Source organism: Pyxicephalus adspersus, chromosome 9, assembly GCF_032062135.1.
Source record: "Pyxicephalus adspersus chromosome 9, UCB_Pads_2.0, whole genome shotgun sequence".
NCBI classification, from domain to species: Eukaryota; Metazoa; Chordata; class Amphibia; order Anura; family Pyxicephalidae; genus Pyxicephalus; species Pyxicephalus adspersus.
Window position 1 is genome coordinate 58,973,613 of NC_092866.1, and position 72,089 is coordinate 59,045,701.

At 40.1% G+C, this 72,089-nt stretch overlaps 2 protein-coding genes and 2 long non-coding RNA genes across 4 annotated transcripts in view; 2 read left to right on the forward strand and 2 right to left on the reverse strand.

The window, feature by feature from the left end:
- Window positions 1-11,393, forward strand: part of SYT13 (synaptotagmin 13) — a 21,764-nt gene extending 10,371 nt beyond the window's left edge. The window contains exons 3-6 of the mRNA XM_072422157.1: window positions 2,095-2,229; window positions 2,734-3,047; window positions 7,305-7,431; window positions 8,950-11,393. Coding sequence (XP_072278258.1) covers window positions 2,095-2,229; window positions 2,734-3,047; window positions 7,305-7,431; window positions 8,950-9,257 — 884 coding nt within the window. The 3' untranslated portion in view covers window positions 9,258-11,393. The remainder of the gene's footprint in view (window positions 1-2,094; window positions 2,230-2,733; window positions 3,048-7,304; window positions 7,432-8,949) is intronic.
- A 10,291-nt stretch (window positions 11,394-21,684) lies between these two features.
- Window positions 21,685-42,238, reverse strand: PRDM11 (PR/SET domain 11). Its single transcript, XM_072421563.1, has 7 exons — window positions 35,683-42,238; window positions 34,017-34,138; window positions 32,108-32,211; window positions 29,924-30,186; window positions 29,494-29,557; window positions 28,309-28,941; window positions 21,685-27,930 (listed from the first exon to the last, which is right to left on the reverse strand). Exons 1-7 carry the CDS (start codon window positions 35,740-35,742, stop codon window positions 25,766-25,768), a joined length of 3,411 nt encoding a protein of 1,136 aa, XP_072277664.1. The 5' UTR covers window positions 35,743-42,238; the 3' UTR covers window positions 21,685-25,765.
- A 10,088-nt stretch (window positions 42,239-52,326) lies between these two features.
- On the reverse strand, window positions 52,327-52,739 carry LOC140338652 (uncharacterized). Its single transcript, XR_011922288.1, has 2 exons — window positions 52,424-52,739; window positions 52,327-52,387 (listed from the first exon to the last, which is right to left on the reverse strand). It is a non-coding gene; the product is annotated as an uncharacterized lncRNA (long non-coding RNA).
- Window positions 52,740-61,242: 8,503 nt separating this feature from the next.
- LOC140338653 (uncharacterized) lies at window positions 61,243-62,338 on the forward strand. Its single transcript, XR_011922289.1, has 2 exons — window positions 61,243-61,585; window positions 61,681-62,338. It is a non-coding gene; the product is annotated as an uncharacterized lncRNA (long non-coding RNA).
- The last annotated feature ends 9,751 nt before the right edge of the window (window positions 62,339-72,089 follow it).

Below are 72,089 nucleotides of genomic sequence, written 5' to 3' on the forward strand. Positions count from 1 at the left end.
CTGGATTTTGACTTTTGTATATTTCGAATGGATGTTTGACTGTTGTGTATGACCTCTATCCCCAACCTTTGACATGCTCTTGCTTGAGCCCTTGGATATCTAGACTTGATGTTGACTGTTATGAAGGACCTCTAGTTCAAACCTTTGACCTGCTCTTGCTCTTGCCTCTGGATATCTAGACTGGATGTTTGACTGTTGTGTATGACCTCCATCTCCAACCTTTGACCTGCTCTTGCTTGCGCCTCTGGGTATCTGGAATGAATGTTGACGGTTATGAAGGACCTCTAGTTCCAATCTTTGACATGCTCTTGCTGTGGCTCTGGATATCTAGACTGGATGTTTGACTCTTGTGTATGACCTCTATCTCCAACCTTTGACCTGCTCTTGCTTGCGCCTTTGAGTATCTGGAATGAATGTTTGCCACCTTTGCATGACCCCTAATTCCAACCTTTAACTAGTTCCTCCACTACGTTCTGGCTTCTCTTTCAAATGACCCCTTGGCCTTCCTTCCTTGTTCCTTCTCTGTGGGCTCCTGGGCCTCTTGTTTCCCCCAGATGCCTTCCAGTACATACCCAATGGCTGGGGCACCTGAGTGCTGTAAAGGTGCAAGCTCCCTGCTGAGGCTAAGCAGAGGCTTGTCTATGGGTAAAGAGTACAGCACTAGATTAGGGGATTGGCATCCAGCTAAGTATTGACGTAAGGTCTGGGACTTATCTAGGCAGAGCTGAAGAAGACATTACCTGGATCTCCCTGCAACAATACATCGCTCTAATGGTAACCTATTGCTGATGATTGCAATCAGCAACAAATCATGAATCCATATAATCTTCTTATGCGCAGCTGCATGAGGGGCATGATCATGTCTCCACTGACCACATCCACTCCCACATAATAAATAAAAACGTAAATTTTACATATATATTGGGTCTGATTTAATAAAGTTATTCAAGACTAAAGACTATCCTGACTGAATAGATTTCGTAAAATTTCATGTTTGCTGGGTCACCCAGGTTCTCCTATGATATCCTATCTTCTGCAGTCTTGAAGAGCTTTGATATATCAGGTCTATTGTGTTATCACAACCTGCCTTGATCATATCTTTATTTTACACTAGTATTATATGCAAACTGATTATTTTTTCCTGCATTTGTCCCAATATAACAATATAATATAACAAAAGGGGACAAAACTGTCTTCAAGTGTTATGCACACCTTTACTTTTACCCTTACCACATACCGTAATTATAATGAATAAACTTACCACTTATGTGATATCCTTTTAATCAGCAGGCCTTGACAAATATATATAGTAAATAGTTTGGAACTGCTCAAATTATATAAAAATTGCTTTGGGAAGGATTGCAAATGATTTTTTCCTCTAACACCCCAACCGAGAAAAACCCATGAGACAGCATCAAAAACCTAAAATCATGTCATGATGGACTCGCAGTTTACTTGTTGTTTCTATAGCAACCGTAATAAAGGACGATAAAAGCTAAACTTGTTATATGTGTCCTCTTGTTCTTGAGTGTTTGCTGTTCCGGCTCATTTTGTAGTGTTGGTGTGAGGCCTAAATGTAATAATCAGCAGTAAGTCATCTTGAAGATGTTTGGATGGTGTCATGTGTGGGACAAATATCATCGAGAAGCCGATCACTCATCATGTGCCGTACATGGGTGGACAACTGTAACCGGAGCCTCATCTACATGCAACACACGGAATGCTTCATACGAGATTGTTCTGGAGGAAAATAAGGAGGAGAACCCAAAGAGATACATAGGGGATCAATACTGTGTATTACATGATACATCGGAAATAAAATAAAACTATCTATCAATTTCTCTTCTCTATCAGTGAAGCTGGGTGATGTAGCAAATCTTGAATGGATCTGGTCCATGATTGAAAACATTTGCTAACAAATGATTGAAAACATGATTGAAAACATTTGCTACTTTTTAGAGACCATTGTCTCTATCTATCTATCTATCTATCTATCTATCTATCTATCTCTATCTATCTATCTATCTATCTATCTATCTATCTATCTATCTATCTATCTATCTATCCATCTAATTCTCACATATCTATCTACAGATCAATGTGTGAATACCCCTCCTTCTGACAATGAGGATTCTGAGAAAGCAGTCAGCCCCCACCATGTACCAAAGCTGCGTTATTCCCTCGGGTACGATCGTCAGACAGCTGAGCTCTGTGTGTCTTTTCTGGAATGTAAGTATTACGCTTAGAATGAAGCTAATATCAAAGCTGCTATGATGTTAAAAAGTGCAAATTGTTCAGTTTAGTTTATAAAATGACTAGAGCAATTTTTCCCAAACTCTTTAACATGGGGGAGCTTTGAAATACTTTTATCATTTTCAGGGAACCCCGGCTATATTTGCTATATCCACAGCTTGCAGTCCATTAGCTTTATGGTCAGTGGGGAGAAAGTCTCTTACATTGCTGGCCATTGGGAGGAATGTCACCCTTACAGATAGCCAAAAAGATCAATAATGTCAAATAAACTGACCTGAGAGGAACAAACTGCTCATTGGTCAAGGAACCCCTAGCCAGCTCGGCAGGAACCCTGGTTGAAAAACACTGGACTAGAGGTTCTGGATGAACATTTGGCCAGTCCACCATCTATTGTGAATTTAGGGATAAATTATGTCAATAATATAGTGTAATAAGTAACTCATTTGAAGAAATATAATTTGTTTTTCTCCTATGATTTAGCTGTCGGTGTGTTGCTTCCCGGAGAGGAGGAATCTGGGAGTCACTGCTATGTTTTAGGCACACTGAATACTCAACGCGGACAGACAGAGGCACAGACGGCCTTGATAAAAAGATCCGCGCACACGGTTTGGGAAGAAGCTCTGTTGTTCCCCCTGCAGGAGGAAGATCGAGCCCAGGCCATGCTGACCCTCACCCTACGCAACTGCGACCGCTTCTCAAGGCACCAGGTGGCTGGGGAGATCACCCTGAGCCTGGCCAATGTTGGCATTCCCTTTGGCACGGCACGATGGGTGGATCTCAGGGCACCTGAAAAGGTAAATGTGTAAAAGTAATGTAAAATATATTCCCATATTACAATTGCAGCTCACCATTGTATTCTAAGCCATTTTTTATGTACTGGAAGAACAGGCGCTTCATAGGCTGCCAGGCAATGGAATCAGATCCAAATCTCCTTATTGCTGTTACGTTTTATAATTTCAGGAACTCGTTATAGAACAAAATCCATTGTTTTATTGGGAACAGAGCTGGTGGTATTTTTAACATTTCAATCTCCTCTATAAATTTACATCTTGACGTATTTTATGACGTATAAGTGTGCAGAGACAATTCACACAGCGTAGAATTATCACACCGGAGAGCAGAGCCTCAATCACTGCACAGGAAAATAAAAATTCCCTGGCAAAATAATTGCGTCTGGTGCTGCCTATATTTAGCAACAGACGTCACGCTAGGAACTGCTAACTCAGAATCAGGATTTGTCCATTCACTATGCAGTTTCTAGGAGACAGAGAAAGCTGTGTTCATTCACAATAAGGAATCCTTAGGGGTCACTCGACCAGCTCAAGGTCATTGGAATTAATAAAGAGGCATGGAAGCGGTGTAGCCGACCGTTCACTTTCATTGTGGTTGTACAATACAAATTAGCAATCAGGGCGTTGGAAAACAAACACCACTAGTCAACATTGGCAATAGCAATCCAGGATTATTCCAGTGTGGCAAAGCAGAAATAAAAGCAAAAACGTTTGGAAAAAATATTAGGATTGTCTGTTCATTCATGAAATAGCCATTAGTAATAAAAGTGAAGGTCATGTCACCCTTTTTGTAATGCTCTGCCTAGTATAAGATATAAATCCAAGCTCCTCCACAAGAGCCATCCCTGACAAGGGGCAAAGCTACAAATTCTGGGGCCCCCTGGTGAAATTTTGATAGGACCCTCCCCTGCTTACACTCCACCAACCGATGGTGGGCCTCACATCCAGGGAGCCTCCCCCAGGGAGCCTGCATGCAAAAGAAGGACCTGACATAGATGAAAGTTATATGATTTTAATCCACTACTGTGCTATTCCGCATGGCGAGGAAGACTGGAGGAGTGGCAGGTAGCAAGGGTTCATGTGTGTCAGGGACTCCAGATGGAGTAAGGGTAAGAAATCCAGCCCACCTAGGCTTTGGGTTGATTCCCTAGTGCATAAAAGATACAAATAACCACTATTGGAGACTTTTGGGGCACCTTATGTCAAAAGATATTCACAAGCATCTTCATAAAAGCATAATTTTTTTAAGTATTAAAACAATAGTACATATACTAATATCATTGGGCATACAAAGCCTACATTGGGGTCTCATAAAGCTTTCAACACCTTTCGCAAGATGTGCTTCTTCTGGAAAGAAAAGTGATAAGACCAGTATCTTCTAGTTGCAATCTTATGTGTTATTCTCATGAGATACCAACTTATCCCAGTTGCCAAGTGCCCCCCTATACATACGATGGAATTTGGGATGGAGCAAAACAGGAGGCACTGGAATGCAGGGACCATTGGAGGTAAATTGTATAATTTGTTAGCTAATTATCCCCAAAGGTATCTTGTTTACATTTTTGAAACCATATAGATTTAAGTGGTTTCAACTTATAATAGGGGTATCATAAGGAACTACAAGAATTCAGCATGTCAGTCTTTCTGTAAATGGTTCATGGTGTTCCCCCAGTAGCCAAGCCTGTGCTGGCAGACATGAAGGATCCTCCCAATCTTCTTGAAGTAGTGTCGGGTCAAGGACAACATGGGCTCAGAGGAGTTGAGTAAATGATTCTGGCCTTTTCATTGAAGATATCTCTGGAATAAATATGTAAGCTGAAGCTGGCTGTGTTATTTACTTGTTATTGAGCAATTTGTTTTTATCTTTTTTTAGGTGAAGTTGTGATTTAAGTTAATAAATATTAATATGCAATACTTCCCTCTCATCTGTTTTTCTCCCCAGAAAGGTTACAACAGGGTCCCCTGGGGAAAGGAGGGCTTTAAAGGGAATGTGTCTTTTAGCCATGCAGTTTAGCAACATTATATTGCTGTACAATTGCACATATTCACCTTTGCTCCTCCATTACCCTGGTGGGATTTCTAAGTGGAAAGCATGAGTATAGAAACATGTCTTCCCTGTGCAGTCACCCCCTTTGTGGTAGACACCAACTACACAACAACATGCTCTAATGACAGGTTCACTTTGATAACAGCTGTATTTCAGTTGCAGTATATGAGCTCTGGTTAAAGAGCATAGACCTAAATCATGTCCTTCCAGGATCAAATTGTCGTAGATTCAAGCGGAGATGGCTTTCTGCGTCATTAAGAACCCTGGAGGGAACGACTGGTGCAGATCATTCCTGAATCACTTGTAGAGAGGAGGGGGAGAGTTCAGGTAGCTATTTATAGATCCACACGTATGGCAATCTGTAGCATCCATAAGCTTCCCCAGTTTAATATCCTGGTGAGTGAAATGTCAATAATCACAATATTCTCAAATTTAGTTTCCCAGCTCCATTTCATATGAGATATATCTAGATTTTTTATATTGATTGTGAGAACGGACATTACTCCTTGCCTGATTTATTTTGCACCATCAGTGGAAGACAAAAAAGATATATAAATTTTATTTGCAATCAATGTGAATAACCTTCAATCAATGTGTTGTTTTATCTTGTCTTTGTGTATAGCTTGCAACTCCTCTTCTACTGTCACCTGTCACCTCTCTAGAGGTCAGATCTGGCAGCACAGACAGTGGATTCTCTATTCCATAAGGAGCCGTAAACAAGCTTTAAATCAAGCCTCCATCAACCTCTGTAGCTGTAGACACTGTGGAGCAATTAAATCTTAATTTAAGTCATTTTTTCGTAGCTCAGCTCCCCCTCTGGTCTCTCTCCTAGCTGTAACCCAGCAGCTCAGCTCATCCTGTTTCCCTACTTCTAGAAAAGCTCTGCTCACCCTGCTCCCTTCACGACAGTTTAGAACACTTTCCTTTCCCAGAAGTTTCACAGCAGCTCTCAGTATCCCTTGAATCCTTTTCCCAACAGTTACCCAACAGCTCAGCAAATTCTGATTCCCTCTTCTAGCAATGACCAATCAGCTACAATTCCCTTGCATCTTGATCCCTACAGTGACCCAACAGCTCAGCTCACCCTGCTTTCCTACTCCTAGCAAAGCTCTTCTCACCCTGCTCCCCTTTTCTTTCCCAGCAATAGCCAGCAGCTCAGTTTTCTTTGAACCCCACTCCCAACAACAACAGCCCAACAGCTCACAAAATCCTGCTTTCTTCTTCCAGCAGTGATCCAGCAGCTCAGTTCACCCAGCTTCCCTATACCTACTAACCTCTGCTCCCCTATCCCACAACTCAGTATAATCCCTTTCCCAGCAGCCAGCAGCTCAGTTCCTCTTGGACCTCACTCCTCAGAGTGACCCCACAGCACAGCCAACCTGCTTCCCTCTCCCAGCAATGACACAGCAGCTCAGCTCTCCTTGCTCCACTTTCCTAGGGAAGCTCTGCTCAAACTGCTCCATGCTCTTAGCAATGACTCAACAAGTTCAACCCTCTAATGTGCAACAGTTTTGCACACCTTGCTTCCCCCACCCAGCAGCGACACTCCCCAGTAACAATACTTGCTACCCACAGATGGGTATAAAGCAGTTGAAAACTCCATGAACTACAAACTTTTATTTTTGCACAGGCACTTCCATGGGGGTCTATAGGAACAGCATCATAGAGCAGGTCAGATAGGTCCTTGGAAGGAGGTACCAGTGGAGTTCATGAGCCTGTTGATCACAATACGTTCTGAACTGAATTACAAATTTTTTGACAGTTAAACTGTGTGTAAATACAATTAATGAACTTATTTTATTTTTTGCTGATGCTGACAGTAAGCTAGTGACAATGCTTTAAAGCCTCAAACATTATCAGCCCCGACTCTGTTTAAGATATCTCTGTGGCTACAAAATACCTTTCCTCTACATGATAGAGGCCAGCCAAGAGGGGGTTTTCTGTAGTCCTAACACACTACTTGTTATAGGGTGACAACGCATCTCTGTGGATACAGTACAATGAGCTAGTGTTGTCACCCTAAGGCAGGAAATGTGTTACTAGCAGAACCACCAGGTAAGGATAAAAGAAAAAGATGACTAATGCAACCACCACATTTAAGAGGGAAATGTAGATTATACAACTTAGAGAAAATGTATTTTCATTGTGTATTAATATGCTCAGCATCTTGCGCATAGTTCAGCTTTAATTATCTGGTCTGTTGTTGTCCCCAGGATATCACCTCCACCAGTGAAGTCCTCCTGTCTATGAGTTATCTGCCGGCAGCCAATCGTCTTATTGTGGTATTGATCAAAGCCAGGAATATACACTCAACTAATAACAATAATCTTCTGGGGAAAGGTATGTACTGTGCAAGATGCCAGAGATACATTATATATTGTAAAAATGACCTAAGCTGCTGAATAAAAAAAAATACCCAAGCACTTTGAATATTTCACTGAAAACAGTCTGAGCTCTCACATTTACAGTGGAATCTGAACAAGCTAGGAATTCTGCCCTATTTGTACACCTACCAATCTAGTTCTGCATGGCTATTTACATGTGCTTTGGAATTATCTCTAGTCCTCGTTCCCAGTGGTAACTCAGCAGCTCAGCTCACCCTATGCCCCCCATTCTACTAGTGACTCAGGAACTAAACTCAGCTTGTTCCAGATTGTTAGTAGAAATTCACCAGCTAAGTGCATCTAGTTCCACTCATCCAGTCATGCTCAGCTCTATACGCCCTTCCCCCATCCTGGCAGTTATTCGGAAATCAACTCACCCTGCTTTCCCTTATTGGCGGTGATTTAGCAGCTCAGCTCACTCAGCACTCCCTTCCTAGCAGTGACTCGGCAGATCAGCTCACCTGCACTCACCCTTATTGTAGTGACGCCAGAAATGAACTTAGTTTGTTTCCCCTTACTAGTACTAATTTTTTAGCTAATTGCCCCAAGTTTCACCCATTCCACCTATAGCTGTGACTCAGCAGCTCAGCTCTCCCTGCTAACCTTTCTTAGCAGAGACACAGTAGCTCAGCTCTCCTTGCTCCTATTCTAGCAGGTATTCAGAATTCAGCTCCTTCTTTTTCCCCTTCATTGGCAGTGATTTAGAAGCTCTGTTCACGAAGCACCTCTATCCCAAAAGGAAATCAGGGGCTCAGCTCACCAAATTCCCTTCTTTTAGCAGTGATATGACAGCTCCTTTTTCACTGCTGTCCCATCCAAACAGCCACCTTGCTTACCTTATTAAGTGTCATTTAGCAGCTCAACTCACCCAGCTTCAACCCCCCAGCTGTGGCTTAGCTACTTAGCTTTCCCTGTTCCCCTGTCTTTACAGTGGCTCAACAGCTCATCTCACCCAATCCCCTTCTCTTAGCAATGACACAGCAGCTCAGCTCCCCCTGCTCCTCCCTTGCAGCCAATAATACAGGAACTCCCTTCTCAGCAGCTCAGCACTCCTCTTGCATGAATCTTTTACCCAACAGTCTGATGAGTGTTGTCAACTCATTGAACAAGTTACTACATACATCATATGAACTGCTGTGAGATAATCAGTCCATGCCATATGTGTAAATCTACCAGTTTTGCAGGTTTAGAGGGACAAAATTTTAAGGGAAACATTTTTTGCATACCAATAAAGGAAGACTGTTGCAAACTAAAGTTTTGGATAGTTTTCCCTCAACCAAATATAAAACTTGCAGGTATGCCTCTGCTTTAATTATTAATTGCCCCACAGTGCCTCCAGATACACAGATCAATGATGGGGTGTTGAAAACTCTATTAAAGGCTTGTTAGAAAAATACAAATACTTGAATGTCCACAATAGGATTGCACCCTGCAGAGAACTAATACATGGATCAATACTTATGTCTCTCCGTAGATCTCTATGTGAAGGTCACTCTCTGGCATAAATCTCAAAGACTTAAGAAGAAACAAAGCAAAAGGGCAAAGCACAAAATTAATCCTGTCTGGAACGAGATGATTATGTTCGAAGTGCCATCAGAGCTGCTGAAAGAGGTCAGCATAGAGATGGATATGCTCTGCCAGGAACCTGGTGGAGGCCCGAGTTATTCCCTTGGAACCTGCTCTCTGGGGTCAGATCAGACTGCTACAGGAAAAAGTCATTGGCAAGAGATGATCAACAACCCTAGAAGACAGATAGCCATGTGGCACCGTTTGCTTCCATGAAAGATTCTCTAGTCGGGTCATTTCAGTTCACAATCAGAGACACAGCACAAGCCTTACAACACCTCACTGCCCAAAAACCCTCAGTCTACAAATAGATGCAAACATATAATAAAGGCTGGCAGATGCAGGTCATGAAGGTATAACAAAAGTGACATAAATATGTAATCCAAGTGATCAGTATTAATGTGTCATCACTTTGGTGTAATGTCTTCGTCATCCTAATTTAATGGCAGCATGAATGCCAAGGCAGACGTCATTCCCATGTGGTTTCCTTACATTCTACAACAATGTGATCTGGTGTTACATAGAATAACTTTGATGATGAATTCATTGAATTTAAAAATAGTTTGTTTCTTTATTATATATTATTTATTATATTTTAAAACAAAACTAATAATATTTTATGAGTTTGTTTTTATATTTCTTTTCTCTGAAGAGCAGAATTCATTAATTTAGATTCTGAACCAATCAGAGCATTTTTTTTTGCACAGGGATTATCTCAGTGTACCATACTTCCCATATGTTCCACATTTTAAGAAACCGTCCCACTTTGGAACAAAAATTCCTTATGATTCAGGTTTCTCCTAAGTTGTTCCTAATTTTGGAATCATATACAGATCACTTTAAAGATACAACAAAAGAGTTATGTTATACTGAACTGTCCATTTGCTTACAATAAAATGGATCTAAACTTGTATAAAGTCGCCAAGAAGTAGTGATAATAACAAAAAAGAAATGCAAGGTCTCCGTTGCCAAAAGCCCTGGCTGCTTTTTGATTTATCTGTACACTGAACAGCACCAGCAGCATGTAGTGTAGAGCTCTGCTCTGTATATGGTGGTGCCACAAACAGAACCAGCCACCAGGGACAATGCAACACCTGTACACATGCAGGAGTTACATAATTGGCCATGCAATGGTCAAAATTGATCTCTGTGCCCCTAGAAGACTGTTGTATGGTTGCACATGATGGTGGCTTTTTAGGACACTCAATAAGATGGTCTTGGATCTGCCATCACTGCAAGGTGCCAACACACAGGTAGGTCTGTGCCATAAACAGCATTATTTTGGAAGAAGCCCACCACCCACCAACGAATATAGTTCCACCTTGCAAAAAAAGTAAGGTTTGTGCCTATAAAGGTCTTAAAGGATGCATTTTATTAATCGCATCTGGGAATCTGGTATGGGTGCATCCAGTGCACAGAAAGTTGGGAGTTCACCAGAGCTCCCCAAAACTAAGCAATTTTGACTCAACCTTTAAAGCCCAACTAAAGCCAAGGGAACATCTTAAAACAATTGATTAGTGTAAATTATAGTATTACCTTTTCAAAAAGCTATTGTGTAACTGTGCTTGGCTGTAGCTGTGCCCTTATCAAAACACACCTACAGCTGCTTGTGCCAATTGTTTTCCTGTGGACAGATTGAGGTCGTAGCACTTACGTTCTTATTAAAAGATAAGTCTCCTCTTCTACTCTAATGCAGGGTGGTTAGGAAATGTAGTCTGGCATTTATTGCTCTTTTTACTTTAGTTGTGGCCACATCTGATCGCCATTCCAATCAGATGAATCTAGAAATGGAAGGTAATGAGCTGTAAACCAGTGTGCAAGCACATTTAACCAACAATAAAAATGTTCCGTCCACTACTTTGCTTTTCCTATTTTTGCCTATTACCTTTATTGCTATTAGAATTCTTTTTTATGTTTAGTTGCTCCATATTTAAACTGTGTTGTACTTGAATTTCCTTTCCCATTATCAAGCGCAATGTCTCTATATTCTCAGCACACTCTCGGAGACCTCCACATTGTTCTTCTAAATGTCAGTGGTGTCCAGATCACAAAACTGATTGAGGAACGTAATCAATATTTTCCCAAGTAATATAATTCACACATTGTTTTTATTTTACTATGTATTTAAATGTTTACCTGGAGTTGACTTTCAACTCCAACCACAAGTAAAACTCTAGATCACATAAGGATTTGCTGTCTTTAACCTCTTGTTGTACTTATTTTTGGCTCAAACAAAAACTGATTTAGTGCTTGCTTAAAATTGCTTTGTGATCTCTTACTTTTGCACTTTGTTTTACAAAACATGCAAAAAAAAAATAAAAACAAAAAACATTTTTGTTCTGAACATTTCAACTGAGAGTCTGTTTTGCTGTCAAAGAAAACTATATAAAAATACTTTAGGTTATATTGGCCAAAAGTCAAATCTTTGCTGTGTTTTACTCAAGTTGTTGTTTGTTAGATTGCCACATAGGTATTCAAAGGGTCTGATTTATTGAAGCTCTTCCAAACTGGAGAAGATACAGTATTATTGGTGAACCTGGGTGATCCTGGAGTGGATTTGTTAAAAAGCATTTGCTAGTAGCTGGCAAAAAATATGCAATCCTGGACTAGGTTTATTCCAGGTTTGCTGGATTATATAGGTTTTCCCATGATAATCTATCTTCTCTGGTCTTGGAGAGCTTTAATAAATCAGACCCAATATGTAGCTGCTTTTGCTGCCAACTCCTATTCTCCTAGTTGAATGAACTCCCTTTATATCTCTCTTTTTCTTTTTCTCCTTCTATCAGGTTCCTTCTCATTTGCAATCTCTCCCTTTCTTTCTATTTTCCTCTTACAAGTTCACTCTCATTCCATCTCTCCCTCTCCCTTCCCACCTTCCTGGCGGTATGAATAAAATTAAATTTCCCACCTGGTCCCGCCTACCAGCCCAATGGTCCCGCGTTCTAGCCACGCCTGGCTGGCATCTGCTTCCCTAGCCTCGTTTCCCCAACGTTCACACGCCGGGGGCACAGATACCAGCCGGGCATTGCCGGGTTACACAGATGCCTGGCAGACATGGCCAGGGGAAGAATATCGCTGGAGGACGTCGTGGGCGCTTCTAGAGGATGCCGCCGGCACCGCTGGAGGACGCTGCTGGAACCAGGTACGAGTTTTAAACTCCCTGGCAATTCCACCCTGAGTGTGGCTCACCCCGAGCCACACTCCGAAATACTGCCAAGGAAGTTAAAGTTCTCCAAGGATGGAGAGGATACACTTTCATCAGTGAAGCTGGGCGATCCAAAAAAACTTAAATAGATCTGGTCCAGGATTGAAAACATTTGTTAACAAATAGCAAATGACTTTTAAGAAAACCATTCTGGGTTTTCTGGATCACCTTGCTTCACTCATGAAAGCGCATCTTCTCCAGTCTTGGAAAGCTGTAATAAATCAGACCCAATGTCTCTATATTCTCATGAAACCATTGCAACCATTGTATGGTTGTTGAACCTGACCAAACATGCTTAGGAGGTGCTTTTGTTCAGAAGTGATCCCTACCTTATCTGTTCTTTGCCAATTCTGATCTATATCAACTAATGCATTAAATGCTGATGCTATGTGCTCTTTGGATAAGAAATGGAACTAAGCTAATGTGATGCATTGCATTCCTTTTTGGCCTCAATAAATGTGATTTGGGTATCACATATCACATCCCTACTATAAATACTATATGAACAGCTCACAGTATATTAGTGTGATGGTCAGTGGGGAAAATGTCACCCTTACAGATAGCCAAAAGATCATTGGCAGGTAAATTAGCTAAGAGGCACAGTTGCTTACTGCTAAAGGAACACCCAGCAACCTTTGAATGACTCCCGGTTAAGAAACTCTGCTCTAGAGGAACCCTAGGGTTCCATGGACCTCTAACCGCTCCTTCCCCATAAGCTACATTATATAGGGAGGTAAGGTATGTCCAAGATGAGACAACACAGGCAGATATTAGACAAACCCAAATAAAAATGAGGGCTATGATGTGCAAAGAGGGAGAGGTTTGTACTAGAGTCAAATTTCTAGCAATTCCAAAGGCACATCACAAGAATTAAAATTCCAATTCTCATTTCCTTTGACCTCCAAATATTTTATGTTGGTGGGGAGGTCTCTTTAAATAAACTTTTTGCAGGACTTCTTTGAAAAAGAAAGGTAATGGAGCAAAGTATTCTGTAGGTTAGATTGGAGCGTCCACATTAAAGATACTTTGCAAGATTGGAGGGTCATATTGGAGGGATTCCTCCTACCCCCGATATAGGCGTAGAGCCACAAAACCCCTTATCGGGAAAACTGCTACCGATTAGTAAAATTAAAAAATTAGACAAGATCCATTAGATAAATCTGATGTTATTTTTGATCATTATTATTTATCAGTCTTTGTATTTGACCACTCCAGTAGTCAATGTTCCATCCACTTGATCTTGATCGATATTGGATCAATATTACGACTGTTGTCACCATTGAATCCCCTTGTAATATTGTGGTTTTTAGATGTTTTTTCTTTGAACATTATCATTACTTTACAATCCATGGAGATTTTGCCCAAAAATCAATGGTAAATTACGACTATTTTGACGGATTTGCCATTTTCATTGAAAATATTGCACAGTGCACAGCCAGCTTAGGACAGAAAAGATCAATTGTCAGACAAGTGGTTACATTTCCAACATTGAAATATGACTGCTGGGGCCACAAAAAGAAAACGCCAGACACAAAAGACCTCCAACGCAAATTAAAGCTAACGAGCCAGGTATTTAGAGTCATGGCGTCTGACCACCTCTCACACAGAATGCCGGTGCTGGCGACAAAGATGCGCCTGCTTTGTGGAGAGAGGACGTGTTGCTGCAGTAACCGTGATGCAAGCAGCAGCTCATTAAAAAGCCGGGTGCGAGGCATCAGCACGACGGCTCTCTGATTGTGCCCATCAGACTGGAGGTTTCATTAAGGTCGCTGTTGTCTTTTATCCCTCGTGCTGTGCTATTTACCATGAATTTTCAACACACGCTCTAAAAACTAGGTCAGTCGAGACGCGGTCGTGCGGCTAAATGGAATCTGTTGATTTGATTACAGCTTAGATGTAGCTTTGACCTGTTGTTATTATTATTATTATTATTATTAATAAACAGGATTTATATAGCGCCAACATATTACGCAGCGCTGTACATTAAATAGGGGTTGCAAATGACAGACTAATACAGAGAGTGATATAGGAGGTCGTTGTAGTTTAACCCTTATGTCATCACTGCAGGCAACATGACAATGCAAAAAAAATAAAAATTGGAAATGTTTTCATTGCTCTAATCAAAGACTTTTATCTCCTGACCTTCTCACTCCAAGTGGGTGACACCAATTCCTCTATGTGCAATTTTTCTTCCTGGAAATTATCTTTAATGATTGTTTCCAGAGATAAAGAGTGACAAATGAACAAATGAGCGCTGTACAGACAGTTCTGTTCTATGAAGAGAGGAGGACGAGGGTGTATAGCCGTTGTTCCCTATTGGTCGTTCATGGATCCATCCTGAAACAGTGTTCTCCCCGGCCCCTTTTAGCTGGGTGCACCACCTAGATCTTTTCAGTGACCACTTGGCTGTTTTTGGGTGGTTACTGGAAAGTTGGGTAACACTACAGGGGCTGCCACCCACCTACAACTTCTTCCCATCCCCCAAAAATTCTGCAGAAATACTGCTGATGGATCCATGAATAGTGTTGGGCGACTGCTTTGCACATGTCAGTTTGTTGCCCGGGACGAGCCCGACCATTCATATCAGGTGATAATCATCTGACGTGTGTATATTCCTATGGTAGTACGGATTACAATGGTGTCACCTCCCAGCCCCGAACCCTCTCATTGAATGCTCATTCATGAATGAAGAAACATACAGACGATGTTATCAGTGTGCATTCTCATCTAGAAATGTCCACAGCGATAGACTAAAGCTACGTACAAATGACGATGGTCTCCTGGGCCAAAAATCTAGCACCTGATGCCATTTACCAATCACTAAACAACCAACCAGGGATGACCGCTATCATTTCCTATGGTGGAGGATGCAGCGGAGAGCCTCTCCATCGTCCTGCTACCTCTCCTCTACACAAAACTGAACACGGCTGTGTATACCATAATCATTTGTTCTACTGTCAATGGAAAAAATCAAGAAAGATTACTTCCAAATACAAAAATCTACAGTCTGTACAATAATATTGGGTACTACTCTCCTCTACCTTTTAGATTGTAAGCTCTTTTGGGCAGAGTCTCCTCCTCCTATATAATTATTTGTATCAGTTTGTCATTTAACCTATTTAATGTACAGCGCTGCATAATATGTTGGCACAGTACATCTGCATGTACTTTCCACCCTTGCCCCTTTAGGAAATAATGTTTTCCCTCCAGCTTGTGTTGGGTGATCGGACCTAAAATGCATTTGCTGTCCTATAACTCACTGAATTGTATCTATTGAGGATCATCAATTCCTGTCCTAAATTGAAATACAAATACCCCCTCTTTCTGCTCTTTCCATACCATGTAGAGTGTTTTGTAGTTCAGCAGCCTGAGAGTGGGTAGGTGGCACCATTGTAGTGCTAAGATCTAAGAGATAAAGGGGTGTCCCTGTGTTTTTAGAATTCACCATGGGATGCAAGGCTGGGTTTATATTTGGGTGGTTTGGTACCACACAAGAATACCTATAAGTGTTGGCATGCTGTAGCATCATAAATTCACACTGTACTTTAAGGGGGCGTCCAGCTGTCTTGGCAAAAGGTTACAATATCTCCCAGCATGCACAAATTTTCATTCGGAATGGCACCTTGTTGGTGGACCTGTGGTGCACCGCAATAAACAGAACCAGGGGTGGATATAGGGAGGGGCAAAGTGTGCCACCCTAAGAGGGCCCTGGACACCCATTAGCCAATAGGGACTTCCAAGTCAGTTCTGCACAGGGGTCCCCTGTTGGCTATGTCTCCCATTGCACTGCAAGTATCATCCGTTAAGGTGCACAGGTGCATAGACTTCTTTTTATGCAGTGTGCAGCCTATTAAATGAATGGCAGGCCTCACATAGGACAACACACATCTATTTGGCCCAAACATGTGATCCCTGCCTAGTATATACTTTTTTAAAATGGTCAGACACCAAGGGGTCAGCATGATTTTTATGGGCACGCAGAACCATACAAAGTTTCCAGCCGCTTCATCACAGGTTTGCAACATCTCCAAGAACTGGAAGACCTGACAGACCTCAGGAGACCCCTCGCACCCAATGAGGTCATCACCATACGGGTATCCACAAGAGCAGGGATTTCCCATCACAGACCTCCCTAGACTTTGGCAGGCAGCGTGTATTACAGTACAGACTATATTCAATTAAACTAAAGTGGGAAAATTGGATTTTGTGATCCAGAGTAATGTGATGTTCCTGCATGCTAAATATAAAACACATTTTACTTGGTACATTTGATAACCCTTTCGTGTTATGTGCTTGATAATTCCTTTTGGTGTAAAATTTAATATGACCTTAAAGTGATAATGCAAATAATGGTGGTTCTTAATAGAAGTGGTCATATGCTTCCTTCTATGGTGGCTCACATCTCCGACCTATTCCCCCGTCTATTGTCTTTTACATTTGGCACTTCTAGGAGCATTGGATTCTTACATTAAAAGCATTATTTTTTGGATTCTTTTGCCTTGGTAGGGAGTCAGGTTAACAGTACTAGAATCAAATATCTGTTGTTATATATTCCTACAATGCATTAAACCGCACCGTGGAAGTCTTCGAGCCCCAAAAGTGCAATGATATGGCACTGGCTGTCCGTGCGGCAATGCAACAATATAAGAATGGATTTACTTGTATGTCTGAAGTCTCCTTTCACTCCACCATTTAGGATCAGGTGTACAAGGTCTTAAGATCACGTCAAGGTCACCTACTTTTTTCTTACTAGAAAAATTCTGCAGCAATCCACACCAGTGTGGGAGCAGCTCCATTATGGGAAGTAATGCCATTGCCTAGATGGCTCTGCTGCTGGTTATGTGTTGCCAGAAGCAGGATCAACTGTATGCCTTGGCCCTATATGTGGCCAAACATGGATTCTCTGACTGCACAATCTCCATGCAATCTTTACCAATGAGTATATAGAATTAGGTGGATATAAAGTGAATGCAAACATTTGGCAGCTGCATGGATCACACTGTCATGAACTTAATAACGATTGTTTTGAGCTCACCCATGTAATACCAAATGCCCCAGCAGCACCCAATCCAATATAGGGACAAAGCCCGGGTTCAAGCCCACCTCGTGTTTGCTTTAATACAAACTTGAAATGGACACAATATAGCATTCTTATGTACTGTAGATAGTAGTCTGTCATGTAAGCATAAAGGGAGTGCCCAATGCAATACCAATCTACTGGAACTTCCTGGGTCTCCTCCATGTATCAAAAAGTACCAATTTTCACCCCAAGTGGCAGTCAGAGATCACAATACTCCTAAAAATGCCATCATCTGGATGATATCACCTCTGTTCAGCCATTATATAGGGGACTCAACTGCTTCCCATGCTGAGATGTTGGTTAGTGGCATGACCTTGTGATTTGATACAACATTACAATGTTGCAATCTGCTCCTTAGAGGAGAGGAGACTGAGAAATGCTTTTCCCTGCCTACAGCAGATGGAGGGCATCATCTCAGCCCAGGTGAAGTCACAGATTGGAGCTTAATGGTGGCTTTTTTCTTTAGATACAAATGTATTGTTACTGTGGATTGGGACACAAAGGTTTATACTAATATTGCTAAGGTTGGGATAATATTCCTGCTGCCTTGGACATGGCAGTGATATGATTTCTTCACAGGCACTGGAAGAACACAAAAAAGCAGAGAAAAACAAAATCAGAGAATGAGACATTACACACAAATTGCCTGGACACAGTTTTTGGCACCCTCAGCTTAATACTTGCTAGCACACTCTTAGGAAGAAATAACTGATGCAATTTGCTTTCTGTAAAAATCAGTGAATCTTTTACATTTCTCTACTGGAATTTTCGACCACTCTTCCTTTGCCAGCAGCTCCAAGTCTCTGAGATTTGAAGGATTTCTTCTCCCAACTGCTGTTTTTAGATCTCTCCACATGCTCTCTATGGGATTTAGATCTGGACTCATTGATGGCCACTTCAGAACTCTCCAGTACTTTGTCGTAAACCATTTCTGTATTGCAGGCTCCAATTAGGTCACTTTTAGAATTGTGGTCAAAAACTGCATGGTTAGCAGCTGCCGGGTGCATAGCTAAGTGCTGCTTTGCATCTAGGAATGGCAAACCGCACTGCAGGGCAACACATGTCCATGCATTTGCAATGTGGTTCTATCCCATTAGGAGAAAAAGCAACAGCACTGCTGGAAATAACATATTGCAGAAAACATGCCACAGTCCTACCCCAACTACAACGCAAAAGCAACTGCATGCAGTATTTAACCACAAGTCTTAAAGGGGCCCTAATTACACAAAGTGGTTCCCAACTGCTTCCATTATATTATATAGAAATAGTTGGAATCTTTTGAGCGTGCAGTACAACAGTGTGGTTTACAGCAAATCTGAAAGGAACCTTAGGGAGCTGACAACAGATTGTGCTTCTAAGTTTTAAAAGAAAACTATGCTAAAAGAAATGTATTGGGTTGCATTGTCTTTCTGATGCTGCTGAACATGCCAATCCAATGGCCATACTTAATTATTACAGTAAAACTAACCCCAAGATCAAACTAAAACCATGCAGTTAACAGAGTGTGGAAATAGTGACAAACTTCACACTTTAAACTAAAAAGTGGATGCAAATGTTGCAACATTATGAAAGCTAATTGTCCAATGTTTTATTAATAGATCTAAATAGTGTGAGTGTGTGCGGGAGGGGATATATATATATATATATATATATATATATATATATATATCTGCAGCAATAGCAGGAATAGCTTTACAATGCTATACATGTTCAGGACATAGTAAAAGTCCGCCATCTAGTGTTCATTTTACATACTGCAGCTTACCTCTGTAATCCAGTGAACTCATGGAGAATAGTGTCTAGGTGAACTTGAAATACTGCAGATTTAAGCAACTTTTAAAGCCAATTCTTACATTATTCCATTTTCCTGGAGACAAAAATGTAAACCTTGTCAGTGGTTTCCTAAAACAACTCCTAAATAGGTTATTCTGCCTTCATAATGAGCACCCAGACAGAAAGTGTGATCACATGAACTTGGAAAACCTTTAAGGTACCTTAAAAACCACCAAAAATGAAGCTCCTTTTGCAGGAAATAGCTTCATGCAATGCGTCTTGGTAAAAGCATTCCAACTAACCTTCAATGGTCCCTACAATTTAAATGAAACCTGCTTACTCCTGATAACCCAGCATGGTCTTCACAATTTTCTGGTTCGAGTGAGTTATCAGAACTATTGTTCAGATTCTCTGGGGGTGACTCCACTATATCCCCATCATCTTTCAAGAGTATGAAGCATAAGAATAGCTGGACAGAATTACAAACCCATTGGCACCATTCATAAGACAATTTATATTTGTAAATGTTGTGTTAGAAGAGCATCTGGTAGAAGACTCTGTGCTGTGTGCTATCGCAATTTAAAATACTGCTTATTCTGTACAATAGGGATACAGTAGGGATAAGCGATGCCTCTGGCATTCTAGCGAAAATCCCCTCGAACTTCCGATGGGTCAGCGAAATTTCAGGCAACCCGATTTCGCTAACCCATCGGAAGATGGGAATCCTCCTGTGCGCGATTCCCGGGCACTAAAAGTTAAATGAGGGCCCCCCTCATTACTCTTGCAGGTCCAAAAATTCAATCTCGACAGCCGAATTTACACAGGTCTTTCTCGCTTACATGTTCAGTTATTGAAAATGGCCCGATTCGCCGCGAGATCAAATATTAAAATTTCACTCGCTGATCACTACTGTCCAGAGGTGTAAATTGCAGTGCCAGGAAAACTAAGATAGCAGCAGCCCCTGCTGTACTCTCAGAATATCAGAATATGAGCTCCTGTGTTTTAAAGGAGGCAATGTGTGATATATGGCAAATATACAAAAACAAATAAGCTGCTGATTGAAAGTCAATATTTGAATTATTTTTAAGCTTTTTTTTTTTTTTTTTTTTTAGCAAAACTGCGGCTTTAACTTTGCTACAGTGTGTCGTCATAAAGGGTACAAGTATCCGCAGACTTTTTAAATTGTTTTTGCTTTGGGAAATTGTAAAGAATGATGTATACCTTCCTGTAAAGCTTTAAACAAAGAGAAAAGAATAGGAACCTCAGCCAGGTTTCAATTTGAGGTCCGTGTCCTCATTAGAAAGATCTAATACAGCGTTTCCTCTCAGAACAATTTAAGTGACACCAATGATCTTTTTGGCTATCTGACATTCTTCCTAATGGCCAGCAACGTAAGAGAAATTCTTCCCATTGGCCACTACACTAATGTACTCTGATCTGTGGATTTAGTAATTATAGAAGAGGGGTCCATAAAGACCTGAACGTTATTTCAAGGGTTCCTCCATGTTAAAAAGGTCAAGAATCAATGATCTAGCCTCACTTACTAGGAAGTTATGGAAAACCTCTCCAGTAGGAACACAGACTGCAACAAAACAAGGAACAGGAAGAATGGATTAAAGTGGAACGATGATTGATAGATCAGGTAAGCTGCCATTGCTGGCTTGGGTCTAACAAATTTCTGGTTGGAGTTCCGATCCTCTGCCTTTAATAACTTCTGAATTCCTGAGCCAGAATGAGGGTGCAGCTTAGGTGCTGAGTGAATGGACACACAATTGATGCCGCAGTTACCTGCTTGCTCGTTTCAGGTGTGACCGAATTTAGTACAACCAAAAGATGAGATTTACATTCAGGCAATTAACATTCTTTGTAATGAGTTTAGGAATGGCAGCTTCAATCATTTCCCAGTGGTCGGTCCACTTTAAGGTATTGGGGTGCCATGGGTGTCCTCAACTATCTTTTATATCCTCCAAACCAATAAACATATTGACTACCAATACATTATGATTATTGATTATTAGAAGAATAGGGGATGTCCTAAATATGTATGACCTACCATAACTTAAGTGTGAAATTCTTTACATGGTGGCTCCTATACTATTAGGAAAGAAACAAGGCCCCTCAAATGGTTTCAGGCAAATATTATTCTTTAGAATACATTCAGCAATGGCAGCTTCCATCATCTCTCAGTGATAGATCCACTTTAAAGATTTAGTGAGTAAAAAAGAAGCTGAATCACTTATTAAAAAAACAAGCAGCATCTCCAGACAGTCATCTTGTATCTCCAATCAAGTCCTAAACATATTTTTTAATAAAACAAATACAACACATTTCAGGAGTTCAGGGGCCCTTCATCAGGGCTTAAAAGTATATGTATTCCGGACACAGGAGATGAGATGATCCTGAGGAATGAAGTGGGTATTGTTCAGGAACTATCCATAGCATTTAGATTTTCAAGCAATACGAAAGAACTTTTTACCCTATAATTGGGACTGTAGATATCATGAAGCATGTACTACTTACCACAATGCAGGCCTGCTTTGGTGAACTCAATAGTGTTCAGAATAAGAAAGACTAAACAGCCAATGTTAAAAACATCAATTATCTTTAATAAAGAGCAAATTTCCTCTTACAATGCATTTCTAGATATAGAGAAGTGCCAGACAGAGACAATAATTCAGGATAATTGGGTACAATAAATTTTACCATATAAGGAATTAAATTTAAAGGAAACCAGTACCAAAAAGACCACCCGTGGTCCATGTCTAGTTGCAAGGTTGTTATCCCAAACCAAAGCCTTTCATATTTTCTGAGCCAGAATGAGGGTGCAGATCTGGAAGCCTTTCCTCTGACCAGCTGTATGTTCTAGGCAAGCCAGGCCATTAGCACGTTCAGAAAAAAAGCCATTAATGGCAGCCTATTATTTCTTTTAGTGCAGATTTCCTTTAAAAGAAGCCTATGACTTATAATATAAGATATTTTTATAAAATATATGTCAGCATGTCATTTCACATCAGCTATAGGGCATTTCATGAGCAACAAATACTGGGATGAACTGGTATGCAAATAGGGACCAGCTCCTGTGGCCTATTAATAGTGAGGTTGGCTATTATGAGGATGCAAAATGCTGAAGGGGCAAATTTAGAGCCAGCAACCAACACAGCTGATATTTGCATACCAGGGTGGTATTTGCATACCCACTGTTTGAAGCTCCTCTCCCTCTATAGCTAATCAGAAATGGCTCACTGGCCCCTGGAGACGTCTGTTTAGTGGAGGTTTCCTATGTATTTTATAGTCACAGGTACACTTTATAATAGTACAGATCACCTCCTATCCACGGTGCAAACTCCATGGTACAAACCTGAACTCAAATTATTGCATTGCAATGATACAAGACTTGCACCATCACCTTCAGAATTGGGTCTGCATGGGCAGCACAGTCAGGGGGCATCAAGACCCAAATTCTGGAAGGGTTCAGCAAGGAAATAAAACATGAATGAAAGGTTAACAAAAATGAAGATTTATAGTGAATCTTTCAGTAAAATCCCATTTTTAGCCTTTGTACTCTTTTTATCAGTTGATCAACTGATGTTTTCAAATGATCTATGTGTATCTCTCTCATTCAGCCAAGTGTATAATGTGATCTCTTTCTTTTACAGAGGGGGAGATTACAATATGTGAATGAATGAGTGAGCTGATCTCTTTTATGAGCGGAAATGTCCTAGCGCCGTTTGAACTTTATTATCGGTTGGTCTTAAGTGCACTACATGAAATATTCCGATGGATTATGGATAGGCCCATAATATTGAACTCCAGCAAAACAAAGTATTCTTCAGTACCATTATTCCAAAGCTGTTACTCACAGTAAATCAATTCTACCACTAGGCATCGCCAGTCTAATAGGATGAGCAAAAAACATAGTCTGTTGTATCCCCTTTCACTGATCAATCATATTGAACAGCTGGTGAAGTTCTAACACCTAACCTCAGGAGATAATGAACCTGCTATGCCTGTTAGACCAGTCCAGTGGCCATCACTCACCTATACTGTTCAATGTAAATTTCTGAACAGTTCCAGAATAGACAGCAACAGCAGAGGGCAAAGGTGTGCAAAAGAGGATTCAAACTGCCCACTAAAAAATATAAATTATCCAATAACAATACAATACCAAAAATCTACATAACTGCTTCATCCATAGGCCAGCATCTCCTTCCAGGATATAAATGCTGACCCTGAATGATGCCCAAGAGTTGGCTCTGTACCTATGAAAAGATGAAAGCATTATCGGGGTGCTGTGTTTTCTGGAAAACACTTAAAGCAGAACGATCATTAAAAAAAACAAAAAAAAAAAACACTTACCCTTATAAATGGAAAGCCGTCAACCCCTCCTCAATCCTTGGGTAGTTGGTCCTGCGCCGTCCCTTGTTCCCTCTTCATTCTGGCACTGACTGGACAGCAGACGATCAACGGGCAATCTAACTGCTCATGCATAGGATAAGAACTTTTTTTAAAGTAGAGGAAAGTGCCTTCTATGCATGGGCAGTATCCAGCATGCGCGGAAGGAGCAGCCCAAAGACGCCTGGGATATGTGATGTATATATCCCAGGAGAGTACGAGGCTTCCGATTCAGTCTTTATTGCCACAGTAAAGACAAAAGGGGAGAGATCTCCCCTTCAATGGAAAAAAAAAATCATCCCTTTTTCCTCATTCACCTTTTTATATAAAGTAATAATATAATATAATATGTGATAATCGGTTTGTTCTAAAATGAAAATAAATCTGATGCTCCGACTGTTTTTAGAAACAAAGGTAGCTGAATTTTTTGGTCTGACTGCCAGGATCTCCCATCCCAATGTACATTTTACTGAAAGATTCACTTTAAAAAGGAAGTCCACCAAGCAGGGATTGGTGGGGTGAATGTAGATTGTCAAAAGCATTGACCTCCATATCCTGCTTTGATGATCGTCCGCTATGATAAATATTGGACCTAGAGACTATATCAGGGTCCTTGTGCTCAGATCAAAACTTTTAGAGTGCAAGTTCTTTATTCCGTCCTACGCACATCAATCTCTGCTATTGAATTTCACCTTTTATCTGGACGAACCCAGAATACAGATTTCCATGGTATAACAAACCAATGGAATCATCAACAGAGACGCCATCTTGGTTGATAAACAATCTGACTGCTTTGGTACAGTGATACCATTTTGGGTTTACAGAAGGTGAATTCTTGAATTTCTCCAAACCAGAATGCACCAATCGTTGACTAGCTTATTCCTTTTTTTTCAGAAGTTATAATATCTTAGCAATAAAATACAAGAAAGACACATTAATCTTCTTGCATATAAAGAAAACAAGACAGACAAAAATAACCATGTGTATCCCAAAAAAAAAAAAAAATGATCAATAGACGTAGAAAAAACAACAAAAACAGAAATAAAGATTATGTGTGATTATTATAACCATTAGGTATCAGGAAAAAAAAGTGATTTAGCTAAAAATAGAGTAACCTCTACAGTGTATCTCCCAGGTCTTGAATAATAAGGCTTCCCCTATCAGGTGCCATAAGACAACCTTGGACCCTATGGACACAGCTAGACGTGATTTTCTGTCATTCTACCATACAGGAAAAAAAATGCCAATGGTCACTCTAGGAATGGGATGTTATCACCTATTACTGTAATGCTAGGCATACAATATGGTTTTTCCAATCAATATTATGATTGACAAAATAAAATTGTTTATTGCAATCTGCTACAGGTGTTTGATCTACCATCTATTTGCTTAACTGAAAAAAAACATAGGAAATGACTGAATGAGAAATACTTTTTGTCTAATCAATACCGTCATGTATTTCATAGTATATTGGCTAGCATTAAAAGGAAAGCTGATGGTGACCTACACCAGTGGTAAATAACCACCAATAATAGGCACAATGTGTCGGGCCCAAAATGTCAGGCGCAGGTACAAAGTGTTACCAGGCCTCGCTACTGCATTGAGCAACTTTGAGCAGTTCTGCAATCAGTGGTGGGCAATTTTCAGCTGGACAGGCAAATGCTGGAAATTAGCACGCGTAGCCATGTCCTAAAGCACCTCAGTGTACCCTGGATTGAGAGGCAGTGAAAAAAAAAGTTACCTATTTTGTGAATCTTAGCTTAAAATTTATATTGTTCATACATTTTTTTCTTTTTGAACATAATAGAATGATTTAAAAATAATAATACAAATTAGAAAACATAGAGATTAAATAATAAAATCCGCACTTGTTAATAGTTTTTTTTTTTTGGAGTTTGGTGTAGATCCCCAAAACACGTTTTCTGGCCTTAAAAAAACACAAAAAAATAAAAATGAAATAAAAACAGTACCTGGTTGACTTATACATGCTTTGGAGGGTAAGAGGAGGTCTTGAAAAAAAAAATGAGGGGTTCATCCTATTCTGGCTGTAAGGAATCCATGCTCCTTCATCCCAGCTGCCATAAAATAATAAATCTGTCACCTTTTGTGAGTTTTCCAAAAAAAGGCTCAGTCATTTGTAAATATTTAGTGGGATTTTTTCTATTAATATATATATAATATATATATTTATTTTTTATATTTTTTCTTATAATATACCAAAACTTGAGTATAGATAGAAAAAAAAAAAAAAGACAGTTTTGGGGTTGTCGAATCCTAAATGTCTTGGTAATACTCTGATCCAAGTTCCATAGAGTGAAGCGTTGGCTTCTGGTCAAGAGAGGACATCTTGCTAAGCATATCAGCTGATAGTGAGTAGCTGTTGCCCGATTTCTCCTCAAACCAGCTGTCCAAAGCTCTCTTGGCATCGAAATTGGCGATGGGTGGCCCGTTCACCGCTATGGTCAAGAGATCGCTCAGCTGATCCAACGTCAACCGCGAACGATTGTTTTTGCGTAGCCTTTGAAGTGCATTGCGTCCTTTTTCGCAGCAAGCCGTCGACGTGGGAAGGACTTTTAAGATCTGAACAATCTTGTTTAGGAGGACAAACCGCTGCTTGTACTTGCAGATATGGCCGATTAAGTCTTTGAAACCGTTTTTGGTACAGTAGTCTGCTTTGAGCTCTCGCCACTCCATCAGCAAGCTGCCCCTGGCGTCAGCTCCTTCCCTGCAAACATCAGAAAGATAAGAAGGAATGCTACCTAGATGTTCATAGATCAGTAGCATGTCCTCCTCTCCGTAGGTTATTAGCTCCTCCGTACTCCTGGGCCAAAAAGACAAATCAAAGACCTGGCAAGCTTTGACAAACATTCGAGTACGGGAATCGAACCTTTGGGCCAGGGTGAGCTGTGTCTTCTGGCAAATTTTCTCACGAATGGACTGAAATTTGGCTTCAGCCACACGTAAGTTTTTCAAGGAGATTCCGTTGAAGCTTTCTCTGAAGTTTTCTTCAAATTCTTGAAGGTATTCCCCAGGAGAATCTGTCAATCGGCTAATTTCTTGAATAGCTTCCTCTATTTTCTCATCCACCTGGGACACCAAGAGATATTCTCCTTGGAAGACATAAGCGAGACGGGACAAGACTGCGATCACATCCAACAGGAAGTAAATAAGCTTAATCGACTGATAATCCATGAGGAACTGCAGGAGGGCCAATGCTATTGCAGAGGCATCAGCCCTTTGCGTCTGCCCACTGACATCTTTCAAATGGGCTACCACTTCTAAATAGTCCTTAATCAAAGCGTTCAATACATTTTGCTCCCCGATTATCCACTTCACCGCCCGGATGTCACCCAAGAATTCCGTCTCCTCACAAAGGGTTGCGGCAGTGAGCCGAAGCTCACACATCAGACGGGGGGAGTACCGGTAGAAGCTAAGCAACTGTTTTAGATTGTTTTCTAACTCTTCTAGACATGGAAGTTCTTTTCCACTAATTGCATCCAAGATTTCTAAATGAGGTCTGTGCACCATAAAAGGTAAACACAATATCCAAGGCAAGGTTTTCCTGATTGTCATGTACAAATTTGCTCTCAACCCAGCCGTTATGTTGACGCCATCGATGCCCAAACCAACTGTTGGCCTTTCGTCCTGCAGTCTGATCCCGAGGGCCGAGAAAGCCCTGTCGATTCCTTGGAGATAACTTTCAGTTGTAGGTAAGGCCAACTCCTGAAGAGAGAGAAACTCTGTTGCAGGTGGTCCATCGTTGCTTGTATATTGGACATAGACTGCTACAGTATCGGCAAGAAGGTCCTCGCTTTGTCCATCCAAGATGATACTTAAAAAAGGAGATTGTCGGATCCGCTCTACTAAATCTTCTCGAAGTGCTCTGGCAATGTGATGGATCAGGATCTGACAATCGCCTTCATTCATGTATTGGTCAACCACACGTAGTTCACACTTTCTCAGTAGTTCCGCTAGAGGTCGGAAGTCATAGTAAGGCCTGCCTTCCATAGCCAAGTGGTATGCGGTGTTGAAGAGAAGAGTCATGTTTCGACACATCTCCTCAGTCTTTTCTGGGTGCATCCTGAGCTTATAGAGCTGCAAGCATTTCTTATGGAGGTTACTTTGGCTGTGAAGCTTTATAGTGTGAATCTTAAACTGTTTAGAACCAATTATAAAGGCTGAAGTCCTGGACGACTGAACCGTGTATTGCCTGCAAACGTGACACCACATCTCGTTCAGCGTAGAGGAGTACCTCAAAAACCAGAACTTTTTGAGCCACTCTTGCTTGAATCGGCGAATTCTTCTACCAGAGGCAACTGACATCTTGGAAGGCTCATCAGTTACCGCCAGCAATTCATTGGAGACCGATTCATCAGCGGAGTCCACTTCCTGTTCATCATCTTCCATCATGGCGGGAACGATGGACATGTTCTCTGGGGCTGAAAACATAAAAATCACCATGTTAACATAAGTTGGCCAATCATCAATAGCAAAACAAGAACATCCAAAAAAAGAGATTTTAACAACAGGGAAAAGAGGAAGGACCATGCTGGGGAATTATTATGCACCATGTGACCCTAGATATTACTATAGTGAATGGGGGAAAAACAATATAAAAAACAGAAAGGACACTAATAAAACCACCCAACAATCCTAAAATATAAATCCATAAAACATTAAAAGCATTTATTAACAGGTTAAAGGATATTAGGTGGTTTTTATCATCAATCACTGGGTGAGGCTAACTACATTGAGCACGGTTAGGAGGCAACAAGAGAATCATGTTGATAAGTGCCACTTTCCATGACTGGTCTTACCTGAGGTATCTGAAAATTCTGGCACCTCGATTTTCTGAGGCAGCAAGTGTGGAACTTCAGGAACCTTTCCGGACCTTAGCATCTCCACCTCAGCCTGAAGCTCTCTGATCTTCTTCTTTAACCTAATACAGTTAGGGCAGAAAGAAGTAGTGGGGATCTCCTCGGTGTCTCCGAGGGCAGAGAATTCATCAGGGCTCTCTATTTTTATGGAGGATTGATCTTCTACTCCATCCTCCTGAAGGCTGATTTCCCTGTCTAGGATTCGGTTTGAACAATGTGGTACCTTCCATTCCATCAATGTTCTTGTTTGGTTATGGGCGGGAGAACACATTTGGTTGGCTTTGCATCTATCCTCAAGGTCCTCTAATTGATATTTGGGAACTTTTTTCCCAGGTTTCGGGCTGCTTGTCATCACAGAATGCTCCTCCATTTTGGCAGACTCCAGAGACGCCTCTAGGACATCCTTGAAGATGAGGTCTATTTTTTTCTTCTTGGCATGAGGGTTCAAATCCCCCTCCTCACAACTGCGCTTGTAGAGGCTCTTCCCCTGTTTAAGGGCAGTTAGTGGGCCTTTCATATCTTCCTGGTTTTCCAAGAGTCTGTCATTGTTTTCCCTTAACAAACCTCTTTCTCCTAGAAGGGAAAATTAGCTGTGTTACCAGTATGGCACATGTTCCCGATTTATAGCATGAGGAACAAATCATATATTGCAGGGTTATTTTATGTCTATCTAAAGCCTTTTTTATGGTTTTAATAGGGCAAGGTTCGGAACTTCTAACACTTTTTTTTTTTTTTTTAACCTTTTTAACATAGGGGAACCCTTGAAATAATTTTCAGGTCTTCAAGAAACCCTGATTATAATTACTATATCCACAACTCAGAGTATATTAGTGTGGTGTTTATTGGGAATAATTGCTCTTCGATTGCTGGCCATTGGGAAGAATGTAGCCAAAAAGATCATTGGGATCACCTAAACTGACCTGAGAGAAACAAACTGCTTATTTCTCAAGGAACCCCTAACAATCTCTGACAGGTCTTTACTACCCAACGCAAACTGTCCAAAAACAGCTCAAATATTATTTTTATTTATGGTCTCATACTATAAGAAGCACACCTGTTTCAGGAGCTCAAATGGTCTCACTTCATCAGGGATTGGCATTGTTAAAATATAGCACTGCAGCTCACCTGCTGAAATAACCATTATTTTGTCTATGTCTCTAAAACCTGATGCATCTGTTAAGATCGGACACTATGCATCTGAAAAGGAACGTGTTCTTACTATAAAACAACCAAACGCACAATTCATAAAACGTACTAAATGTATATATTTGCTTAGCTTTCTTTTAGAATATATTCTATATAATCATGCCAATAAAGGTTTAAATCTAAACTAAAGCAGTGCATCCATCAATAAAAACATTGTAAGTACCTGGATCAGTGTTTCTAAACCAGGGTTTCGTGGAACCTTCGGGTTTTTCCAGAGATTGATAGGTGTTCCTTGAGCAATGAGAACATTTAGGACTCTCAGTTTAGTTGAACTGATACCAGTGAGTTTTTGGTTGTAAGGGTGGCATTTTTTCTATTCATGACAGGGCCACTTTGAACAAGCACATACCAGCCAGGAGAAGAAACCTGATGATTTGTCCTTTAAAGAGATCTGTCCTTCGTACGGCCCGTAGACGTGACCTCTGGGGATGACCTCGTTGATGCAGCGCACTTCACTCTCTCCACTGCTGTCCTTCACCACCTCGATCCCACACGGTGCCGTCCGTGCTGCCCGATCGGGGGTTCCCATTGGGACTGGTGTATCTGGAACCAAGATAGGGGTTCCATGGCTGGGACACTCATCTACAAAGTACTCCTGGCAAGATTCACAAACTAAAGCGGGAGAGAAAAATTATTAAAAACTGCTATTGAAGGCAGTTTACTTTTCAAAAACAAGTTTAAACCTGACCCCAAGAATCGAAACATTTATTCCAGGTAAAACAAAAGTAAATGCAAGGGGCTTTGTAGTGGTATATATATATATATATATATATATATATATATATAATTTTAAGGTCAGAGGTTGTACTAAACAAAGCTCAACTATCAGACTGCACATGAGCGTAATGAAAATAGCTGGAATAGTTTAGATAGGATCATCCCAGTTTCTTGACGCGTTTCGCCGTATTTGGCTTTCTCAGGAGAGGTAGAGACATATAGTTGTGGGTGAATGAAAAAAATAGGAATTGAGGAGTATTTTTCAACAGTCTGGGTGTTAATAATGGTAGCCAATGAAGGGAAGAATGCTGATTGTAGAAAGTGTTTGGGGTAGTTTGGTAAAGGTAGTAGAGAAAGTTGGGCTGCTGGAAATAGAAAGGGGAGACAGAGCGATTGAAGGAGACAACCATTATTAACATCCAGACTGTTGAAAGATACTTTTCCTATTTTTTCATTTAGTAACAGTTATGCTCCTTGTACACACTTATATCATCTCTCGTCTGGACTACTATAACCTCCTCCTCTCTGGTATTCCACTAACCAGACTCTCTCCTCTACAATCTATTATGAATGCTGCAGTCAGACTCATCATTCCTTCCCACCACTCATCTTCTGCATCTATTCATTGGCTTCCATTTCACCTTAGAATCAAATTCAAGCTCCTGTGCTTTGCCTTCAAATCCCTCCACGGTTCTTGTTCCACTTACATCTCTGACCTGGTAATAAAAATTCTCCCCTAGCCGCTCTCGTTGGTCCTCCATTGACCTACTAATGACTTCCTCACTCATAACCTCATGACACACACGGCTACAAGACTTTTCTAGAGCTGCCCCCACTCTCTGGAATGGTCTTCCTCCTCCTATGCTCTTGCTTGCTTGCTCTTACTTGCTGCTCATTTAAAAGAGCCCTCAAAACCCATTTTTTTTTAAACTTGCATACCCATCTTCTTCTGTCCTTTGAAACCATCACTACTTCCCACCACTACATATCTTCCGTTCCTTTGTGTAAATTCCCCCACCTACTAGATTGTAAGCTCTTCGGGACAGGGTCCTCTCCTCCTGTATCACTGTCTGTATTTGTCTGTCATTTGCTAACCCCTATTTAACAGACAGTGCGGTGTAATATGTTGGCGCTATATAAATCCTGTTTTTTAATAATAATAATATTAAGCCTCTATCTTCTCTAGGGGAAGCCAAATACGGCGAAATACCTCAGAAACTGGGACAATCCTATCTAAACTATTCCGGCTGTTTTCGTTATGGTCACATATAGTCTGATAGTTGAACTTATTTAGTACAACCGCTGATAGTTGGAGTGCAGGTGATGCTGGGAGTTCAGCATTCTTCAATCATATAAATTTACACTATACAGGTAAAAGTTAACCTGTCATTTTGCCCCTTCAGGCCAATGATAAAGCAGACCGTGCAGTAAAATCCAAGTCCCCCCTTATAGGTCCAGGTCTTCCCCTGTAAAACTCATTGCATACCAATATAGTGCCTGTAGGAAAAAAAATGCTTTCCTATCTTCTGTCATATGTATTGCTGGGTGTGATGTTTATATCCTATGTAATCCAAGTATGTAATCCACATAACTCCGCATATTAGTGTTACTAATAAAGGAAAGGTTAAGGTAAGTACATGATTTGCTTTTTTCCCTTACAGTTACATTTTTATTGTACAATCATGCAGCAAATTTTTTCAGTAAGAGGAGGCCTGGATCTAAAAAGCAAGCCTTGTCTTAACTTTACATATAGGGCCACCCTTTACTCCACAATATGTCACAGAGGAGCAAGGCATTCCACTTGAACTCTACTTACACCAAAAGTCCACCTGCTGGAGACTCTTGGTTACTGCAGCCTCCCTCTTCTCTTTTATTCTCTTGGGTTCCACGTCTATGCAGCGAGAATTGGAGCCGGCAGAGCTTAAAACAAGCAGAAACATATTAACATTTAATTATGTCAGTAGAATGCCTTTAATAAAACACTGTCAACAGCTATGAAGCTAAAGAGCAAGGGTGGCAACACACAGGACGTTTGTGGTTTCATTTGGGAAAAATTTAGGAACAAATATAATTTTAAGATAAGGTACCAAGTCTTCTCTTTTTGTTTCAGTCCTCCACTCACGCCATACAGCCACTAGGAGTGAAAAAACCACCCAGTACTTAGGAGTACCGAGGAGCATGCAACCTGCTCCCCTTACTCACATGTGACAGCAATAATCCTTTGTGATTGGTATGGGAAGAGATTGGAGGAATCTTTAGCATTGTGAAAGCTCTAGCTGGAGAACCTGTATGCCTGATATAATAGGCTCATTTAAGGGGACCTGAATCATTTGCTGCCTTTATATATGTATCAGAGGTTCTAACTGCAGGATGCCAGAAGTCCTCAGCTCTCTCCCTGCTCTTTAGAGTATGAGACTTCAAACCTCCCTCCAATTATTGTATTTTCTGTAATGCAAAAGAAATTGAAAAAAGGGCACAGTGCGATCTTGGGCATGGTGGGTGGGCCAAGATAAAAACTGGGGTGATAAAATTTTAGTGCTGAAGTCCTTAGAAAAAAAAAAAGAAGATGAAGAAAATGAATCATGGAATCAGCAGACAAAAAATGAAAAACAAACAAAAATCAAATTAAAAAAAATTATAAATATATAAGATTAAAACATCATTTTAAGTGTTTAACAGCAAAGTCAGCTGCCTAGAGCCTCATACACTTAAAATTTTAGTTAAAGCTCTGCTTCAGCTGCAGGGTTATGTTTTATGATACTGCTATGCAGATTAATGTTCAACTCAAGAATCCACGATCAGGCAGGTCAGTATTGCAGAAAGGGACAGGTTATGTAATTTATGTAATAATCCCTCCTACCTGCCCGATTTCTCTAGTATCAGTAAAAAAAAGCTGATCTTTACAAGCACAACTTCAGCTTAGATGGGCAAGATACTCTGCCAGCCCGGGCTTCCCCCCTACATACCAGGAATAACTGAACCCCTGCGTGGGAGTTACATCATCCCGGCCTAGCCAATCTAGATGACCCAAAATGATTTACAGGAGGAAAATATTATGGAAATGTGAGTATTGGAGGCTTAGGCTTTAAGACTTGATGATAGCATGTAAGGCCAGGTAGAGTCTGTTGAACTTCAGCTGGCTTTTGACCCCCAACTTCAAAGTTGAAGTCAACCAGGGCAAAGCCTAATAATGGGGAAATACAAACAGTTCTGCTAATTTCTAATACATTAAAATGGCAAAAAAAACAGTTAAATATAAGGTGCAGTCTTCCCCATCATTTTTAAACTTCCTTTGGCAATCCACTCTTCCCAGCTAAAGTGGCAGCTAGCGTGTTGGCTCACATCATTGAACCTTGACAGAGGAGCAAGGGTAGGCTTTTATCCAAAAAAGTAAAACCTTGTATCCCTAATGCTATCTTGTCCACAGGCCAACAATGCTGCTGCTCAAAGGTAGCTACGCTGCTCTTTATAGATGCAAAGGAGGAGTCAGCGTAACCACCCAAAGACAGGGATTGCACGACCGGAAGGATCACTGGGCGAACAGAAAAGCCTGAAAAGAATGAAAAGAAATGCAGCCACCACATTCAAGGCCTGGTAATCTTTGACATTTTTTTTGTGAGTTCAGATGCACTTTAAAAATAAAATCAGACATGACGGGTTCTCTTTAGTACATTTCTATTACAATCGGCTAAACAAAAATCTTCCTTTCCCAGTCACATGCTTACCATTGCTGGCTGTAAGTCCGCTCATCAGCTGGGGTCCCCGTTTCGCTCTTCACCCTCATTATATCCCCAAGGTTGGGGCTGTATGCCACCCGGCACTCCTTGGCACTTTCACTCATGGTGACCTTAAAAAAAAAGAAATAATAAGTCAGCCCACAACGATTTGTGTCCTTGTAAATATGACATACAAAGGTGTGTGTAGGGGTAAGGGGGGGGGGGGGTCAGAAACATATACATTTCTAAAATCATTTCTTATCCCATTACTTTCATACAACATGACTAAAGGGACCGGTTAGTATTGTAATGCAGACATTGTGTACGGTCAGCGAACCAGACATGGAGAGGGGTTAGTGCTCAAGTCTGGTATGTGACATGTAGCAGCATAGCCCGCTTTCCTTTCCACAAAGCCCAGGAATGCAGCTTTCTGCTTCTCCTTTCTGAAGACAGTTCTGAACTTGTCTCCCTGAAGTTCCAAGTCTTCTTTTTACCTGGTTAACACCAGGTGACCGCCACAGCCAGCGGAACAGAAGTATTCCTCTTCTCTATAGACCACTGCACAGCATTCTGACAAAAATTCCTAAACACCAGATGGGAGTCATGGCTAAAACAAAACTGTGCAATAAAAAAAGTTTTCACCCAACTTTCATATTTTTATATATATGTTTCAGCTGCTGCTTTCCTGTTCTGCGCCCAACTGCACATCATTGGACCGGCTTCCTCATGGTAACAACTGCAAGCACAATGGGTGTCAACACCAACAGGGTGCATGTAACAGAGTTGTCACCTCAAACCAGAAAGTCAAAACAAGGGGCCTCATGGCAGAATTATATGCCAAGTTATATTTTATGGAAAGATGTAGATTTATTCACACGCCGACATCTTCTGCAGCACTGAATGATTTGCACCATTATCTGTTGCTCAAAGGAGCCCACAATCTGATGTCTCTATCACTGTCCTAGTCTAATGATTGCACCATGATGAAGGCCAATTATGACGGAAGCCAATAAGATTACTAATAAGTTTTGCAGCTGTGGAAGGAAACCCAGAAGAAATCCATACAAACTTAAACTCCATGAAAATAGTGTCCAAGTCCATCGGCATATTCAGGACTATAATGCTGCACCCCCCATTCTAAAATTTAAAACAGCATTAAAATGGTAAAGCCAGCAATCTACCAGCTGGCACTACTACTGTATATTGACTGAGAATTATTCTTCACACTTCCCCTTCATTGCAATGGAGCTGGGTTTGGTTGTAGCACAGTATGGGGATACCCAAGGTTCCAGATCACTCAACATTTAGCATGTGCCCTACCCAATGGATTAACATGGCCCTTGGTCACCAGGGTTCCCTTATAAATGTACAAACTTCAAGTTTCAATCAGTTATGTGAGATCTTCTCATAATACATGGGGCACCCTCCAGGTCCAAGGCTGGCCAATGGCAATCAGTAAAAAAAAACAAAAAAAAACCAAAACAACTATCTTAATTAACCATCACAACGTATAAATAAAAACTATCTGATAGGCACCGGGCCAGTAGATGTATTGCTGCCTGCTAATAACATCATGTCATTTTATCTGTAATATCCTCATTAACCCCTTACTATTGCCAGAAAAAGGGTCGGACCTCCTACAGCTGATCTGAGGTTTTGGTAGAAAGCAAATTACCTGACAGCCAGATCCATTGGTGAGATCCTGGAGATAAGTTCCTGGGTTTGTACAACTCATTTACCCGTTGTGAGGGCTTGTGACACCTGTTGTGTCCATTAGGAGGGATTCCCACCTTCCTAGTGCTATGTTTGCACACTTGTAGCGTCCACTATCCCTGTGCTGAGTTTCTATATCTGGACAAAGGGGTTCTAACCATCCCTGTGCAGATTATCTGGGTCTTCATACCTGCTGTGGCCATTATGAAGGATTTCAACTGACGTCTGCAAACCTGAAGTGGTCATTAGGAAAAGATTCCTACCTTCCCAGTGCTGAGTTTTGGTATCTGCACACATGTTGTACCATTTATAAGGGGCTCCAACTATCTTTGTTCCAATTTTCTGCACACCTGCTGTGTATGTTATGAGGGACTCTCACTATTGCAGTGCTGTGTACTCACCTGCCCTGTCCATAATAGGGGGGGCTTACCATCCCTGTGCAGAGTTTTGAGGTCTTTATAGCTTCTGTGGCCATTATGCAGAATTCCATCTATCTCTGTGCTGAGGTCCTGGGTCTGCACACCTGTGCTCAATGTAAGCCCCCCACATCCCTGCACAGATCCCAGTTCTATACACCTGCCCTTTCCATATAAGGGGGTTATTACCATCCCTATGCTAACATTCTGGGTCTTTTTACCTCCTGTGCTCATTATGAGGGCCCCCCCATCATCCCTGCAATGAGTTCCCAGTTCTATACACCAGTCCTTTCCATAATAGGGGGTTCTTATCATCCCTGTGCTAGGAGTCTGGGTATTTATAGCACTTGTCTCCATTATGAGGGCGCCCCTATTATCCCTGCACTGAGTTCCTAGGTTTAAATACCTGCCCTTGCTATAAAAGGGAATCCCTATCATCCCCGCGCTGATTTTCCAGTTCTATATTATTATTATTGATAATGTATTGATAACATTACACATTGCTGTACATTAAATAGGGGTTGCAAATGACAGACGAATACAGACAGTGATACAGGGGAAGAAGAGGACCCTGCCCCGAAGAGCTTACAATCAAGGTGGGGGAAGTAACACATAATAAGAGGGAAGATATGTAGTGATGGGAAGTAGAGACAGTTTCAAGAGACAGAAGAAGACGGGTAGGTGAGTTTGAAGTTCTGGGTTTTAAGAGCTCTTTTAAATGAGCAGAAAGTAGGAGCAAGCCGAATAGGACGAGGAAGACCATTCCCGAGAGTCGGGGCAGCTCTAGAAAAGTCTTGTAGAAGTGTGTGTGATGAGGTTATGAGTACAATACACCTGCCCTTTTCATAACAGGAGGTTGTTACGATCCCTGTGCTAAGATTTTGGATCTTTATACCTCCTATGCTCATTATTTGGTGCTCCCATTATCCCAGTTCTATACACCTGCCCTTACCATAATAGGGGATCCTTACCATCCCTGTGCTATGTTTCTGGATCTTTGTACCTCCTGTGGTCATTATGAGGTGCTTCGATTTTCCTGCACCCTGTTCTGAACACCAGCTGTGCCCAATATGAAAGACTTTACCCAATATATTCATGTCATATTAACAATATTAGTTTTGGCTAGATATCTATTTTAAAGAATATCTATAACCCATTTTTTGGTTTTGGTTACAATTATTTGGTCATCCATTGGTTTTGGATACATGGTGAAAAAGGTAGAACCCTTGTCAGGTTTTACTGTGAATCCATTAAAAAGAATTTCCCTCACTTCCTGTCCTTGCAAAGACCTTTAATCAAAAACTGGGGGAAATAACACATCGCTTTCAAAAAATCAAAATGCAGCAAACGCAAGAAGTTCAGGCTCCCATACATAATGTCAGCTTTTATAGCTGGCCAGTAATCATTCACCTCTTTGATGACAAGCACCATAGGCCACAATGGAGAATATTATTATTACACAGTATTTATAAAGTGCCGACATATTACTCAGCGCTGTACAAAGTCCATAGTCATGTCACCAGCTGTCCCTCAAAGGGTCTCACAATCCACTGTGCCTACCATGGTCATATATTATTAACACAGTCCAAGGTCAGATTTTGGGGGGAAGCCAATTAACCTAACTGCATGTTTTTGGAATGTGGGAGGAAACCGGAGTACCCGGAGGAAATCCACACAAACACAGGGAGAACCTGCAAACTCCATGCAGATAGTGTCCTGGCCGAGATTCGAACCTGGGATCCAGCGCTTGAAAGCCCAGAGTGCTAACCACTGAGCCACCGTGCTGCCCATAATAGCAAAATTTTCTGCAAATACCCAATCACCATTTTTTAAAATTGGCATTCGCTGCTGCAATGTAACTCTAAAGGTGCCAACTTCTAGTTTTAAAAGTGAAGTTTTGCAGCCAGACAGCAACATTAAATGACTAAGTGAATGGGGCCTCTGAATAATTACGGTAAAGCATTTAATCAATAATTGCATTTCTTTATCAATAGGATTCTGAGCTGTTAATCTGATATGCAATAATGAGGTCAATTGAGCTAATAAATGCGAAAGAAAAAAAAAGTTTCTTCGTCACCCCGGAGTTCTGTGATAAACATTTAACCTCCTCGCAGTTTCCATGTCCACTCTCACCACATTTGGTTTCCTTTCTGAGGTTCTCCAGCCCGCTTCTGACTTTCACTTTTACAAGGTTTACCACACCACAACTCTGCACCTTCAGCGACCATCCGGTAAATTTCTAAAGAATAAAGCTGAACTCCAAACATAAAATACACAGGTAAAATATAGATAGAGGAGAGGATTTGAATTTCTGCCCATCAAGTCCTGAGATGTACACAACTCTAATAAACAGCACAGTCCTGCTTGGCAGGAGAGGAGACCTGATTTTTCTGTGTTACCGTAAGGAATGCAAACAGGTCTTGTCCCTCCTCCAGGCTGTGATTGGACAGTAAAGAAGCAGCAGCACACCAATAAGCTCATCTCTCTGTACTCTCCTCCTATTAGAAGTACCAAAGTATCGCAGCACAACCAATTGGCTCCTTAAGGTGTACAGGGGGTTGCAAAAGAATGATACCAGATCAAAGGTAGGTACTTTGTATGCTCTGTAATCATGAATTCCTCATTAAACATACATTTTAAAGCAAGTTGTGTGAGTACGGAATTTGCCCTGTAGAGCAAGGCTGAAGTGTAAGAAAAACAGAAAAACAAGCAAACCATCATTATGCTACTTCTCCTTCACTTGTCCAGTCACAGGCTGGGGAGGGGGTCCAGGGCAACCTGAGTTCAGTAGAAGTGGGCTTTTTGATGCTGGTCATCAGACTGAGGACATCTAGTGGCAGAAATAAAGTACTGCTAGCAATTTAAAGAACAGAAGATGAATTCTGCAACAAAAGCTGGCTTTGTTATTTTATGTTTAATGATGTGTTATGAACAATCTGTCCATGATTTTTTGCATGGAGTTTAGCTTTAAAGTAAACCTAAACCTTGGAGGGCTATCAACAGGTTATTTTCCTTATGATTCTCTTCATTCCACTGTGCACTCTGCACAGATCTCTCTTAAGAGTGCAATCCTGGTGGACAGACATAGGAAAGTGCCAAGTGTGGCACCGCACAAGGGACCCAGATCCTCCTCAACCGACAGAGCCCCAAGTCAGTTCTGCACAGGGCCCACTGTTGGTAACTTCAGCCACTGGCTGGGCTAGATCACTGCACAATGCATGAGAATGGACTAAAACAAGTGTAGTCCCCTTTAAATATATATGAGCCCATCTATCACATGGAGAACAGCTTGGTCTTAAAGCGGCAACGAGATCCAGCAATATAACCCTATGGCAGCTTATCGCCCCTTTTAAGAGTGGTGATAAGTAGTTGGATCAAAGAAGAAGCTGCAACATTGTATCCAGTGTAAGATTTACCTTATACAATGTAATACAATCACACAAAGTGACTACACAACTACACAAAGTGGATCAATTACACTATGGAGTCACAATATTTCCAATGAGTAGAAAATAAATTGTGATTCTCAGAATGTTGTACTTTCATCCAGTTGGCACACAGAGGTTGTGCATTTCATTATGAAGCCCCATTCACATTTCAGTTGTAGCGCATTGCATGTTTATTTTGTCAGCATCTACGCAATGTGCACACCAAAGGTGCAGCATGCAGGCATCACAACACATCTATACAAGGAAGCACTGGGTGGGTGCACACTGTAGTGTTGCACGATGTTGCTTATGAAGTATTACACAACAGGATATGCGTAACTGCCATAGCGAGGATATAAAGCACCACGCAAATTGTGGGGATGTCAGGTTGTGAGTGTATAGTGCACACAAGCCAGGAATAATTCAGAATGTCAGTGTGTTCTAACAAATTACAATGTGTGTATAATAGCCTACCTACAGGCAACACACAACAGCCAGATCTGAATGTGTCATCTCAATATTGAGTAATTAAGTGTGTGTGTGTGTGTGTGTGTGTGTGTGTGTGTGTGTGTGTGTGTGTGTGTCATAGCCTGTACAGGGCAGGGTGAAAGATGAATTGACAGCTTGGTGGGTCAGATTACCAATGCACACTATAGTAATACACAGCAGGATGTGTGACAAATCTTGCTGAACACACAATATGAAAGTACACAACAGGATGTGTGTCAGAATGCAAGAGCACAGTGTAGTAGTACACAGAAGTATGTATGTCAGATTGTAACTACATATTGTAGCAACACACACCAGGGTGAGCATACGATTGTTATTACACAATACAGTAGTACACAGCAGGGTGTGTTGGACTGTAACTGCACATCTTAGTAGTATACAGCAGGGTGTGTGTCACATTGTAAATGACTTTAAACTTGTACACAGCAGGGTGTGTGTCAAATTGTGATCGAACATTGTAGTAATACACAGCAGGGTGTGTGTCAGGATGTAATTGCACTTTGTTGTTCTACACAACATGGTGCGAGTCAAATTGCAATTGAACCCTGTAGTAATTGTCAGGTTGTTATTGCACATTGTAGCAGTACACACCAATGTTGAAAAGATTGTAATTGCACAATGAAGTAGTACACATCAAGATGTGCGTCATATTGTAATTGTTCATTGGCATAATATAAAGTAAGGTGTATGGTAGATTGTCATTGCACAGTACAGTAGTAAACAGCTGGGTGTGTGTTGGACTGTAACTGCATATTGTAGCAGTACATAACAGGATATGTGTCATGTTGTAATTGTACATTGTAGTGGTACACAACAAGGTGCGTGTATAATTGTACATTGTAGTAATAGGATGTAGTGTAGTGTAGCAGGATGTGTAGTGTAGCAGGATGTGTAGTTGGAAATGCACATTGTGGTAGTACACAGCAGGACGTGTGTCAGGTTGTATTTGAACATTGTAGTTGTACACTGCAGGAGGTGTGTCATGTTGTAATTGTGCATTGTTGAAGTACACAGCCAGAAGTTTGTCCAATTGTAAAAACACACAGTAGTAGTACACAGCAGGGTGTATGTCAAATTGTAATTGCAGATTATAGTAGTACACAACAGGGTGCAAGTATAATTGTACATTGTAGTAATAAACAGCACGGGGTGTGACACATTGTACATGACTTTGTAGTAGTACACAAAAGGTGTGCGTCATTTTGTAACTGCACCCTGTAGTATGACATACAAGGATATATGTCAGATTGTAATTGCACATTGTAGTAATATACAGCATGTGCAGTCATTTTGTTTGTGGTAGTACACAGCAGGGTGTGTGTCAGATTGTATTTGCACATTGTAGAAGTACACAGCAGGTTGTGAGTCACTTTGTAACTGCAAATTGTAGTAATAGACAACAGTGTGTGTGTTAGCTGTCAGTGCAGTCAATGGTAATACATTAGATTACACATCAGAGAATTGTGTAATTGCTGTGCAGAACGTATAGTGTGGAGAAGTGTACATATACCAAGATTTTGAATATAGGAGTGTAGTGTGAATCCTGGTGTATACAGTAAGGTCCTGGTAGTGTGGAATGTGTAGTACACAGTAGGGTGTGTGTGATTATATGGCAGAATCTGTGTAGTGTCAGAACAGTGTAGTGTTAAGTGTAGATTGTGTGCTCAGTGCAAAGCGTAAAGTTAAACACTAGTGTGTGTTTATATTATGCTGTTTCACAGTAAGAATTGTGTAGTGTATACTGTGTAATTGCAGAGAAAAGTGTATAGTGTAGATTGTGCAGTACACAGCAGGGAGCATAGTGTAAAAAATATCATTTACCGCAGAGCCTGAGTACTGAGTTAGTGTGTGTTGTGTATTTGCAAAGCAGTGTGTAGTACAGGTTATTTGTATAGCAGTATGCTGTGTAGTAGACAGCAGGCAGTGTGTAGTGTGGGTTGTGCAGTACACAGCAGGGTGTATGTAGTATATAGGGGTTGTGTATTTGTATAGCAGTGTGTAATTTGTGTAGTACTCAGTAAGCAGTGTGTAAGGGTTGTGTATTTGGGTAGTGAGTGTTGTGTAGTACATAACAGGCAGTGTGTAGTATGTAGAGGTTGTGTTATTGTATAGCAGTGTGTAGTATGTAGAGGTTGTGTTATTGTATAGCAGTGTGTAGTATGTAGAGGTTTGTGTAGTATGTAGAGGTTGTGTTATTGTATAGCAGTGTGTAGTATGTAGAGGTTGTGTTATTGTATAGCAGTGTGTAGTATGTAGAGGTTGTGTATTTGTACAGCACTGTGTGGGTTGTGTAGTACACAGCAGGGTGTGTGTGTTGCTGGGCCGGAAGTTGCACACACAGCAGGAATATGACACCCTGACCTCACAGGGCCTCTCTCCAGCTGCACCCTGAGCCCACCTGGCCTATAACCCCGCCCTTTCCTTCCTTCAGCCCCTCCCACCCTCATAGATCTCCATTGCATCTCGTCCGCCCCTCCGGCTCCTGACAGGCCGCCTCGCCTGTCATTCATGGAGCACGGGCGTGGCTGGCGAGTGACACAATGTAAGAAGAGAGAAACAGTGGCGGGCGCGCGCCTGTGTGAGAAGCAAAGCGCGTTCCCGCCTCTACCTGCACCCACCTTTACCCCCCAAACTCGTGAACCCCCCAACTTCCCCACACCCCCCAGTCTCCAGCACCCCTGGGGTGAGGCAAAGCCCCCCCCTACCGGGTCAGACGAGTTTCGTTTCGTCGGTCGCCCGCCCGGCCACTGGCCACCTTGGCTACTGGTGTTGACTTACCTCTCCGGGCGGGGGGGAGGGGACCGCTCCAAGCTGGGGGTCCCGGGGTGACCCCTCTGGGCCGAGTACGGAGCTTTCAGAGCGGCCGGCTCCTCCTCTCCCCTCCGCCGCCGCTGCTGCTGCCAGCTGTGACCACCATCTTCTCCGAGCACAGGAAATGACGGAGCAACCGGCGTGCGGGGCAGAGCCGGACCCCCGAGCACCGGGCCCCCCCCACACAGGGCCACACCGGGGAGACCCGGCCCCTGCTCAGGGGATTAACCCCTGCTGTGCCACATCCCCTGGGTTGTCATGGTGTTAACCCTCTCTGTGCTGGTGTCATGCCACACTGGCCACATGTTTGCTGATCTGAGCCCTGTCACAGTTTTTAACCCTTTCTATGCTGGGGAGAAATCAGCGGTAACTGTGTACTCCTACATTGTAGGATGACCCACTGTTAACCCCTTTTGTGCTGGTATGACGTTAACCCTCTCCATGCTGGGGGTGAAGCCTGATGTCACATTGGCCACATGCTGCCACCTGGCTAATCTAAATTGCATGCTGGAACGCTGTTAACCCTTTATCTGCTGGGCTCGTGCATGCCCCTTGCTGGTGTGGTGTTAACCACTCCATGCTGGGATTATGCTGCCGCTGTCACACTGGCCACATGCTGGCCCTCCTGGGTATTCCTAAATGTACGCTGGCACACTGTTAACCCTTTATGTGCTGCGCTCGTACATGATTTGCTGGTGTGTTGTTAACCCTTTCTGTGCTGGGATGATATCTGTCATCACACTGGCTGATCTGTAGAGTGATGCCTTAACCCTTTTTTTTCTGGCACACTTAACCCTTTGTGTGATTGGCTTATACAATGCTATTATGGTAGTAATCCTTGATGTGATGGGCTCCTACAGGATTTGCTGGGGTGTTGTTAACCCTTTCTGTGCTGGGATGACCTTTGTCCGCACACTGGTTGATCTGTAGAGTGATGCCTTAACCCTTTACCTTTTCTGGCACCCTGTTAACCCTTTGTGTGCTTGGCCCGTACAATGCTATTATGGTATTAACCATTTCTTTGCTGGGGTGATGTTGTCACGCTGGTCATATGTCAGTCTGACAGCAAGGTCACACAGTCTTAACCCTTTTGTGCTGGCCACATTCATGATCCAGGTCTGTTAACCCTTTCTGTGCTGGGCCCATACATGATATGGTAGCAACCCTTTCTATGCTGGAATGATGCTTGCTGTCACATTGTAGCCAATAGCTGATCTATAATGTAGTGCATTATTAACCTCTTATTTGCTGGCATAATGTTAACCCTCTCTACACTAGGGTAATGTTTGTTGTCAGCCTGGCCACATAGTACCCCATTGCTGATCTGATTTGTATATTGGCACATAGTTAATTCTTTTTATGCTGAGATGTCTGGTGTCACAATGGCCACTGGCATATTTTAACCCATTTTATGCTGCCCACATGTATAAGCTAGCTCTGTGCTGGCACTGTGATAACCCCCCCTGTGCTGAGGTGAATTTTGCTATCACAATGGCCCTGATGCATGCTGGTACACTGTTAACCCCTTCAGTGCTGGGTGCATATATGATCTGCTGTTTTGCTGGTACAGTTTTACCCTCTGTATGCTGGGGTGATGCCAGGTGTCAAGCTGTCTACATGCTAGCCACAGGTTAATCTGACAGCAAGGTGGCACCATGCTAACCCTTTGTGTGCTGGGGTGATGCCTGTTGTCACACTTTCCACAATACTAGCCAGTGTCAATTTTGATTGTGTATTGTTAACCCTTTATTGTGCTAGCCACACACATGACCCACTTGTGTTCCAGCAAAATGTTAACCATTTCTGTGCTGCTTCAGTCTGATTGTGGCCTGTGCTCATACTATCAGCCCATTTGTGTTGGATTAACCCTTTCCATACAAGCTGTTTAAATGGATGAACTATTTTTTTGCTGGTATGGCATTAACCATTTCTGTACTGGGATAAAGTCTGTGCTGTCTCACACTGACCACTTGTCCATGTACCTTCAGGTAGTAGCGGTTTAACTCTTTCTTTCCCAGGTTGGCTTTATAGGGGATCTGTTTAAATGCTTCCCCTTGTTAACCCTTTGTTTGGTAACCTATGGCTTCTTCTTCTCTGGCTTCTGGCTTCTCTGGCTTCTTCTGTAACCAATTATTTCCTAACATAGTACATGTTCCAACACTGGTCATATCATATTATCATTAAACAGTATTTAAATAGCACCAACATGTTATGCAGCACAGTACATTAAATAGGGATCAGCTAGCACTTGATCTTATTGCATTAGCATTAGGCATTTGGACACTGGGATGCCCAATCCCAAGCTGGCCATATACACAATCTCCTTCTGTGCTGGCACGGTGTTAACCCTTGTGGCAATTGGGCAATGGCAGCTCTATCTTTGTGCATATATTAGCCTCTGTGTCATCTGATAGCAATGAATTAACCCGCGCTGGCATGGTGCCTACTTCCCAGGCTGGTCACTTGTTCTGCTTTTGTGTGAACACATTTTTAACCTTCTGTTTTGAAATGATGTCTACTCTTTAAACTATTGCCGGTAGCTTGTTAAAAAAATGATGTCTGCTGTCAAACTGGTCACATAAATCCACACATGACCTGCTTCTATGTTGGCATTAAATTAACCATTTCCTATGCTGAAACAAAGCCTGGTCCTATTAGCCAATGGCAAGGTAGGCACTATCATAAATGTTTACAACGTTGCAATAACGCCTGCAGTATACTGCAAAAATAAACTTCCATCTATTATTTGGATATGGAACTTCCTGTTTAAATAAGCATGAAATTAACCCTTCTTGTGTTGGGGTGATACATTCTAGTACAATCTGCCCCCAGACTGGCAAGGTGCTTTGTGCTACTTTATGCGGCAAAATTAAATCTTCATTGGCAAACTAGCTGCAAAGTATGATCAGGGTCATTGTCTATTAACCCTTTGTCAGCTGGTGCTGTCTGATAACCACAGATAGATGTACTAGAAGGCAGACATTTTGCTTTTAAAGGGAGATGAGTTTTGCACACTACTGACCCCTTGTGGTTTATGTTACATAGTAAAGGGCCCTTACTCTGCGTTATCTTCTCCTGACCTCTGCCTTCTGTGTGTTATGTTACTAAACACCAAGTTATCCTCTTAAGAAAATTTCTGCATCCTGGTGATTTAGCAGTTTTTCTCTCTATGGTGCCCAATCATTTAACTCCTCCCATGCTGGAATTAAAGTGGTAAATGTGCTGGTAAGACTTCAATCCCAGTGTTTCCCATCCAGGGTGCCTGTAGAGGATGCTGTGGGGGCTCAATGAGCAGTTTGTGCCTCTCAGGTCAGTTTAAGTGACACCAATGATCTTCTTAGCTATTAGTAAAGGTGACATTCTTCCCAATGACCAGCAATGTAAGAGACATTCTTCCCACTGATCACCATGTTAATGCACTGTGAGCTGTGGATATTGGAATTATAGAAGGGGTTCCCTGAAAAACTGAAACTTATGTCAAGGGTTTCCTCATGTTTAAAAGATCAAGAAACACTTATGTAACCTTTGGTTATACTGACATACAAACTCTTTATTGTTAGGCCAATGCTTCTACCAAGGCTGGGCCCTGTCTAGAAGTATTTTAAAACGATAGTTTAGTGCTATGCACAAAAATAACCCAAAAGATCCCACCATGAGTCATGCTGCCAGTTTGGTTACATAGCGATCTATTACCATCATGGTTTATACTGGCATGGCAATAACTCCTGTGTGAGCTTGCTATAATTGCACCGTATAGGAAGACAGTTGTTAGGATTCCTAGAGGCTGGCAGAAGTCTCAGAAAGCTACAGACAGGAAGAAACCCGTCAGTTCTGACACCCAGCACAGCCTTTTGTCCGACTCAGAATTACCTGCGTATGTATTGTATATATCAGCTACAAAATAAAGATCTATTCTCATTTGTACAATTGGAAATGTTCCCTGTTAGCCCTTAGCAGCTGTATAGGTGACCCATCATCTCTCTCAGTACTTAAATTAGGATTGGGCTAAACAGGACAATTTATAGGTCAAGATCATTGATCACCATAAATATTCAAATGTTTAGATCTCCAAAAGCCCTAAATGACCAATAGCTGGAGGTGTGTAATTAGGGAGAAGATATCGCTTTTGGTGATCATTGTTGTTTTGATATTATTAAAAAATATTTATATAGCGCCAACATATTACGCAGCGTTGTACATTAAATAAGGGGGTTGTAAATGACAAACAGATACAAACAATGAAAAAGGAGGAGGAGATGACCCTGCCCAGAAGAGCTTACAATCTAGGAGGAGGGGGAAGTATCACACAATAGGATGAGGGATATGGAATGGAGGGTAAGTAGTGAGGGTGTAGGAGACAGAAAAAGACAGGTAGGCAAATTTGAAAAGAAAGGTTTGAACCCCCCTAGCGTTCTAATTCTGTCCATATTTCCATGCAAAAAGCGTTACATATTTTTGCATGGAAATTTATTTTACATTGTAGGACTATACTTCTTAGGCATACTCTCAAAAATATGTCCAATATTTAATAAAATTCAATAAATTTAATATTAAGCTTTAAATAAAAAAACACAAAAATCTGTTAACCTCCTTAGCGGTCTAATTCTGTCCGTATTTCCATGCAAAAAAGTGGTACAATTTTTTTTTTTTATTTTACATTGTAGGCCTACGTTTCTTAGGCATAACTCAATAGTTAATATCAATATGTCCAATAGTTATATAATAATATAATATCAATATGTCCAATAGTTAATAAATTTAATAATAAACATAAATCATAAATAAATAAAAAATCTGTTAAAAAAATAAACATAATATAACTGTACAGCAGCATATATAATATATTTATAATATTGTACATATAAATAAAGGGTTCGCTGGTTGACGAACATTCAATATATTGCATTAAATGCCCACATGCCACATCCCAAATGTAGACTAAATTGATACGTGCAGAGAAACAGGATTTTAACGGCATATAAAAAACTCTTAAACATTTTATCGGACGATGAGTCCATTGCCGGCAGGTTTATTAGGGGAGAGCGCACACTAGGCGATGGTTGCTTCTAACAGGGCAGAACCCACAGGAGATCTTATGGAGGAGTTTCATCTATCCCAGGCAGATTTGAACTCTTCTTGGCTTCTGGTAAGCTAGGCTGAATGCTATTCTTATATATATGCGTATATGGAGGAATACTATATTCTAGTTTTACTTTCAATATGAGAGGTCTATTATCATTATTTGATTGTTTGTCATTCAAGGACTATTTTGGTGAATCAGAACCTTAAACTGACAGGTAGATTACGTTTATTACAAACATTGTGGCTCGTTGGAACATACACAGCTTTCACTGATAGTATTCAGCTAAGTTAAATATCCTGGTCTTTTTATGACAAAATACTGTCTGTCTAATTTCCCTTAAATTATATACATCATTTGATATAGGGTTCTTGATATATATGGAAATATACAGCTTAGTAAAGTATCTTGTGGGAACCGTGACTTTAATCTGAAATGACTGACTATAATACACCCTATAGGTCTTACCATTTGGTTGCTGCTTCCTGTGTATTGGCACTCATCGCCCTTCTGTGCTCCATTCCTGTGTGAACCTGCTTTGGCGCTTGGAAAGTGATACTAAAATTTGATTTTATGCTGTATCATATTTACTAGTGAGTATTACAGTACAATAAAGACAATTAAAAATGAACTATTAAGCAAATTTGCAGGATTTGCAGGCTCTATTTGCTGAATTTCAGGTCTCATTCAGCTTCATCCTGAAGAAGTGGTGTTACACTACGAAACGTGTTGATGATCCCCTGGCACTTCTTGTGAGACTTGCTATAATGTTTCAACTATGTATTTATGTTAATTCTTTTATGAAGAAGTGGATGTATGTCTGTATATTGTAATATAGGGACACAGTGGTTCCCATTCTGGTGCACTGGAAAAATTAATGTCCCCTACTTTACTTTTTAATATGATGTACCAATAAAATGTTTTAAGAGTTTTATATATGCCGTTAAAGTCCCCTTTCTCTGCGCATATCAATTTTTTCTATATATAATATGTAAATAAATATATATATATATATATATATATATATATATATATTATATGAAGACTTCTTTGTATTGGACTCAGTACAGGTATTTTTTTTATTGAATTCAATACAAAATTATTTAAATTTCCCACCGATCCTCCCGCCCGCTCCAGCACATTCACCGACGTCACCGGGAAACTCGGAGATTGTCTCTGCACTTCGCGGCTGAAGATCAGACAAGAAGGACGTGTCCCCAGGAACATGCGGGGAGAGCAGGATGCTGGGGGACACAGACAGAGCAAGGTAAGTGAGTTTTTTTTAGGTTTTTAGGTACCGAGTGTGACTCGGGAATACTGATTTTTGCATGGAAAATCCACCCCGAGTCACACTCGGGAATACAGCTAGGGGGCTTAATATATATTATATATATATATATATATATATATATATATATATATATATATATATATATTATATATATATTATATATAAAGATTTCCTTGTATTGGATTTAATACTGCTATTTTGTATTGAATCCAATACAAAATTATTTGAATTTCCAGCCGCTCCTTCCGCCCGCACCGATGAATGCACTGACGTCATCGGGAAACCTCGGAAATCGTTTCTGCAGTCGCCAGCTGGAGATCGGAGGAAAATAACATGTCACAAGGACCTGCAGGGACCAGCAGGACCCTGGGGGATGACAATGGAACAAGGTAAGTGTGTTTTTTTATGTTTTTAGCGACCCCGAGTTTTACTTGGAATTACTGCTAGGGCGGTTATGGGCCCTTTTAAATGAACAGGAAGTAGGAGCAACCTTAATGACGAGGAAGACCATTCCAGTCCGGGCAGCTCTAGAAAAGTCTTAGAGCCATACGTGTGGTAAGGTTATGAGTGAGGAAGTCATTAGTAGGTCATTGGAGGAGCGAAAAGAGCAGTTGGGGGGGATTTTTCTACCAGGTCAGAAAGGTAAGTGGGACAAGAACTGTGGAGGGTTTTGAAGGCAAGGCCCAGGAGCTTAAATTTGATTCTAAGGTGAAATGGAAGCCAATGAAGGAAACTACAAAGAGAGGCAGCAGAAGAGGAGTGGTGGGAAGGATGGATGAGTCTGGCTGCAGCATTCATAACACAGCTCACAGCAATACAAGAAAAACAAGTGGGAGTACCCGGACTTGGAATCAGCAAGTCGAGCTGTGCCGCATTGTGCTGATGTTCCCATACCAGTGTTCAGTACACTCCCTGATATTCCTGGATCCGACATGGAGGATATACAGGGATTGTAATCCAGGAGTTAGCAGTGGAAGTGAATATGAAGAAAGTGTTTCATGAAACCAGCAGTTCTCCAAAGAAGAGCTCAATGATTTTAATACCTGACCTAAGTCTGTCAAAACAAGCATCTGACTTTTTAGCATCCAGGCTAAAAGAAAAGAGCTGTCTGACACCGGAAGTTAAAATAACGGTTTATAGGACAAGAGAGGTGACACTCCTACCATATTTCAGTGAAGATGGAGACTTTGTGTAATGTTGTAACATCCCTGGACTACTAGCCCATATGGGAGTACCAGAATACCAGTTCCACCTGAAGTTTGAAATCTATTTTACTGCATTATGGCCACATCTATGCATCAATTCCAATTGGTCACTCAACAAAACTTAAGTATATGAAAATACCAAAATGGCCTTACCAAAGCTTTGCTATCATGAACACCAATAGCCCATATGTGCTTCTGCCTGGCACAGCTATGTCATGGTTGTCAAGAACTTCTTGGGTAACCATAAAGCAAAAAATTATGAAGAACTGGTACAAAACTTGCTCCTAATCTTTAAAAATTTGGATGCTAATATGAGCATAAAGGTACACTATCTCTATAGCTATTTGCAAAAATTTCCAGAAAACCTTAGGGATTTTAGTGAGGTACAAGGATGGAGAGCTAATGACTTTTAGGAAATCCATTCCAGGTTTTCTGTATCACCGATGAAAGTGTATCTCCACCCTTTAAGAGCTTTATTAACCCCCCTAGCGGTAATCCCGAGTGTGACTCGGGATGGATTCCACTTGCAAAAAGCGGTAATCCCAAGTCACACTCGGGGTAACTTTAGAAGCCTCCCTTACTATTGCCCCACGCTCCAGCGGCGATCTGATGGTCTTGCTGTGATGCCGGAGTGACAGTCCGTCGGGGGCATGGCCAGGCGGGAAATTTAAAAGCAGATTACAGAGTAATCTGCTTTTAAATACCTACCGGGTCCCTGCCACGCCACTGCTCGCATCAGCAGTGAGCAGAGAAGCACAATGCAGGAAAATGCGAGTGGTGATGTATTCGGGGGGTGTGGCCGGACAAAAAATTTTAAATTTTAATTGTTTTTTACAGTAAAAAAACACTATACAACATAATAAAAATAAAAGTACATTTTAATTTTTTATTTTATTTTAAATTACATTGTTGTTGTCTCTTATTTCATTACTTTTTTAAATTATTATATATAATTATGTATTATATTATAATTTATGATTTTAAAATAATAAATAAATATAATTATCATACCTAGGAGTTAACCACCTTGCCGTTAAGCCCGACCTTCGTTCGGGCACAAAAAAATTGCAAGGATGGTTAACCCCGAGATTTTTCCCATCCATACTTACCTGGTCCCCCTGTGCTCATCCAGCGTTGTTTTCGTATTCCAGCGTCGTCCTCCGTCCAGCGCTGTCCGTCGATCTCCAGCGTCGGGTGCCAGCGGGACCGGTAAGATGCCGGCTGGCATCTTGTGTTCGGCCGGCTTCTTACCTGGTCCCGCTGATCGTCCGACGTCCTTCTCGTTCCAGTGCCGGGTGCCTTCTGAAACGAGAAGCCGTCCGGCGGAGAAAAAAAAAAACGGACGGCTCCTCCCTGCGTGCGTGATGACGTCGGCGCGTGTGCGGGAAATTCAAATAGAAACTCATTCATTCATTTTGTATTGGATTCAATACAAACTCCTGTATTCAATCCAATACAAAATAATTCAAATAAATACAAAGTTTGTAATTGGTAAATTCAAACTGTCATTTTGTATTGGATTGAATACAAACTCCCGTATCCAATCCAATACAAAAAAATATAAATTAATACAAAGTACATAACTGGTAAATTCAAACCCTTTTTTTATATTGGATTGAATACAAACTCCTGTATCCAATCCAATACAAAAAAATAAATAAAAGTAAATAACTTGGAAATTCAAATTCTTATTTTGTATTGGATTGGATACAAACTCCCGTCTCCAATCAAATACAAAATAATTCAAAACAAACCCCAATAAATACAGAATCAAAGTTTTAAAAATTGCCACTTATTCCCTGGATGGCTAGTGTGTAACACTGTGTCTTATATTGCCTATGCTGATCCTCGCCTAATTTTGACCATTTGCTGCCTGCTTTGACCTCTGCCTGGACTCCGACATCTCTGCCTGCCGCCTGCCCTGACCTCTGCCTGGACTCTGACATCTCCGCCTGCTTTGACCTCTGCTTGGACTCTGACATCTCTGCCTGGACCTGGACATCACCGCCTGCCTGACCCCTGCCATGGCTTCAAGCTTTGTTTATGTAGTCATGTTTAAGCTGATTTTTGTGTTTTTCCTTTAATTTTATTAAAAGTAATTTTTTTTTTTTTAAATGATTGTGTGTTTCAAACATTTTTTATATTCATAATATCTACTAGAACCCCTGTTCGGACATATTTCTGTAAGTTACAGGTCTACAATTTAAAAAAAAAATTTCATGAAAAACAGTGGATCACTTTTGGTACAGAAATCTAGACCTCAGTGTAACGCTCAGGAGGTTAATCCTAAAATTTACAGGGCCACAATATAAACAAAAAGTTATATGCAAAAAAATTAGGATCACTTTTTGCATCAAAAAACTGACAGAATTAGAACACTAGGGGGGTTAAATCAGGGCCATGATGGCAGACTACTGCTGGAGCCTTCAACGTGATTGTCCTGATCATGAGCATAAAAGGAAATCATACAAACTGAGTTTTTTAATTACATCTTTGTGATTAGTTCTGTAAATATACTGAATATAGAATATATTGAAATTATTCCAAAAGTTTAATTTTGAATACGTAGGCATATCTAGTTTATTTTGATTAATTTTCATGTTTCATTAGTTTTCTATGAGGTTGATTTTGAGGTCTTTATTTAAAAAACTAGAGCCAATCTAACAAAACCAGTACCATATTTGGAATCTGCGCGTCAGACATAACCTAAAATGATTTTATTCTGCCAAGAAAATGTTTGTTGACCAGTGTAATAGATTGTAGAGGAGAGAGTCAGGTTAGTGGAATACCAGAGAGGAGGAGGTTACAGTAGTCTAGGCAAGAGATAAGAGCGTGTACAAGGAGTTTGGTGGTCTCTGGGGACAGGTGGGGCGGATTTTGGCAGGTTTGGAGCAGTAAGATAGGGCATTTGATGGGGGTTGTTGCATCCCCAAACATGTTTAGGAGATTTAAACCACATTTATAACAATAGAAAAGATGGATTGTACATGTATGTGTTGCTGTAACATATCTACCATTCTATGTTTGCAGTCAGTTTAAAGTAAACATGGCAAGAATATCAGAAGTCCTTATTTTAGTATTTGTTCTAGGTGTACTGGAAACCTGAGGAAGAGGTCAGCATGACAGCCAAGCAAACAAAGCAATTTCTGAAAGGTCAGCAATGATAGCATTTATGATTTTGATAGACAGTGATTTTAAAGTATTTATTTTATCACACATAATAAACCCAATTAGATCACATTCATCACACACATAGCAAATATATATATATATATATATAAAACTTCATCTGTAATGTAAGAAATAAAAAAGGGACCCCTCTATCCTCTCCACTTTGGGACCTTTTTCCAATATCTAGAGGACTTTTTCAAAAGCTTTGAAAACTTCTTTTCTAGATGAAATGCATTAGACCTTCAATGACTGCTATCATTTTATTTGAAACTTGTACTGAAGTTGAACGTATTCTTTATGTTTTATCTTGATGGCAAAGGCGTCTCCATTTCAGTCAACTCTTTAAAAAATAGTTTTTCATAGAATAGTTCATACATTTGTTAAAGTTTAGTTACACATTTCTAATAAAAAAAAGCTGACACCTAGTGGTGTTTTAGTAAAGTGGCATGGCTTGGTAAGAATAAAATCTTACTTTGGGAGGTGGGTTTTTTTTGCAAAAAGGGACAGACGATGTCAATTTTGCAATACCTGTTCTTACTTGCCTGACTTCTGCAAAAGTCAAATTTCGCTGAACTGCGCATGCGGATACCTTGCAATCCTGGCTTCCCTTGTGCATGCCAGGGATTATCAAACTTCCTCCTGCACAGCAGTTATATTATACTGGCCCAGCCAACCAACATAATTGAAGATTTTTTTCAGGAAGAAAAGGACAACAAAGATGGCGGTGCCCTGTGACAGAATGGGGAGTATCGCAAATTTAGCTCTCCTTTAATAATAATTTAACACAGATTTGTGTGCCACATATCCGAAGGTGGTGGGTTTGTATTCGAGCCCTAGCAGAAAAGAAGTACAGCAATGTTAAAGCAGACCTAAACTGGAAAAAACAAAAAACACCAGGAGGTAATACTATTTGACAAAAGAGACATGCAATGTGAAGGTGGCGCCTTCCATGCATGTAGCTATGAATGTTCAGGGTAAGCATGGCAGACGTTCACCAGCCACCAATGAGTTTAATTCCACTTTTTGTGCAGGTTATATACTCAGCATCGGTTTCCTTTTTGAGAAAATGCATATGCTACCAATATAAAAAATATAAATTCATATCCTAAACCAGTCATTTAAAATAGTTTAATATAAAATAGTTTCAATCATTTTGAATCACAATGTATACAAATCTCAGCCTTATTTATACATTATTAACATTGTATATCCTCCTAAATTATTTAATCCAAACTCTTATTAATATGAACAATTGTCTTTCATGAGCCTTTCTAAGACCAGCTAAAAACATGTGTACAGTTAAAGCAAGGTCACATCTTTATCGCAGAATTCAGAAGGCACCTAAAATGAAATGTACTTGGCAAGACACAGATTCCATAAAATATGTAAGAGATGATCGCATCCAGCAGTCTAAAAATAAAGTGTTCCCAGACTTTAAAAATCTGCTGTGTTTTTTCTGGGCACTTTGCAGAAGGATGTAGCTAAGCAACTGCATTTTCTAAATCACAAAGGGAGCTTGCACAACTTCATTTCTGTACTTCTTTTGAAATTTTGTTGTTTAGTGGAAAAAGAAATAAAAAGTAACGTGAAACGAGAACTTGCCCATGTGATGACCAGTGAAGAAGAGGAAGAATCCCTGAAAAATATCTATATACTGTACACGTAATAGGCAAAGCTCAAAAAGTTCAGTGGAGGGAACCCGAGCAGAGATGCAATTAAAATAAATGTAAGGTGTAAAAAATGAATATTAGCTATATATTTTTATATTTTTTTTTTTGGGGGGGGGGGTGTTAAAATACCAGACTAATTATCTTTTCTTCACTCCGTCCTCCTCTACAGTTCAGTGGAATTCAGAGATGTTCTTTTCATTTTCCCATAATGCTAATAACCAGACATGAGTGCTATTAAAACGGAAGTGTCAAAGTCATGTGGAAAGCTGTAAATCCTTCCATGATCCTGGTCCAAACGATCCTTCACCATCCCGTCTTCTTTCTTCTTCCCGGCACCAACTGGATACCAGGCAGAGCCATCTTCTTACTTCTTCTGGTAACTTCACTCGATCTTGCACTGCACAGGCCTTTCTGTAAATGTAAAAATAGAGTGCTAATCTGACTACACATGTGTACAATGACTTGATTTCGAGCATGCGCAGAAGGGGCTTTCCTGAAATGTAAAACCAAAAAAAAGATTTTATGCATGCGCAGTGAGATTGGCACATATTTTTTTAAGCAGACTGCAAACTCTTGGGATATGTGACGTATGTATCCAAGGAGCCTGTGGGTCTTCACCAACACAACAGTGAAGATGGAAAGGGAGGGGGTCCTCCTGTTCCAATTTAAAAAATATACATTATATAACAGGGTTAACCAGCCTTTTATATATTAAAAGAAATTGATGATAGGTCTGCTTTCACAAGGGAGAAGTAGATAAGTACATACTCCCTAGGGTTCATAGTATAAACCTGTTACTTTTCAATTATAGGCACTGGTGGATCTTCCAGGTCCATGTGTTTCAATGGCAGTGATTTATTCCCACCAGGAAATGTTTATCAGATTTACTGTTTTATAAAGGAGGCTGACCATGGCTGAATTTTTAGGACTAATAAAAAACACATTCCCATACAACATTTTATGGGATTCAAAGGCCATTTAGGCATTTTGATGGATTTGCTTGGAGCAGTATTGTGTTGAACGTTTTATTTGTGCTCTAACTTTTGGACAGATGGCCTCACATTCTCCTCATCTTAACATGATACAGAATTTATATTTGACATGATGACTGCAAGCTGCCTCAAACCATAACATTTCCACCATCCTGCTTCACAGCTGGCATGAAATTCTTCTCCTGAAATGCAGTTTTTTTGGTTTGTGTCAAACATATCTATTGTTACTGTGGCTTAATATCTTAGAAGCCATGATCTTTGATGATATTTTAAATTGCAAATTGTAGTCTTGCTCCAATGTTCTTTATGGACAGTACAGGCTTTACCTTTACATTCTTCCCATATAGGTTTCATTGATGAAATCCCTTTAATTTGTGAATGCATGCATTTTAATAATAATGTTTGCAGGAGTTACTTGCAAATCCCTGGATTGAAATTACAGAAGAAATAAATTTGTGCCGTAAAAATCATTGCAGAAACGTGCCGTAAAAATCATTGCAGAGACATGCAGTGCAAAAATACCTACCTGCCTGTTACCAGTCTTCTTCATTCAGTACTCTGAACTATGCAACAGCATTCCTCCTGGGATTGGACGTTGGATCATTCCAACCTGGCCAAACCAAAGATCCGTAACCCAGAAGAAGGCCAGGTGAAGATAGCAGCAGCTGCAATGGAGCGAGAATAGATGAGTTTATTTAAAAAAGCAATTAGGCAGGTAAGTTTATTTTTGTACAGAAGCGGCATTGTGTGCCCCTTCTGTTCAGCCCCCCTTCATTTTTAACATTTAAAAAACTTCACGGAAAACCCACAGCCTCCTGGGATACTTGCAACACATATCCCAAAAGGCTGTGGGCTGCGCCTTCAGTGCATGTTTGGGATCGGGCACTTCGTCATCATGGACTTTTCTCCAATGTTAAAAAAAACAAGTTATCAATCTTACGCATGCACAGTGAGATTAGCACATTTACATTTGGACTAAGACAGGTCACCTTATCTTACACCTGCACAGTGCGAGTTCAGGTGATGCAAAGAAGAATCAGGAAGCAAGATGATGGAACAGTAATTTTCAGAAAGAAGAGGGAAGCTAAGAGAGCGCTGGACTCACCGGGCTTAGTTTATAGGTGGATTGAGGGCTTTTCACAGCTAAGGGTAAGTGATTTTTTTCTGCTTCAAGGACTTTTACTGGACTGGCTATCCCTGTACAAAGAGTCATTTAAAATCTCCATCATTCGAAAATTATTTTTCCTACACTGCAATGCCGATTTTCTATAATTTAAATATATATATATATATATAAAACATCAGCATCATTTTCCTACAATGTATATACTAACTATAAAAGAAATCCTATCATGTGAAGTAATATAGCATCTACTAAGAAGTAATGAGGGGCTCCCTTCTTCCCCTCCCCTGTCTCCCCTTGAAGAAAGAGGACTTGTGGCACAAGTGCCAATAGTCCTGGTGGGGCATCTGATGGAGGTCACAGGTGGACTGGACCATGAGAAGAGAAACTTGATTAGTGGCCAAGTCAGGTCAGCTGAACAAGCCATGATCTGAAGACAGGCCGAGTCAACAGATGATAAGTGGTGGCAAGCCATTGTAGGGAAAGAAGTCAGTAACAAGTAAACTTTAAAAAAATGATGGTCAAAAGAAAAGCAAGCCAAGTAAGCAAGAACAGGTACCTTCCAGCACCTTATATCCCATACTCTGAGCCTTAGGTAAGCCTTCTGATACCAGTTTCACGATTGGCCATGAACATCTGAAGAAATGTTATTCCTGCAGCCTGCCTATGCATACGTGTAAGCACATGGATGATGTGTAAAGGTGCAATATTTAATGCTTATACTATCCCCTACCCAATTGGCATGAATTTCAAAAGTACACTAAGGGCCCCAGTCCAGGGCTACGTTCTTACCACAAGCACTGGTATAGTTAGTAGGGACCAGCACAGCCAAGAACACCATTAGAAAGGTCACACTACTAAATCCCTAAAAAAAGACACCAGGAGCCAAAAGAGCATTTACCAAACAGATCCCACTCATCCCCCAAATACCATAATAATAATGGGTTTACTACCCCAATAAAGACCCCTTCAGTTTGGTAAAAAAAAATCGTGTTCGTAGGAACAGGATTGGTTTCTAATAAAAAAAAAAAGTAGTTTTACAAACATTTTCATGGAAAGGTACAGCAGTACTTAAGTATTTATTTATGCATGTGAATATGTGCGTGTGTACCTATCAAACATGAAATATGTTTGATGTTGCGCCAGATGGATGTGACATGCTACAATATGGATATACTATGATATATACAAGTCTATACAATCACATATGGTCATAAACACCAAAACAGCAAAATATGTTATAGAATACAAGAATAGTTTTATCACGCCTCCTAGGCAATCAAAACTCCAAAGATAGAATCAACTCTGTCAAAAATGATGGATAACAACACATGTTCTTCTCTTCATTTGTTCAATTACATACATGATTATGACATCATATAAAATTATACTTTGCAATATAGAAAATTTGAGTACCTAAGTACAAATTAAATTAAAACAACAAAGTTTATTTGTACAGATTAAAATACATATATAAAATACATAACTATATATATATAAAAAATGTACAAAATACACACAAATATTTTTATATGAATATATATATATATAATATATTTATATATATATATATATATATATATATATATATATATATATATATATATATATATATATATATATATATATATATATATATATATATATATATATATATATATGAATATATATATATATAATATATTTATCTATATATATATATATATATATATATATATATATATATATATATGTGTGTGTGTGTGTGTGTAAACATACAATAACTCTAAAAGGGGACACTAACGCCCAGGTCAAAACTAGGCTAAATACCGGTAGTTCTTGTAGCAACCAATGCATCAAAATGGACAAACAGACATGCACCATTTTTTCCATCATAGAAATAATTGTGCTTTTGTGCATTGGAGCTGCTCTGGTTTACTGTACTAGGGAGCATTGATGTACACACTGGGCCTGATTTATTAAGCTCTCAAGGCTGGAGAAGATACTCTTTCATCAGTGAAGCTGGGTGATCCAGCAAACCTGAAATAGCAATTGACTTTTAAGAAATCCATTCCAGGTTTGCTGGATCGCCCAGTTTTACTGATGAAAGTGAATCATTTCCAGCCTTGGAGAGCTTTAATAAGTCAGGCCAATTATTGCACACACTGCAGTGTATTTCAGCTTTAAAGGATAAGCCAGCCATTTTATTGTTATTTCTAGTTATGTATGTATGTATGTTTCATTTTTTCTTCTTGCTTGGTGCTCCATCAAACTTTTTTGCTTCCACCCGACTGAACTTATTTTAATTACATGGCCATGGAAGGAATACTAGACCCTAAAGTCCTTTAAGGAAAAAGGGAATGTGAAATGCTCATTAGAGTGCCAGCAAACAAGTAAATGGTACTATGTTATTGATATATCAATAAAACAAATGTAAAAAATATAGGGTCATAGCTAATGAGCAATGTCATTTCTCAGGCAGACCTCTTCTCCTGCTACAGGGACCAGATGCAACCCAACATTGTTAGATCTAAGTTTCTTTCTTTCAAAAGTTACAAATGCTGTAAGCTATTTCTTTGCCATTTTTCTGAAAACCTTTAAAGTTGGTTTGTGGTTGTGTTTCTATGATCCAGATTCCTAATACAAAAAACATTATATGTCTTCTGTTCATTTGGTCTCCTATTATTTTGTTTAATTCCCAGGAAAGCTGACAACATTTTGAAGGGCAGATGGAACACCATGTCCTGTTACCGTGAGACACGTCACAAAGTATTTTCTAAACTAGATTTAGAATTTAGCCATTATGGTAACAGAACAATAAAAGAACAATTGTAGCCCATTGTGAGGAGGGTTATAAATCAAGATTCGGAACTGATAACCTTTGGACTGCTGAATTTGCATCTTATAAATCTTCTGCATAATTGGCGAAGCTGTTTCAGCCTTAATTTTCGGCAGGGCTGTTTTTGGGGTATTAGGCATTTATCTCGTACCCCTTAGAAAAACCGACGCACCACTTGCATGAGAATTGCATGAGAGAGGGGGGTCATAGCCATAGCTTACATGTTTGAATATCTGCTTTGTGTATTGTTAGGTCCAGTGTTACAATGTAGCAGAATCAGACTTGGAGAATACTAGAACAGTTAATCTGTTTCTATTACACTACAGTAGGGGAAGCAGAGACTTTATTATATGAGTGGCTGCCAGGCTGGTGGGAGGCCATGCACATGGGGTCAAAAAAGCAACCCAACTAGGTGGGACTTTAAGCTACTTGCTTATATGGCTTATGCCCCCAAAAAAGTCCTGCCAGGTTTTTTATTGCTATCTATGACCCTGCTGGGGATATGTAAAGCAGACATATTGTCACATGATACTGGCTTTCCCTTTACCATAGTTAAAAAAAAGATAGGAATAGATGAAGTGCAAGTGGTGTCCCCTTGGGCACAGGTCTCCTTCCCATGGATCTCCTGATGGTTTCCCCATTTTGTTTTTCCTTTATGTTGTTTTTACAGTCCTGCCCACTCCTAGAAAAGGGAAGAGGCAGGCCCATTTGTATAGCAGTGACTTTGGGTACCCCCAGAATCCAGGGAGACCTGACCTACAGAAAGGGTTTTGGTGCCCAACTAGGTAACAAGACTATTGCATTATATTCACCAATGTCTATGCACCCTAGCAATTTTGTTCATAGGGCTTTGTCTTTGTGGTTTTTTTTTTTTTGTACCTTTGCATTTGTTGTTTGTTAAAAAACGTGTAAAAAAACGAATAAAAAATCATTGAAAACAAAAAAAAATAATTTAATTATTTTTCAATCTTTTTTTAGCATACTCCCCTACCATTCTGTTTGAAGACTGAAGAGGAAACCGGCAGCTATCTGGGATACTTGCATCATATATTCCAGGAGGCTGCGGGCTTCTCCTTCTACGCATGCTCAAGATTGGGCGCCGCATCGTCAGGTGCTTTCCTCAAATTTAAAAGACAGTTGCTTGATTGAACGGTGCTCAATTTTTTACATTTGGTGGAAGATACATCACCGATCTAGGGCATGCGGAGTGCGAGATTATGAGACGTCATGAAGAACCCAAAAGAAGGATGATGTTGGCGTTGGACAGAATGGCGAGCCCTGGAAAGCTGAGGGAAGCCAAAGCAGGGTAGAATCCCCTGGGTAAGGATCGAGAAGTTTTAACAAATTAAGGTAAGTGATTTTTTTATGTAAGTTCTACTTTAAATGCCTGTTGATTCTGATAGAATTATGCTGATTCCTTCTTTCTCTCTTTGCATTGTTATCAGTCGCTTTTTGTAAAACACAGAACACCTTCCCCCATGGTATGGAAATTGGGAGTATGGAGGGGATGTTCCAAAGTCCTAACACCCTTCCTGTCTTCGGATGACAATGGAATTCAGTACAGTGTGAGATTGTTTGTAACCCATGGACAAAAAGAGAAAAAGAAAGAACACCAATGGAGTCACTACCACCGTTAGTCAAATGACTGGTAAGGTGCAATATTTCTTGTGTTTAGATATGCTTTGTACCACAAGCAGACTGGCTACTTGTATCAAAGAGATCACCAATGCCAGCTGCTTTTATTTCTCCCAGTACATGCATTCTTTAAATACAGGTACAGACCTCAAATCAGAATTTGAAGTTTGCAGTGCCAGGCCTGTCTATCCCCAGGCAATGCTTATTCACCTTTATTTCCTTCTAACAATATTATATGCCCAGATCTGACCAAAGAGAACTTTGAGCAGGCTGCAAATGCCAATGTTGATGGCTCATTAACACTGATTGCATTTTGCTGCATTCTACAGAACAGAATACTAAACAAGAGAAGATCCATTCTTTGCAGCAGGACTGGTTTACAGTAATGCAGTAGGAAAAAAAGTCACTTATGCTGAATTTTGACCACCTTGTATCTTTACAGTTCAGTTTAATATAGTAATTCCAAAATATTCCAAAAAAAATATGCCTTATAATGTAAAAATGCACATTTCTGTAACTTGAAAAGTTTGCATGGACACATTCTTGACATGTCAATATATTTCTTTTTATCTTGAATCCTTCAATCCAGTGAATTTGTCTAGGCTGGGTGAATGTCATCAGTCTTCTGCAGGCAGAATGAAATATGTCCCTAGTCCTATAGTGGGACTCCTTTTCTTTCTTTGTATTTCCTTAGTCTCTTGCCCTGTTAGTGATCAAAGTGCAATTTTTTTACAGGACATGATCTGTGCACCTGATGAATTGTACACAAAGCTGATCACAAACAGGTTGATAAGTGAACACAACCATTGGGCCGGATTTATTAAAGATCTCAAAGGCTGGAAGGATACACTGTAATCAATGAAGCTGGGTAATCCAGCAAACCTGGAATGGATTTCTTCAAAGTCATTTGCCATTTGCTAGCAAATGTTTTTAATCCTGGACCAGATCCATTCCAGATTTGCTGATTTGCTTCCAGCCTCGGAGAGCTTTATTAAATCAGGCCCATTGTGTAGAAGCAAACTGCTGAACAGAATATCTGTATCATGGGCCAGATGTGCTTCTACACTGCCTCAGAATTCAGCCAGTGGGCGACTCAGACAGGTGAGACCATGTGACAAAAGTACGAAGAACAATTGATGCCAGACTACATTTCCCAACATCCTGTCATTCAACTTGCAGCTCCTTCTCCACTACCCAAACCCAGTGATCAGTGCTCATTTGTAAAAGAAACAGGTTGCTCGAAGGTGATATCCTCTTCAGCTTCTGCCAAACCTCTTCAGGATTGGCTGGGGAGCCCCGGCTCCTGTCCATGTGTACAAAGGAGAGTATAGAGGGGAAGGCAGCTGTATGGCAGCCACAAGATCCCCCGATGAGAAGGCACCTAGAAATAATGAAAGCATTGGCACCACCCTATTTGCCATGGCACCCTAGTCCATGGCCTAGGTGGGTTTGTGGGAAATCCATCTCTGCTGGCAATACAGTGGAAACCATGCTTCTGCCTTAGAAGGCATAGGTGGTGAGCCATGCACAGCGACGCAATAGGTTATTGCATTTCAACAATTCACCTACAATGTTATATTATAATTTACAATAAACAGTATGATTGCTTTGTGAATTTTCCTCAAGTTTGCATAATGTTGCCATAAGCTTTTTGTATATCTCATTGTGTATTACGTTTCTTGTAAGCATGCAGTTTAGTGAAGAATTAATGTTTATTGTAAAAACCATTTTTATGTGATATTGTTATTCTCTTGTCATAAACACAATACAATTGAATTTGTGGAATGCTAAGTGAGAAATTATCATTTAATCAATCATTTTCCTGAACAAATAAATTCCCCATTGTCATCATGTCATCGGTAATATGATAGAAGTGACTGAAAAAAATACAAAATTATCTCAGCTTTGTAAGAAATGAATTTACATCAAAATATAAATAAATGCTCAGACATGGATCAGTACAAGAGAACATGTCGTCAGGAAAAAGAAATGAGTATGGAGACAGAAAGTGGTGAATATAGCTAACAGTTGGCCCCTGTGCAGGGCTGACATGGGGCTCCTGTTGGCTGAGGAGGGTCCGAGGTTCTCTTACAGAATTTGCAAACTTTGCACCTCCCCATGTCCGCCCCTGGATAGACAGCAGTTCACAAAACCAAAAAAATGTAATACGGTATGTCGGTCAGCATATGTCAAGCAAAACTTGGGCGATAACGGATCAGAATCTCAGTCACATTTATTTTGCTGTATCTATCAAAACAGATGTTCACAGTTAAGTCTTAAAGCTGAACTCCAGCCTTCCCCTTCACTAAATCTGCAAACTGATTGAAATAATACCCACATGTGATATTGAGACTTTGTGATTGAAAGAACTCAGTTACAAATCCTAACTGAGGCCAGTGGAGTCTGGTGACGCTTTCAAGTTTTTAGCAAATTCTATGACCTTGGGGTGAATTTGCTGGGACATCTGCTCCTGGTAAGATTGGTAATGCCTTGATCATTTTCCATATGTGAATAATCTTCCTCACCGTAGAATTATGGACTTCAGTTGTTTCAAAATGACCCATGAACCCTCCCCAAATTGAATGTGCAACAACAATTGCTTCTCTGAGATAATTGCTGATGTCTTTTTTCCTCTGTACTGTGTTAACACACACCTGAATGGTCAAAACCAGCGATCTGCCAGAATGTCTGCTTTTATAGAGCTGGTCCCACTTGCTAAGGATCAATTCTTCAAGTGTATTTGATAAGAAGCACATGGCTGCTACTCACCCACCTAATTCCTTTGGAGAGTGTACATAATTCGGTGTGGGCCAGCCTGCTGGAGTCTGCAGCACTATTTTTGTGAAGAAGGTAGTGGAATACACAATCAGGACCTCCTTTAACTTTTTTTTAATAAATGCCAAATTACATTTTCCAGCATTCCTGTGTTACGGTGGTAACCATGTGTCTTTGTTATGAGATTTGTAGTCAGAGGAAGGTGGTGAGCAATCATAAGGTCTCATTCTGTTGTCGGGAAACTAAAAGGTACAAGAGGTCCTAATTGTGTGGACAGGTACACAGCTACAGTCTGTCCCAAACATATATATAATTATCTGTACGGTGGCTTTTAGGAATTACCTTGTTCAATTTGGGTGTTACACTTACTTCTTTCTTGCTAAAGTGCAGGCACCTCTTTCCTGCGAATGCCTGCAGTTTTGAGTCCAGGCACTCCTGTTCTTCCAGATTTATTAAGTATCACCCCGTCCCACCAGCCAATCAGGAAATAGCCTTTAAATCACCCTTGGCTATTTAGCACTCAGCACTTGGCGTTAATACAGTGTGTCTCCAGTAGTGCCGAGCCCCCCAGCTCTGCTGAGCTTCCTCTACACCTGTTGGTTAATTCAGTGCTTTTCAGTGCAGCTCCTGTGTTAACCCCTTGTTGCCCAGTCCATTGTTTTCCAGGCCAAATCCCTTGTGCTGTTCCTCTGCATCTGTGGATACTCCCGTGTCACCTGTGCCTCCTGTTGCTTCCAGTGTCTCCTGTGTTCCCTGTGTCTGCGGTGGCCCCTGTGTCACCGATGTCTGTTTTCAGGATACCTGGTTTTTGACCGCCGGCTTGTGATCTGACCTCTTTTGCTTGCTGCTTGCCTCAACCCCGGCCTTCCGTGACAATTCTTCTGCCTAGTGATTTGGTACCATGTTTCATCCAGCCCACCCTGGTGGCTCCACTAGAGGCTCTAGAGAGGACCTGGTTACTGCTTAGACTCTGTGCCTTGGCCCTTCTTAGGGCTCACACCACTTTTTGTGCAAGCTGTAGCACCCCCCTAGTGGCCCCATATCCCCAAGTGTGACAGTAGGTTTGGATGGGTTTTAAAGTAGTGGGTTACAAAATGTGCAGGCCACCAACATCAGTGCTGCTCACTGCTTGTTGCAATTTGGAAATAAATTAGTACACCAGTAACAGAGGAAAGCAATGATGAGGATAACGATGACTATTTTACAACATTGGGTTGTACATTAACACTATAGTCCTTACCTGCAGTGATTTCTAAATCTCCCACAATAAGAATCAGTTTGACATTGCCCACAGCAATGGAAATCAGTAGTTCTTCCCCCTTTAAACATTCTATCTTTAACTATCCCAGCAGCAAAAGTTCAATTGAAAATTACCGCTCCTTGAAGAACTGAAGCAAATTACCCATATTCTGGCCAAATTTGACTTTAACCCAAATTTAAACCATCCACGAAGGTTGCTTATCTATGTTTAGCATCTGCAGATTGCAATTGGTATTATACAGTACACATATTACAACAAATAAAAACTTCTGCAGCTTGTGACCCTGACAGCCCTAAATTGTTCATGCAGTGGCTCTTCAAATCTGCAGCATCCAACCATGGACTATTAAAATGCAAAAAATTTCAAAAATAAAATGGTCTGAAAACTTTCAAAACTGTAGAATTATAATATTTTTAGCACATTGATAACTAATTATATTATTCTGTAATATTAATTTTACTTGTGATTTGAACGGTATACGTGTCCAAATTATAAAACCAGAGTCCCATGTCATCCATCAGGTTAGCTTGACACTTTCACCAAAAGAACAATGCCCTGTACCCACATGAGAACAATGTACTATATCCAGTCTGGAGACGTGATTTAAATTCGGTGTCATTCTGACCTTTACTTCACTGTGCTGGAATGCTTGATCTAATGAAGCTTTGTCTTTTTTTTGTTCAATGTCCATTTGTGGAATTGATATGTCTTCCTTCTACCCAGCTATTGGAGATAATATTTGATTGAATAATTAAGACCTTTCTTTATAAGTTTTTTTATCTATATCTCTATGTCCTTTTCCCAGCATAAAGTAAGTGGTATCTCCAAAACAGGTGATATTCCTTCTTTACCAGAACAAGTTTACCCAATAAAGGATTTCTTCTCACTTTCTGCTCATCAAATTTCATCATGGATTTCCCATCATGACCATTGGAACCAGAAAAGAGGGCAAATGTCCTCATTCTCCACATTCTATCCAAATAGGAAAGATTTGGACCACACTTCAAGGTACACATTAATACATTACAAGAACTGCAAAACCATTACTGATACAGAAGCATAATTTCCCCTCATTGAGATAGGCACACCATTCCTCCCATTGATCACTGACACATGTGCCATTTCCTTTACTGACATTCAATCACCATTTCTTCCACTGACATAGGGACACTGTTCTTTCCACTAACACAGAAGCACCATCCTTCCCATAGACCACTGACACAGAGGTGCCATTACTCCCTTTAAACAAAAGCACTATTTGCCCCATTGATGTTGACGGGCACTGGGGTACTGTTCTTTCCACTGACACAGAAGCCCCTTCCTTCTCACTGACCACTGACACACAGGTGCCATTCCCCCCACTGAAACAGGCACTATTTGCCCCATTGAAACAGGAGCACCATTCCACCCACTGACACAGGGCAACCATTTCTTTCATTGACCACTGGGATACAATTTCCCCCATTGACAAAGGAGCACCATTCCTTCAACTAACATAGGGGCACAGTTCATTCCATTGACGCCATTCCTCCCACTAATTCCTAATATTGACCACTGAAGCAAGAGAACCATTCCTTTCACTGTCACCAGGTACTATTCTTTTCATTGACATAGAGACACCATTCTTCCTATTGACCAATGGTACAAGGACACCATTTCCAACATTGTCTACTGATGTAGGAGCAGCAGTCCTTTCACTGACACCAGGTACTATTCCATTTACATTTCTTACGTACATGTAGGGCAAAGGACACTTTTGTACAGGTCATGATAAATTCAACCCCAGATTATATTTATTTCATTCTTATGATTTTAGATGTATTTTGCAGTCCCGGCCCATAGAGGTCCAATTTAATAAAGCTGCTCAATTGATCTTCTACCCTCACTGCACATGCTGTCCCATTTAGTGAAATAAGGGTTACCTTTGAAATTCAATTAAAAATAGATTCTAATATTTTCATTTTAGTATTACTTTAAAGTGTAAATTATAGTCTATAGTAATTTAGGTTTATCTCAGAAATTATAAAAAAAATCATATGGAATCTTGCTTCCTAATTTTATACAAAAGCTCAGCTAAACTTTGATACAGTAAAGGTCTTTGGTAATTATATATAATCGTTAGTGATAAGAACAATTTAGATACAGTTCAGCAGCTGCCTATTGATGAGACAGCACCTGCGCCAACCAAATCCTGTGTCTGGCAAATAAGTAACATGATAAATCAGGTTCAGGTAGCAGAGAAAGTGCATGGCAATAAATCATTGTATAGCCAGTGGGTAGAATGCAATCTTGGGAGAAATGCCAAGGTTCTCCCTATCGATTGGCTTTTCCAGGCAGTGAGTAGGTATAAAACAGGTTGGTGATACGGCTGTGGCACATTGCGTGAATCACAATCTCTGATACATCTCCTTGTGTGTGTGCCAAATCTCCCATTATGGCAATAAAGCAGACTGTTCTTGTTTTCCTTTTGTTGGCACTTGTTCTACTACCAGACCCAGCATCAGCTAGAGTAAGTTGAAGATTAAGTTAGCCATCATCATTTTATTCATATCTATCTATCTATCTATCTATCTATCTATCTATCTATCTATCTATCATCTCCCTCTTTATTTATATTTTTATTTTTTATATAATATAAATGTTTATAATATAGATTATATATATGTGTATATATATATATATATATATATATTTATTTATTTATTTTTTTTTTAATATTATTAATAATAATAAATAATAGCAAATAAATAAATAACAAATTCTGCTGATCCAAATTCCATGAGTGATCAAAAATCAATTATTCTCTCACTTCCATCCATCTCTGTGCTCATTATTCATTTTTAAATAAAATGATTTTTATTGTTTATTTTATGAAAGTATGTATTATTATTAGTAGTAACTAGTACGTATATAGAACCAACAAAAATATTAAGTTACAATCATTAAAATATAAAAAACATAAAATGTATATACTTTTGTAATGTAATTGAGCACCCTGTGTTTTCTTTTATTCTATTTTTATGGCAGGACAAAAAGAAAAACAAATGTAAGTACTATATAGAGTGATTAAACTGTAGAAAAGAGGGAAAAAAAATCACATTTCTCCATACAAAAAAATTACTATTGATTCTAGTAAAAATACACTTATCAGCCCCCTTATTATAGAAATGGCATTAACTAAAAAATAAAAATGTAGTTAAAAAATGATACAATACATTAAATAAATATATTTTTTGGATTGTCTTGTAAGCATTTACCCAAATACTATGCTAAATACATTTTTATGTATATACTACAATACAATAAAATACTATAAGTATTATAAAAAGTATATGTAACCACAATATTATTTTTTAACCTTAAAGAATAAAAACAGTTTAAAATACATTATTATTTTCACCTGTGCCATGTTCTTCATTATCTATTATTTTCATGACAATAATATGTTTAGAGGTACTCGCAAGGTAATGTCAGATTCCCTATTTTTTAAATAAAAAAAAAAGTTGGTAGTCATACACTTCAAAAAGAAATCCTTGGAAAATTTGCACAGGATATTCACTCAAGATCAGTAAATTCATCTAAAAGTACAGAAAGAAAGTCTTCTAAATTTTTAGAATTCAGCAGTCATTAGACCAGCCGTGGTCAAATATCACCAAGCAAATATTTGTTTTTTTATGGAGGGAGTCCTGTCTGGAAACGCAGAGGTAAACCTCTTGGTACCCAAATCTGTGAACACTTTTTTATAACTATGGCCAATGTTTACTTCCTTCAGAGTATTTCTTTTATTGGAAATGTAAGTGCTTGGTAAAAAAAAATGCACAATTCAACTGAACACATCAATGCTAATTTTGTTTATTATATGTATTTTATTTACAAAATCAATGCAAAAATAAGTTAAAAATTCTAATTTATTCTTGGTGCTTTTTTTGTCTTTTTGTAGCCAAAAAGGTAAGACTTCCTAAAATTATTCACGGGCTTGTAAAGTTCTGCTGGTTAGAATACGAAGTCTGCCCATTAAATAATGAGACTGATATAATACATTTTATATATTTATACCACAATTCTAAAGTTTGTCTCCCTCAATATTCTCTCCATTCTCAATTAACCTCCCTGGCGCTATTCCCGAGTGTGGCTTGGGGTTAATTTTCAGTGCCTAAAGTGGTAACCCCGAACCACTGGTTCCCACGTTCCACCGGCGTCCTCCAGCGATGTGTGTGGCATCCTCCAGCAATGCCCAGCGGTGCTGGCCAGCATCTGCGTCCCCAGCGTGTGAACATTGAGGACGCAAGGCCGGGGGAAGCAGATGCTTGGCTGGGAGGCGGGACCATAAAGATGGTAAGCTGGACCAGGCAGGAAATTTAAAGTAATGAGGATTTTTTAACGTACCACTTTTACATTTAAAAATCCTCATTATTCATACCGCCAGGAGGTTAAGCACCAATGACGTCTTATTTTCCACTGGTGGAAGGTGTGGAGCAGATCGGTTTCTGATATCTGATTCTGTTTTTTTCTTTACTGCATCCATGTACTCTATTGAGTTTCCCTAATTACTGATTACAATTTAAAAAGTAGAAAAAAGTCCCAAGGTGCCAAATCTGCTGAATATGGAGGATGTTCCAGCGTAGTAATGTGTTTGTCGGTCACAGAAATTGCTGTGCGAGAAGGAGCATTATCCTGATGAATGAATGACACCCTTAATGTCACAAAACACGATGAGCATGGCCGTGAATTTGGACTTTTTTGATTCTTGGTTATGAAGGTGTTTCCAGTGACTGTGGTTTTGTTTCAGGATCATACTGGAAGATCTGGGTTTCAGTGATGACTTTTTTGTTCAGCTCCACCTCAAGTTACTGCAGAATGTCAACACAAATTCTTGCAGCACTCTTTTTACTCTGGTTTGCATTGCTCAACTTTTACACTTCTCATGATTTCAGCACATGCGTGGAAACACAACGGAGAAGTTTAAACATTTATGGCCCATAATAACATTTAAGTGCCCATAATCATCCCACTGCTTTGTATAAAAAATAAAACACAATCTCCTTATTTCATAGACAGACCTCGTATGCATAAAACACACCTCTATTAAACTTTTATCTTCTATAGGTACAAGCCTATCTGTTTATTATGCATGACTAGCAGAGTTTTACATGTTTAGTTAATGTGTATTTGTTTTGGTCCTTTATGGAACCCTTTTTAATAGAATCTTGTTTCATTTATTTCAGAAAGAAGTAACAGGTAATTGTATCTTGACTTCGCCAGTAACGAAAGTGGTTTGTAGTCTGGATGAAATCAAATAAAAAAACGAATAGCATTTTTTACATTCTTACCAATTGTGCATAATCCATGACCTATTGAAAACGTAAACCAAAAAAAAAGCCTTACAGTGTATTTGTAGGTAAATTCTTTTTATTAGTTGTAGAGTGGGGAGGGGTTAGATACACATTGGGCTCTATTTATAAATTAGGGAATTGGAAGTTCTCTCCAATATTCCTTAATGGAGTCGTGTTTCAATGGCTATTGATTCTACACCAGAAAATATTTGAGGGAATGTCAGATTCCCAGCTTTAAAAATGGAGCCCCTTGAGTTTTTATTGTGTCGTCCATAGGGGAGACTCAACCTTTTGTCTATATTGGTGACTGTCATCACCACTATTATCTACCAAGGTCAACTTCTGGTCACCTCACTTGATAATGCCAAATATAATAATCAATGAATTAAATGTTGCAAAAAACTGTTACAGATGATGGTCAGGGAATGTGAAAGCAGCTGTTTGAGACTCAGGAGAGCATATAGTGTCATGGGAGAACCTGGATGATCCAACAAACTTGGAATAGCTTTTTAAAAAATAATTTGCTATTAGTTGGAAAATATTTCCAATCCCAGAATATTCTATTAGAATATAGAATATCCAACTATAACTAGAATATCCATTCTAGTTTTGCTGGATCACCCAGATTCTCCCATGATAGTCTATCATCTTCGGTCTTGGCGAGCTTTATTAAATCAGGCCCATTATATGGAACTTCAAGGTATCAGAATTGTTTACAAGACAATGGTATTAAAAAATTGTGTCTCATTTGATTTTTCTTTAAGTAAAGCAAAACATTTCTCTGCCTAACCACCTTTAGGCCTCTGTGTGTAAACCATCCAGCAGGCAGAGTGTATCCACCATTGTATGG

Coding starts and splice junctions, on each gene's coding strand:
- PRDM11 (XM_072421563.1), bottom strand. CDS start 35,742: ATGAGTTGTACAAACCCAGGAACTTATCTCCAGGATCTCACCAATGGA. Junction 34,139..35,682: donor CCAATGGATCTGGCTGTCAG/GTAATTTGCTTT, acceptor TTTTTTTTTAAG/GTCACCATGAGTGAAAGTGC. Junction 29,558..29,923: donor CAGGTTTCTTCTCCTGGCTG/GTATGTGCTTGT, acceptor TCAGATGCATAG/TGTCCGATCTTAACAGATGC.